Source organism: Phaseolus vulgaris, chromosome 3, assembly GCF_051622355.1.
Source record: "Phaseolus vulgaris cultivar YP4 chromosome 3, ASM5162235v1, whole genome shotgun sequence".
Classification (NCBI taxonomy): Eukaryota; Viridiplantae; Streptophyta; class Magnoliopsida; order Fabales; family Fabaceae; genus Phaseolus; species Phaseolus vulgaris.
Genome location: NC_143500.1, coordinates 50,156,035 through 50,218,433, shown reverse-complemented (window position 1 = coordinate 50,218,433; position 62,399 = coordinate 50,156,035). Strand labels below are relative to the sequence as shown.

Below are 62,399 nucleotides of genomic sequence, written 5' to 3'. Positions count from 1 at the left end.
AAAGATATTATAAATGACATGAAAAAATTACCTTAATAAACTGTCTCATATATACTGTATTAATGTAGAATAGTCATTTATTCAGCCATAAAAACATTCTTAGCGATGTAAGAGCATTGTGTAAATTGAGAATAATCCATTTTACCTCGATCACAATTAATGGTTTTGAATGCCAGAGAAGAATAATCACATAGATATAGAAAAAAAATCAATCATAAAATATTCATAAGTCAACACCAAAATCTGGTATTTATTTTGTAATAAAGAGTATGTAAGTATGAAAAAACCATTTGTTCATACAAGTTTCAAACAATTGATTTTTCATTAAATATAATCCATCATGTATGATGTATATCTAGGATAGGAAAACCGATTTCGTGCATACTTTGATACATATTTCACAATAAAAATAAAGTTTTTTTTTTATATAAAAAACTCTAAGGTATCACTATGCTACTTGATAACAATCATTTGCTATCACATGAAAAAAATATTATTAAAAAAAATACAAAAATATGGGATATTAGACCACAACTCATATGTTAATAAAAACGATACATAAGTAGATTATACTTATTAATAAATAATTCAAAAAATAGACTAGATGAAAGTCTATTATACTAATGAAAAGATTATCTATGAATAAAAATAAAGTTCATTTGTATACTCACTTGTTAATTAACATGCATTAGTAATATTTCCTTTCATTACAACAAAATTATTAAATAAAATTAATTTTAAAGATAAAAAATAATTAATTATTATATTAACTAAATTAAATATTATTTTATAAACTAAAAATATTATTAGTATTTAAAATACTTTTTATTATTAATAAATTATTTTCAAATTAATATTTAATTAGCTATTAAGTTCTAACTACCAACTACTTTATATTATTAGATGAATAAGTAAAAGATTAATAATTAATTAGATACCAATTTAGAAACTATTTATTAATAATAAAAATTATTTTAAATATTAATATTTTTATAGCTTCAAAATTAATATTTAATTTTGTTAATATAGTAACTAATTATTTTTTATTTTTAAAATTAGTTTTTATTTAATTATTTTCTTATAATGTTTGATATAGAAAGTAAAAATAAAGAAAAAAATAATAAAAGAGAAGGTATTTGACTAAAAATGAAGTTGAAAAATATTCTATTTTATTAATAATTTAATTTATTATTATTTTCTATTTCTATTATTTTTTAATTACTTATTATAATTATTACCAAACGAGAAAAGAAACACACCCATAATGGATTATCAATGTCTCATAGTCAATTATATATATAAAAACAAAGCAATTTAAAGCACCTTTAACAACAATTTTCACAAATTTATTTTATTTAGGTTGTTTGATAAATTCTTCAAAAGACATTTTTAATATAAATTGATAATTTTAAACAAACCACTCTTATATGTAATTATTGATTTTATTTAGGACATAAACATACGTTGGTGCAGATTCTTGTGGTAGCTCTAAACAAATCTAAAATTTTCTAAAAAATCTAAAATTTTATCATAACCGTGTATTGAATAATACACAAATATTATAAATATATATATATATATATATATTTTAAGTGGATCTATATTTTAGAATTGATATGTTCTATAAGCCTTTTGTGTAAAACTCTTATATTACATTTAACTTTTATATTATATTACAGCTTTTGCTTAACATAGACATATGGGTGTTACAACTAACATCTTTTAAAATTAAGAGGAATAGATATATGTGAAGAAAAGGCCTCGTAGCATACACCAAATTACATAATAATGATTTTTTATTAAAAAAGAAAGAAAAAAGTAGAAACATATTGGTGATGGTGATGGTCAACCAATAAATTATAAAATGGTATAACGAAAACACAAGATGGATGGAGTGGGAAATGTGCTGTGATCACAAACTTAGCACTTTATGTAAATAAATAATAGTTTGAATTATTAAAGGTAGGTATGGTGCAGGACAACGTATGCATCTTCAACTGTAAAAGTTAATGGCACATGTCCACTCCAACATATTCTCATCAACTCTCAAATGCTATACTCATAATAACTCAATTCAATCCATTCAACCTTTACACAAACAAAAACACAAACAATGTTTATTAGCTAACCTCACACATGAATATAACACGACACTTAACCAAATTTGGTTGTGTTCTCAAAGCATTTACATAAGCTGTTTTTTACCAATTGAAGAGGGAAAACCTTTCTGGTCGACAAAAATGTCACCAATACTAATAATGATATAAGTCGGATTTACCACTCTACCCTTCTTCATTTTTCTCTCTCTTTAAATTAGGTGACTTAATATTTGCTTATACACTTTCTTATTAATACTGTACATTTTCACTATTTAATTGGATTCACATGTTTTTATAGGCGTCATTATTTTCTCTGTGTAATTTCAATATAGATATATTTGGACAAATTTTTACATGTATTTTTATTAAAGAAAATTAAATAAAATTTTCTAGGAATACAATTTAGTTATAAACTAATTTATATACATTTTATATCATTTTTGTATAATTTATATAATAATAATATAAGCTTAGTTTGTCAAGAAACTTATTTTGTTTTTTAAATTCTAATAATATTTGTGAAAAAGTTTGTTGAAATATATTTTGTACAGATATGGTCCGCACAACCAAAACTCAAACTTGGCACTCGGTTTAAACTCCGTTCTAGATCGACTGACATACCATCAACGAGACTGATTAATGACCCAGCGTTTCTTAATCATCTTTTACCGGGTCCATTATTGACATTGGACCCATACTAATTATATAAATTAGCACCAATCCCAAAGGATCGAGTACGCAATCATCTAACCCTAAATATTGAGTGTCGAATGCCGAAGTCTAACTTGAGCGTCGGAATCCTTTGCAGGTATCATCCGAATCCGGAGCTAGCAAGGAGGAGGAATGGGAGAGCGAGAGCAGCTGAAGTTTGTTCGAGTGAAGGAGTGAGGTACAAACCGAACAAAGAGTGTCTGAATCGTTCTCTTAGTTTCAACCTCATTCAATAACATATTTTATATTAATATAATTACTTACCTCCAAACTCAAAATTATAATTTGTTTATTTATCTAATAGGTGACTAAGTTTCTAGCTATAGAAAAATTATATTCATATCTCAAAATATATTTTCAAAGAAGGCTTAAGTATAGATCTCATAAAAATTAGTTAAAGAACTTGTATGAATATGATAAAATTTTATTGAAAAAATAAAAGTTATAAATATATTGATATAAAAAGACCTTATATAATACCGTATCTACATATAAAACGGACATTTAAATATTTAATAAGATTATTTATTACCAGTTAAAATATCAAATTGAATAGGAGAATAACCTCAATAATATCTATGGTATTTAATTTTATTAATTTTTAGATAAAAAACTTATAAAAAAACTATTAAAACATCTTGTAAATATTAGTACTCACATATTCAATGTGCATTCACCTTCAGCCGTCATTCTCTTGTTTTTAATTGTTTGTTTGATCCACCAAAATCAACCTTTTACTAAGTCTTACACACCAAACCAATGCACCCTTCACAAAACTCAGCCCCATGTGCTCGTGTTGACTTACTTTGACTACGTGTTCTTTTTTTCTTAATTTCTATTTGCTCTTCTCTTCTTGTCATTGTTACAACTTAGAATACTCCATTCCAAAATCACCACGTCTCTCTCTCTCTCTATATACATTGCAATTTCATCATGTCAATTAGCAAGAACATCACCCTTCTAATTGTGACGGGTGAATTACTCTTAGGCTCTTGTTTCTTATCTTTTCTTTATGGATCTTCTTCATGACGTGTGTGTGGATTTATTTATTTATTTGCATGCATACACTTACACACTGTACAATTGCCCTCAAAATGGTTTAGTTGAAACTACCATCATCACACATTTAACAAGACACTCAGAAATATTGACACATAGACATGTCTTTTAGGAGTTGTCTTATTGGGCACAGTGTCCCACAATGAAGATATTTTCAAGGGCCACAACGACTTGTAGTCCACCCTTGTACAAAATATCAAAGGACCTTTCAACTTTATTTATTCTTTCGTTTTTTTTCATGAGAAACATAATAAAGTTTGTTCTTCCTACACTTTCATAACTTGTAAATGAACCTCAGAGGATGAAAATAACTAAACTAAAGCTCAACTCAGCTCCTACTAATCTACTATTCATAAAACCACACACCTCCATACCTTCATATTGTTTTTTCCCCTTTAGTTATTTTTTTTACCACACAGCTCTTCATTTGAAGTATACACTAAAAAAGGAATTTCGTTAAAAAATTTTAAAATATTAAAATAATTGTTGTATCCTTTTCTTATCCAAAATAATTTTATCCAATTCTTTATAGTAGTTAACTTTTTTATATTTTATGAATGTGGAACTCAAAATTATATAGGATTCCTAACCATCTCATTCATTTCCCTTTGAGTTTATTCCAAAATACACTTGCCTCCTTTTAAGTCTTTCTTCTTTCTTTTTTTTCCTCATACTAGTGTTTCTTCCATTCATTTCCCTTTTAAATCTATACTATATTTATCTTTTGAAAATCAAATTCTAAAATATAAATTTTATATATTTAGTGTTTTGTGAATAATTTAACACGAGTATGAGATATATTTGTTTTGTCTTGAGCTTGTCTTGGAAATCCTGTAGACAATTTACTGACTGTCTAATGGTTTCGACGAGACCGTCTAACAGGTCTTCTGACAAGATTGTCTAGTGAGTTTGTTTTGTCTCATTTTATGTTTTCTTTTTCTTTATAAACAAATCTGATGTAGCATTGAGAGAAAATGTGTTATTCTCATTTTTTCATAAATATATATATTTTTTGTACCGGTGGGTACCGGACGAGCCTGTCTCGACCTTGGTAATTGGACGCTCGAGTCAAACAACATAAAAGAACAGAGTAAATAAATAGGCAACAACAACATAATGACTTTGAATGAGTCAACCCACATTTCGAAATATACGAAAAATATCTTTAATATAACAGATAACATAATAAATCGAAAGATATATCCCATATATGAGGAAACCCAACACTAAATATGACCTTCTGTGAAGTAGTAAGGTACGTTTTTTCATTCACTAGAATATACCGAAATCAAACACTGACTTGAGCGTCAGAGTGCAATCGGAGGTATCTCCGATCGACCGAGCATCATCAAAATTGAAGGAAGAAGACTTGAAGGAATCTGAAGATCAGCGACACGTCAGCAATTGTGTATCCAATCACAGATACTATCAGGGCCCTTAGCTCATACAAGTACATTCCTTATACTTTGTGTTCATATGAGTTGTGTTTTTGATACCTTATGCTCATTAGCCTATGTGACAATGTGTCTAACATAAATTATAGTATTCAAATGGTAGCAGATCAGGTTAGATGACTTATTTTGTCTCTGCTGCTTCTGTTCTTTTCTTCTTTCTTATTGGATATTTGTTTTTCTTCTCGTCGCCTTTCTTATTATCTTTTTGATGTCTTTTCTCGAAACATCACACACAGAGAGCAAGGTTTTGTTAAGGAACATTATAATAATCTTGCAAGTCCATATTATATGTATCCTGAAACTGTGCTTGTTTCTATCATTCTTGGAGTAGAAACATGTGATGTACTTTTCTATCCAATAATAAGTTTAAATTCGTGGACAACAATCTGATGTTTCTGATCATGAAGACTCTTTGTATGAACTGTGAAAAATGTGCATATTATTATGATACTTTCTTAGACTAATCTTTAAACGTTGCAGAAAATGTGGTTTATATATGATGTAACTAAACATCTTTGGGAAAATTTAAGAGAAAGATGGTCAAAAGAAGATTATTTTTCGTTTATCTGAATTGGAGAATTCATTCTATTAATCATATTAAACAAGGTGAAAGGAATGTTCCCCAATTTTACAGTTTTATACCGATTTGAAGCAATTTTACAGTTTTATACCGATTTGAAGATCATTTGGTAGAAGCTTGAATCCCTCACGTTCTTATCACGGAACCTTTACCTACCATTAATCAAGTGTTTCTTTAGTCATCCAAGAAGAGAACCTTTACCTACCATTAATCAAGTGTTTTCTTTAGTCATCCAAGAAGAAAGATAACTCGTTGGCAACAATTCTGCTAATGATAATAGGATGGTAATTAGTACTGTTAATGTTGCTGAAAAACAACGAAGTTGGAACAATTCTTGGAAATCACAAGATCAAAATTTGTAAAAAGCTCAAGGAAGAGGTAACAATTGTAAAAGTCAAGGTAGGGGAGAAAGATATTATGCTCAAGGGAAGCAGTGTTCATACTGCTATAAACTAACCATAATGTGGATGAGTGATATTCCAAGCATGGTTTCCCCCCCATGATATAAACAAATAACTGAAGGCAATGGTGAGAAACATAGTATGCTAGTATTCAACCTTAGTTTCAGAAATGAATCTGCACAAGATTATAGTCAAGATCATATACAACATTCAAATCCTTTCACTACTGAGTAAGTTCAACAATTCTTAGACTGCTACAAGACTCTACTGGACACACTATTAATGTTCAAAATCTTGAAAATATGAGCTCAAAATTCAGAAAGTTAATTTTTCTTGGATCCTAGACATTGGATCTACAGATCATGTAAGTCTCAATTTTTAATTTTTTTTTTCAAAATTAAACCAACTCATATCATTAACTTTTTCTTTGTAAAATTAAACCAACTCATATCATTCACCTTTTCTTTTTAAAAATAAACCAACTCATATCAACCTGACTAATGTTCTTGTGTCACTGCATCTCATCATTTACAATGTGTTATATATACCTGCCTTGCCTTTTTTCTTTTAATTTGACATCTGTTTGTTCAACAATTAATTAAAGATTCAAATTGTAAATAATTTTTTCTCATGAGATTTGTCAGATTCAGGATAGTACAAATTGTTAATAATCTTTTATCATGAGATGTCAGATTCAGGATAGTACTTCATACAGGAAGATTGGTCATGCTGACTTAAAAAATGGATTGTATTACATATGTAAACCCAGGCTTTGCGATAGAAAATAAGTTTTTTTATCAATGATGCAGTGAGATATGAGAAAATTGTTTTATCTGCTGAAAATTGTAAAGAATTACATATTAGGACACCCTGCTGAAAAGTTGTGAAACATATTTGTAAACATTTTTCTTATGTTCATTCAGCTTTTGATACACCTTGTTTTACATGTCATTTAGCCAAACAACATGAACTTTCTATTCAGCATTTATACATGTTGATAAGTGAAGTTCTTATCATTATTATGAAGAATTTCTATAAGAGAGGCTCACTTTTTAGTGAACATTGGTGCTTCTACTCTTTTAAGAGGTTCATCAGAAGCTCAATATAACGGGCAGAATTGATTGCAAGTGAAGTGGATAGCGCATAAGATTTGAGGGAAATTGTTAGGATGAATGCGACCAATTACTTTAATCACCACATATAATACATAATATATATTACAGATCTTTAATCACCACATATAATACATAATATATCTTACAGATAAGAATTGAAGGTGGTATTCCAAAGGTGACTTAATATTAATGATGTGGATAGCTGATGGTGTTTGCAGTTACGGAGAGGAGAAAGAGTCAGCCAGATGAAGCCACTTCTGTTCAAGCGCAGTGGCGGCGTCGGCTTCTGTGGTGACTATCTGAGCCTCCGAAGCGCTTTTGGCTCTGTGGTAGGACCTGCGTTGCCGTAAGCGTCGAAGGACAGCATGTTTGTCCATTCTTTCAGAACATGCTTTTGAAGACTTCAACTGGAGCTGGCTCGATACCGCAACCTCTGTTGCACATTCCTTCTCCCCTAACTTATCCAGATTCTCCTTTTCTCTCTCTGGGAAACCTGATTGAGATATGGAAATACTGAAAGCCATTTCTCTCTCTATATCTATCTATCTTGAGAATCACAACCCAGAGGAGTGGATTCATGAGAAGTGAGGTTTACATTTATAGTGACACAGGGGGAAGTGGTTTCAGTTTCAATTTCTTTGAGCCAGTGGTTTTGCCAAAACAGGGGTTATAGAGGCGAAGAGCGCGTGGCAAAAGAATTGCCACCTTCAAGATTTAGTTCCCTATGTTTAAGAGAGTGGTGTCAAACGTATAAGGATTCCACATTTTGGTTTCCTTACGTGGCTATTTACGGTGAAGAGATATTTGCATTTGCTGCAAAACCGACAACATGCATTGGGTTTGGAGCAGAAAAAATTTGTATATTTCTTTATCAAATGCTACAATTTCATTATTTAAACAGTGTGAGGCGGCACAAAATGAATACATTTTGATTTTTTTTTTTTAAATTATTTCTCTTGGTGTCTCTGTAAATGAGAAAATTTGTAGCAAAGATAAGCATACCCTCCAATTTGAGCAGTTTTCCAGAATAAAGAGAGGGTTAACACACTAGTAGTTGTAAAAAAGAGAAAAAAAACGTTGAGATAGGATGGAATAGAATGATAGAAGTACCTTGGATAAGGTGTTTTGAAGTAAAAGAAGGGCTATTCTCTTCCCGTCTCTTTCTGCTTTTCTTAATTTGCACATGAACACCAGCGCAAGCAATTAGCTACAAAACACTTCGTAGGAATGACCTTCATAGTAGATTTCAAATACTTCTTCCTCGTTAAGAACTTGGAAATTTGAACTGCTTCTTATATGTGAACATCAATGTTTTCCTGTGAATGCAATTCCGATGGCAACTCAAAAGCCAAAATCAAGTAATCATGCAAATCGATCTTCAGATCAAGGTTGCCAACTTTAAAGAAAAGGCCATATCAAAACGTGACAAGGAAGAGGTCACCATTAACACTAACATGTTACCCTTCTAACTCAGTAGTAATCATCAACACAACAGCAACAAAATGAAAAGACAAGAAAGTATCAAAACCAAGAAACAAGAAGGACAGAAATCCACTAATGAAATTCAGAATCTAACTTTACCGTGTAATTTAAGGATAATAATGGGTAAGATCTTCATAGTACACACTATTGTCCTTGTCAATGTAACACTCCACGTTTTAACTTACCCCATCCCATTAAAAATTGTGGATAGATATACATGCCCCAGGATCCATCTCCAGTAAATAAACATTTACTTATTTTATAGATATTTTAAAAAAATACTTTAACACTCTTTAAAATAAAATAAAAAATTATTTGACAACCCATTTTATATTATATATACAGTATTTGCTTCCAATCCTATCACAATCATTTTGTTACAACTTAGTAACATTAATATTAGGAGTTACTTTGAAGACAAAGACTTAATTCTTGGATGGACTTATTTTTAAATTTGCTTATAAAAAAAATAGACATCCAATTAAGGTCTTGAATACTTTGTATGCTAAGACAAATAATTACTCTAAACATATTGTCTCAACACTAAACTTTAACAATTAATTCAAATTTGAAGTCCCTTTAATAACATAACCAACATAACAAGGTTAGGTGCACATTCGATTTAAAACATAACTCAATTTAATTGTTTCCGAGTTCCAATCCAATTTTTAAAATAATTACAAGGTTTAGACATCTCTACTAATGTAAATCTTTATTTTACTACATCACTAAACAATTTACATAACTATAACAAAATTTTTGAAATTTTAAGATTTAAGGTGTTTTTTTAGAAAAAAGTCACTTGTAAAATAAAGCATTTTAAAAAAAAAGAAGTTTTCTTGTATTAAATCTATAACATGATTATGTATCAATAACTATTTATTTTCCTTTTCAACTTTATTTTAAACAAAATTATCATTTAAAGTCACTTTCAGTAAACTTATCCAATCAACTTTGAAATTAGAATTCAATAATAATAATAATAATAATAATAATAATCTAGTATTCACTATTATTCTAAAGACATATTCTTGATATTTACTTGAGTGACAGATAGGTTTTGAACGTGAAGTAAAGCAAGCAGGTTAGATTTGAGTTGATATCCTTTTTGACGATAGTAAAAGTTATTGATCATCATTTTGATCAATATAACTCAATAGAAAACCACTAACTACTCTCCGAGCTACAGGATTGGGAATGCCACGACATAGACGTCCATCAATATATGCCAACAAGCCAGACAAGACAAATTTGCCGATGCCCCATTTTCGAATGAAACTCCCTTTCTGCACCTTTTTACTAGAGTTCGCTGGCACATCTGCATCACTGCCAACCTTGGACTTCTTTCCCCAGTCTATGCTGAATATAAACTTGTTAGCTCGCCTTCGCAGTATGCGTATTGCAAAGCTTACAAAAAGATGTTCGCACAATGTCAAGACTGTGGGTCCTATTCTCCATTCCTGACACAAATAATCCCGAATCAACAACTTTACATGTAAGTAGAAAAACTATTACCCAATTATGCCATTAGTGATTGTATATTAAGTATGCAGGTTTCCCTTTCAGAAACAAGTCAATGTTAAATAAACTTACACTGGTAACATATATGATAATAGAGGCGATTCCAAACTAAACTAGTGCATTCAAGGCATGCAGAGAAGTAGTTTGGGAAACTATTTAGCACGAGATCATTCGAATGTAAACCCATAATTCCCGTGTAAAAAGGACCGGGATACTTTAAATGAAAGTAGAAAACATAGGCGGGTCATCATTATAATCATTGAAACTTATTGCTGTTGACAAAATATAATCACTAGGAAGATGGAAATACCAAAGAGAAGAAAAAGATGAAATAGTAGGATAAATAAGAAATGCTCCCTAGAATAGAACATACACTTTCTCCGCGTAAACGTCTTAGAGGGCGGGATGTGGTTGACGGATCTCCTTTAAGTAATGCCTTGCTCACAAGAAACTCCTTAACACGATCTGTTATCTCATTGATAAGAGAATGATTTGGAGGTAGGTTTTTCAGGAAAACCTAAACAGGTATATGAATCCATCATAACCACAGTAAAGGGCAAAGGTTAATATTTTATGTATAGAAAAAAAATTCATTCTGAAAGCAAATAATTATAAAGATAAAGGTCATCCCCAGAAAACTCTACTAACTGAAAATTACAAAGAAGAATCAAAACAAAATTCGATAGCGACAATGCACAAAGGCAGCTCAATCACTATGCAGCAGATCAGAATCGACACTACCTAATAAGATGTCCTTCATGTGTGTTTAAGATATTTGTTTAATGATTTTCAAGTTTACATCCTCTCAAGTATTAAAATCAAATCAATCACTTCATTGCATGACACGCATGCATAGTTTTGAACAACAATCTCAAAGTAAGGTTCTTTATTAAAATTTCATTCGAAAGTACGTGCTAAGTTGTGCAGTGCAAATTTTCTAGATATAGTCAAGCTCGAAAGATGTATGTGCAATTTATTACCTGATTGTCAATAACTCTGACTCTAAGGTATTCTTGTCTATAAACTGTATCCAGCATGGCTTGGATATATCCTTCAATGTATAACTGCACCAGACCACATCTAATTAGCAACTAATAGCCAAATCAAGATTTTCAAAAATAAAGATGGAAGAACTGAAATATAAATATTTTTGTTAAAGATGGAAGAATTTGACAAATGTATGCTATTAAGAAGGAAGGATTTAACAGATATATGCTATAAAGATTGCATCCATTAAGATCTGAGCGCTAGTTTGGTCCCCCACTATTTTTTGTTTTTTCTTCTTTCTTTTATGACATTTTGAGGTGCTGCATCTGATTGATCTTGTTTGTGGTGCTAACATAGTTAGGATGACAAACAATGCAGTGATGCCATAGCACTCTCATTTATATTTTTAACAAATAAAAGATCAGAGCTCTGGGACAAAAACTAGGGGCAGATCACACGAAATGATGTGATGTATTACAATGAGATGTAAAACATAAAGCCCAGACCCTTATTAATACTAATTCTAGACTCTTAATCCCAAAGAACAAATAACTTCCTAAAGATAAGATCGCAAAGAATTAGATAAAAGATCCAATAAGGATAAGACATTCTAATCAAGCTGAGAATATGCTCTTGACTAAAGTTCAGGATAATGGTGAAATTAAGCAAGCTGTTTTTAGCCTTAACATGGATGGTGCTCCTAGTCCGGATGGTTTTGGGGGTTCTTTTTTTCAGGGTTATTGAGATATTATTGATGTTGATGTTTGTGCTGCTGTTAAGCAATTCTTTATTCAAAGTTGGATCCTTCTTGGCATAAATTCCAATACTGTTACACTTATTTCCAGGGTTCAAGGGGCTGATTCTATAAAGGATTTCAGACCTATTGCTGTTGCTAATTTCAAATTTAAAGTAATTTATAAAATCCTTGCTGACAGACATGTTGGTGTTTGTAGTACGATCATCTCCCACTATCAAAATGGTTTCATCAAAGGACGGAATATTAAAGACTGTATTTGTATTGCTTCTGAAACCATTAATATGATCTCGAAAAAAAGTCAAGGGTGGTAATGTTGCTATTATTACAATATTTCCAAAGCTTTTGACACTTTTAGCTGAAGTTTTTTGCTGCAGGTTCTACAACAGTTTGGATTTATCTTTATCAAATAGATTCATACCATTCCTAAATCTGCTTTTCTTTTTATAAGAATCAATGGCAATTTGGTTGGGTATTTTTCTTGCAGCTAGGGTGTTGTTAGACAGGGAGATCCTTTATCTCCTTTTCTCTTTTTTTTGACTGGGGAAGTTAATTTGGTTTAGTCCCATTCCTCCTGCTAAATCTCTAGTGCTTTGAAAAGTCATCATAATAGGCTTCCTACTAATAATGAGTTTCAGAAAAGAGGTGTTGTTTTATGTTCTATGTGCTCTCTGTGCAGGGAGCAAGAAGAGGGTATTGGCCATCTGTTTTTTTAATTCTCCTTCTGTTTATTTTATTTGGTCCTTACTTCCGAATTCCTTTCCTGATTTTATTTAATTCTCCCGATAACCCTATTATTAAGCACATTAAGCTTGTTGCTATCACCTATATGGAGGATGAGAAATCATTTTAGATTTCATCAGCGCATCAGTATAGTCTCTGCCATTAACATGGTTAAGGACTACATTCAGATTTCAGGTAATATGTCTAAAAAATGTACGTCTAATCATATGGATGACTTTTTCGTCTTGTTTTTTGACATTAGCACCAGACTTGGTATGGTCTCTGTTCATGTGCAAGTGTATTGGGACTTCCGTGATGTGAGTTGGACTAAAGTGGACACTGAAGGTGCAACTCGGGGATCTCCAGGCCCTGCTGCTTGTGCGGGTATCTTCAGAGAGAGACACGGGGAATATATTAGAGTTTTTTTGCTTTTTTGGAAAATTAGAATGTCTTGTATGTTGAGGTCACGGGGGCTATTCTTGCCATTGAACATGCTCGGAGGGTTGGGTTCAGAAAGCTTTGGTTGGAGAGTGATTCTACTTTGCTCTATTAAGCTTTTTCTTCTGCCAAAGTAGTTCCTTGAACTCTTAGAAGGAGGTGGAGAAGATGTATGTAGCTATGTGTTTGCATGGATTTCAAAGTTCCTCATTTTTTGGAAAGGAAATAATTGTGCTGATAAATTGGCACATTTGGGTGTTGATAATAAGTTTGACTTTTTTGTACTCTGTTATGCCTCCTTGTCTTAGTTTGAATTTTTTCCATAACAAATTGAAATACCAATTTCCTCTATTCTGTATTTAGATTGTGTTCCTTTTCTTAATATGGGTTTTGGTTTGGTCCCCCGATTTTTTGTATTCTTTTTCTTTTCTCTTTTATGTTATGTTTCATGTGATGATAGATGATTGGTGGAGTGAGTGAGAACAATAAAAGATGTACATGTGTGTGCAACAGAAGCAATGGAACTAGAGTTCTGATGATCCTCATACCATTTGAGAAATTTATTAAAAATATCAGGTTGTCTCGAGGTAGTTAGATGAAGGTCCAAAGTAGACGGTTGCAAAGGAATAGTTTGGACAACTGCAACAGACCCAGGAGGACGACATCTAAGGCATAACACTTGTCGATTTTGTGGCCTAGCTTGCCCCAATGTTCACACTTGTGATGCCCTTTACACGACTTCTGAGGGCAAGTACAATCATCACACTGAGATACCAAAGCGGAAGAGTCACTAGCAAAAGCAAGTATATTAGTGATTGGCTTACCTAGCACAAGCAAAAGGGTGAAAGAAGTGGAAGTAAAATTAGGCACAGGGATCACAATTTAATCACAGACATGTGAATAATCATTAAGAAGTCCATGTAAAGCCAAGAACATGAATAACTTTGACCTTTGCTTGAGCTCTTGAGAAGGATTGGAGGCAGGAGACAATAACTCATTGAAGTCGTAAAGAAGAGCGTGAACTTTACCTAGATATTCAACCATTGTACCATTAAGACATTTGGGGGCAACAATATTGAGGAGATTTTGACAAACACCATAAAGACATTGAGTATCATTGGTGTAAAATAATTTGACCTGGTCCCAAATTTTTGAACATGTTTCATAAGCACAAAATATTTGTTTTAAAGATGAGTGAATAATAAACTTGAGAACAATGCATAATTGAGCACTAATTTTTAAGCAAGGAAACCTAATTTGCAGCAATAGTGTCCACACTTTGGGTAAACATAACTTTGACTCTTAAGCCATAGTTTAATATCTAATATCCAAGTATCATAATTAGTTCCATCTAATTTGTCAATACATAGGTGTAGATAATTAGTATAGATAGACGGATCAGGCATAGTGGCATAGATGAAGAGGAGAGTGAAAAACCTTAAAAAATCAAATGAACTATGATCAGGATTGTTGCATAATTAGGAGAATTATGTTATAATTAAGTGCAAATTCCATTCTATATTTATTAAGACAGATTTTTTAGTGATTTGATTTGTACAGCTTTAAACACCCATTATTTTTTACTTTCATTACCTACTATTTCTTTCCTTAATTAGGTTGTAAAACCGTCTATAATTGAGATTGTAATCACATTTGTAAAATATCTCAGAAATATATTTCCACCTATTTCTTTCAACTTGGTATCAGAGCCATTTTCGATCATATCCTAGCGAGTGTTTGTTGGGCGTATTGTGCCACCCGTTATCGGACCACCCATAATATGTTATCCCACGCACAAGCTGTCACTCTTGGCATGAGGGGGGTGTGTTGGAGATCCCACATCGACCAAAGATGAGGACATTTCATTGTATATAAGTGGGTGCAAATCTCACCTCATGAGCCGGTTTTATGGGGTTGAGTTAGGCTTAAAGTCCACTTCTTAATAAGGATGAAAAGCATATCTAAAACAAGGACGACGAGGTGATCCCAATGTTGGTAACCACCACAGAAATAGGGTGTAGATGCACCATCAAATGTGGTGGAAAGCGGTGGCGATGACACAACATGGAGAGGCACATGAGGCAGCAGCAACATAAAAGAAATCACTGTTGAACAATGAGTTCACCATGAAGTCAAGGATTTTAGCCTAGCTCTAGATACCATGTGAAATAAAGTAAAAAAGAGGTATAGGATTAATCCCTTGTGATGAACACATAGGGTTATGTATTTATAGATAAGAAACATACAAAAAGTATGGGCTATGTCTATTACACGTAATAGTTACCGGAAAAATATATTTTAGGGAAGTAATTATTTGGTTTAGTCTAAAATCTAATGATGTGTGTAGTTTCATTTATTCAGAAATAATATTCAGTCCTTTTTCATTGAATTATTGTAACCACAAATTTCTATTTTCTTAGCTCCCTTACCTGTGTCATATGTTTAATCAATCCAATAATATCTTTATCTGGAACTAAACCACCACCCTTGAGACTGCGATTAAGGCAAACTAAGGGTGATGGCACAGTGACTTTCCAACTCTCCTCCTGATACAATCCAAGCCAACAAGGAGATGACCAAGGACTCACATGACCATTCACACTATGAGAAGTCATCTCAACTTTCAAATGAAGACCCCACCAAGGATCTAGCAGACCTCACTAGAAGAAGAAATGGGCAAAGACCAGAACATCAAATGTTCTTTCTTCTGGTACTCTTAAAAATAAAACATGTTGTAAATAATTTGGGCTCACTTTAGGGGTCCAAATAGCAAGATAAGCTAGAATAAGGTGTCTTTAGCATAATAGGGGGTGTAATTATCATTTTAGCTTGTTTTTAGCCCTTTAGGAAGGAAAGTTGACCTAGTTTCTAGAACTTTAAGCCTAGGGTGCATTTTTTACTTAGTCAAACCCTAAAGGCAGCCCCTCACACATTTACCATCCTATCCCTGCTCATCTTGTTTTCCAAGGCACCCATTCCTATAAATAGGGTGCCTTACTCCATGTATTTTACATGTTGAATTTGAATAGAAAAGTTACTCCGCAGAATTTGTGTGAGGTGTTTGTGAGGCTTGTTTCCTCTTAGCATTAGGTCTCATCTTGAGTGATTTGAGAGCTCTCAAGTGGCGACCTTCAACACTTATCTTGGAGGAAAACCACACTCCAAGTGGCGTGATCCATTCTCAATCCATCACATAAGCATTTGCTTCCTTCGTCTCTTCCATTTTTTCCATTACTCCAATTTATCTTTGTGTTCTTATGTTCTTATTTTCTTCCATTGTCAATTCGGTTTCTACCATGATTTTATGTTTCCTTTAATGTTCATTAAATTTCTACCCTTCATCATCAATCACGAAATACTTGTATTTTTCCTTTGCCCTCTAGAAGTGAACCTTCACACTTACTTAACCACTTTGTTAAGTTTGTGTCCAGTGGGGATTTTCTTTGGGTTCTCACCATATAATTGATAAAATCTCAATCCTAAGTAAAGTGTCATATCTAAAATGGAATCATCTAAAATCAACTCACATCACCTCCTCATGCCTAGGGTGAGTAGCCTAGAGCATGAAAAATGCAAGTGGTGGCTCAACAAGTATTTAAGCTAGGCTTTAATACCATCTTAAAATTTAGACTTAAGATCTAACCCAACCTCAAACTGATTTGTAAAGTGAGGATTATCCATGTTTTAGAAGTTCTATGTAACCATAACTCCACTCATGTCAGGATTAATTCACCACAGTTGAGACTAATTAATGCAACTCCTGAAAAGACTGCGACTAAAGCAAGTTAAGAATCACCACAAGTAAGGTGATTTTCTAAAAATATGCATACATTCTTTCTAAAGTTTGAAACAATTTTGTTTTAAAACAAAGGAATTAAGAAATACCGATTCCTTGAAATGAACATACAACCCAAGAGAATAAAATAGAGATTTTCAACTCAGTCATATTAATATTCAAACACTGCAGGTGCAACAAGATAATACTTAACACCTCGTCAACTCCTGGACTTCGGTCAAGCAGTATTTTTCTATCTGGACCACCTTCCATCAATGCAGTTCCCAAAACTGATGGCTCCATAGCCAATTTTAGAATTCCTTGGTGAAAGCCACTCATCTTGAAAATTAAATGTCAAAAATGAAGTATTAAACTCATCAAAATTCAATGGAGAATTAGTCCCTGCTAAAGTGATAGTAACCAAATTAACAAACAAGTGGCAATTCTTTACCAATCCATTGAAACCGTTTGCCTCTGCACCTTTCAGAACAGAGTCTGTTATTTCAGCTACAGCTGCAAAAGCTATATTGGAGCCTGCTGATCTCAACTGCTGAGTAGTTGTGAATTGATTAAAATGCTGATACACCTTAGTTACATTTGTAATTTAGTGAAAAATTGACAACAAAGATCTAAGAACTTACAGTTTTCCCTAAATCACCAAAGTACCGTTTTGTCCCTGAAAAACCTTTACCTTTGATACATTTGCTTAAAATTTTAAAAGTACCTGGTAAATAAAAAAACCAAAGAGAAAAATACAAATTATAAGGAGAAAAGTTGGAATACTTGTTGTAATGTAATTCAAAACAGTAGACACAACATCAGTCTGCATGAATTATAAAAAAATTAATTGAGAAATAAATAAGTGTTGAAAATAAGCATGAGTTTAGAATAGGCCATTTTTTATCATTGCTGAAAGCAAAGGTAACCCTTCCAGTCCTTGAGTCATCTCAAATAAGCCTTTTTGCAACTATTCCTTGACCATGAATATTAGTGGTTCAGAGAAAAGATTTAGAAATGTAATTTGGTAAAAAGAAGAAATTGGTCGCATTAACTAGCAAGAGTATAGACGTAAATAATATATCACTGCAACGGGTTACACCTGAACTAACTGCCTAAGCTAAGGACAGCTGTCAGATAATTTCTCAAGGGCACGTGTGTGAACTACAGTCATGGCAGTCAAAATTACACCTAAGATTATATAGGTTCACGATCTTCTCTGTTTCAGAGCTTTTGTCTACTCCACTGAACCAGAAATTTTCTGGATTGCAGTGGACAAAAGAAGGGATTTAATTATTGACATTAATTGCTGCAAAGACGAACCATGAGTAAAAGCAGTGAGTATAATCCGAATAGTGACAGATTTTATAATAGGAGAGAATGTCTAGGCGAAACCAAAGCCATATTGTTGACTAAAGCCGTTTACAATGAGCCATGTCTTATATTTATTCAAAGAACCATCAACATTTTCTTTTACACATAAAACCCATTTGCAACCAATGGGTGTCCGTCCTGTTTAAAAGAAAGAATAACAAGAGTCCAAGTGTTATTAAATTGAAGAGTAGTAGTGTATTCAGATTTCATGGCATCAAGCTAGTTGGAGTATTCTAAGGCTGGTTTGACAGTCTTTGGTTCCACGTGGATGAGGAGAAGAATGGGATAGGTGTTTTAGGGACAGGGAGATGTGGGTTGTTCTGGTGGAATATTGAAATTAAAGGGTGAAGGACCGGACTGATCTACTGGACATGGAAAAGATGAGACACTTGGGGGTGGGAACATTGGATAGAGGGTTCATGATTTGTTAGGACTGTGGAGGGGATTTATGAGATAGAGAATGAGGGAAGTTGCATTCATGGAATGGCAAAAGGAGGAAGTTAGGTTGAGTATGGGTAGCACAATTCATTGAAGATTTTTTTTAATAAAACTCATGTTACATATCACGATAAAACCCGACATCTCAGCTAGGTTGACACCTCAGATTCCAACAATCATATGTCATCACATGATAGAAAACATAAAACAGAAAAAAGGTAGAAACAAGCATAGGGGGACTAGGCCAAAACCTATGTTGAAAAAACAAGAAACTCAAAAAACTAAACAAAGTGAAACATGGGGAGTTTAAACCTGTTATGAAAGAAGTCTAAAAAAATGCTGGAAGGCAAACTACTATATCAAACAAACTCCAATCTATTAAGTAAACCTAAAGAGGCAAGTTTATCAGTACAATGATTGCCTTCTCTAAAAATATATGATCAATTTTGTACTGGGTGTAACACATTTACATCCTTTGTGTGTAGTGCAGTAGCCAAGAAATAAGCACTCTCGTGAGCAAAAGTTAGTTATGCTAGTTGTATGGCTGTAATTAGGGACAAGAAGAGGCACCAAAAATTTGTAAGAAGTTATAATCTAGTGCTTCTATGAAAAGGAGCTAGAAAGGAATGGCAAAGTTGACTAGTGCAAATGGTAATTCTTGATCAGGTATACTGTTTGCAACAAAGGTATGATCCCAAAATTTAGAGGTATGTAAGGACGCTTGGTGATGAATGGTTAAACCTAGATTTACACTTTACTGAATAACCACTTGTTGATTCTTAGACCACCAAGAGACCAAATTGTGACCTAGGTATATAGCTTCACCATAAGTAGATCAATTATCATCAACTCAACCAAAATCATAGTATGCTTAGAGAGTAAGGGAAGAAGAGAAGCAACCAGCTTAAGAAGAACATAGCATAGAATATATTGGTGTCTAATATCCTTTACTAAAAACTTAAAAATCTATTTCTACGTTCTTATAATTGGAGCATACAAGAAGCTAATAGAGCATATCATATACCTAAGGTGAGTCCTGGAAGATTTGCCAATCCACGAGATGGATCAAAGAATACATCAAGAGATGATGAAGCCAAGTCATCAAAAATAGAAACAAAATCTGGGGGAAGCAAAGTGCTTCCTTTAGCTATATATATGGCCCTCATTGCATACCTGGAGAAACCATTCAATTTTGAGTAACAAATTTGATACGAAATTGAAAAGAAAGTATGTCATAGGCTTACCATGAATAATGTTGAGCACATTTAATAAATAATTCACGTATTGTTATCAAAGCATGGGTTATTAGAACCCCATTCAATTCTACTATCATGTTTTTTATGGGAGGTACCTGTTGAGACAAATAAGGATTTAGTATGATTAACTACACAAGTATACAATGTTTAAGAAAAAAGAAGCCAGCAAAGAAATGTTAGACAACCTTTATCACACTATGAATTAAGGATCTCAAAGCCTCCTGCTTTGAGTTGTAATTGGAACGTGATTCCCCAGGGATAAAGTTGGCAATGATCTACAAAATACAAAATATATTCAAAAATATAAATTAAGCCAAAACATTGAAATGGTTGCATAATTAGGAGATAATTATTTCGTAATTAAGTGCAAATTTCATTCTCTATTTATTAGGACAGATTTGATATCTTTTAGTGATTTGATTTGATTTGCATAGCTTTGATTACCTATTATTTTCTTCCTTTAATTACCTATTATTTCTTTCCTTAATTAGGTTGTAAATAATCTATAAATTGAGATGGTAATCACATTTGTAAACACATCTCAGAAATACATTTCATCTATTTCTTTTAACTCAAATTAAAGGAAAGATAAACTCTAATGAAGAACTAAACCTTTATCGGATGGATTTCAAAATGGTCAAAGTAAAATCTTTGACTCTCAGAGTCACTAAGAGAAGCTCTCCAAAATGACACCATTTTCATCAATGTCTCCTCATCAAGATTCAAATCAATTGGCTACACAAAACAATAAGTCAAATCATATCAGAATAATACCAGTCCACGCATGGAGTTAGTGAATTTATTCCTTGAAATGGAATATTCTTGGCTTCTAACAATTTAAAAAGCTTAAGAGTAAAAAAAATAATTCTAGAAAAGGAAGGGGGAGTTAGTGAATTTATTCCTTGAAATGGAATATTCTTGGCTTCTAACAGTTTAAAAAGCTTAAAAGTAAAAAAAATAATTCCAGAAAGGGGGAGGATTGGAGAAAAAACTAGCATTCGACTTTACCTGAAGAAAAATTGATGAGTATCTAAATTGCTTAACATTGGAACATGATGTAAGTACAACAAAAACAATCTTTAATACACTATCATTTGAGTCATTGTAATCTAGTTGATGTCTGCGAAGCATTGATGCAAAAGGAGCTCCATTCCACTTAAGCTCCAAATTCATGTACTGGATCAATATTAAATAGGATAGTATCAATAAACTCTTTGGCCGAAATAATGTCCTGAGACTAGGTAAGAACAAAAAAGGTGAATTAAATAGTACAAGTTAGTTAAGAACTTGGGTAAGTATTTTATTGGCATTACCTGTAAACTCAATTGATTATAGGTTTGATTATTATTAGAAATAGTAATCATGTGTAGATTCCCAAGCTTCACAATTACAATTGGAGTAAAATCTTTGTACTCATTGTTGTCTTCCTCCTTCAAAAAAAAGAACAGCTAAGCAAAATCAGTAGAAAATTAGATACAGAGCAAATGTTTCAGAAAAAGGGTGAAGTTTAAAACTTATGGGGTAAAAAGGCATAATGTACAACTGTGTTTTCACTGTGAATTGAATATGACAACAAATTGAAAATTAGGAAAAATGAAATCCCTTTTTCAAGGGAAATATTTCACGATACTAAAATTCACAATCACTACTTTTATCAATGTTTGTAATTGACCCACTACAATATTATCCATATAAAATAAATAATTATAGATGCATGATGCATCAAAATACCACTTTCGATTTGAACTTCTCTCTTTGGATGGATGGACCGAAGACCGTACAAACTAGATACTTTTAAACGTTGAGTACAACATAATAACATTCAAGTGGCAATATATGCCTTTTGTTCCAAAACTAAATTATATCTTTACGTTCACACAATACACATAAATATTACACATGGAAAGTACAACTTCAACTACAATCAAATTTAAACTACAATCAACAGGTAATAGATGTTGAAGATTAAAACATCTAATAGAAGCAAGAATACCTGTTCTACATGTTCAAGTAGGTGAATTGCAATCTGAGAAACTCTCAATTGAATTTTTGCACGCAAATCAAGAATGGTATCCCTCTTGAAACTATTAGAGATCTCACAAATTCGCAGAACTCTAGTTGGTCCCTCTGCGTATATTTCATACCCTACTTTTTCCATTTCCGAGCCATTATACTGACTGAAACTCATCATCTGATCTCTTGATCTTCTGTCTAAAAGCAAACAGGGAGCCAATACCCTTTGCTTCCCAAGTTTAAAAAATGGTTTCCATGCTCTCACCTTATCCAACTTAATCTCTTGTAATTGAAGGCTATCTACAACAAAAATCAACAATGCCATTAGATTTTTACTTAATCTCTCCAATACCACTACTACTTCAGACTAAAACAAGAGAGGGCTTAATAATACAACAAAACAATGCAATGATATTGTTAAAGATTGTATCTTAGAACTTAACAATACCACATACCAACGCTGTTAGAAAAATTGCATTGTATAGCTATGATATCATGTCTGATTTCAATTTAAAACTAATTGTATTAAACAAAGTTGCCCAACAAATATACAGACTGCACCGCAAGAAATGAGGTAGGTGATGTGGGACTCTTAACACACATTTCATCTAAATCATCCATGAAAAATCTAAACACAGATAGAGTGTCATTGTGAGAAAGTTCTATAAAAAGAAAACACCACTAATCTTTGACACTTTAATAGCCAATGGGCAGATATGTTGACTAAAGAATTGTGATTCTCTATCATTATGAATTAGAAGACCCACCACATAATTCTTATACTGAAATTTTACAATTAAAAGAAAGTGAATCTGAATCTATTTTTCATTCCAAAACCCACTGGATTTGTTTATTGTTACTTCTAAAACCCCTTTTAAATTTTGTGTCATGGAAAGCTTGCCAAATTTCAATTTAATTGTCATGTATCGAGATTCCAAAGTGCAAAGTTGTTCTGGGAGAGATCAAGTCTAGAAAAAGTTAGATGTGGCAAACAATGGAGTTGTCAAAAAGGAAGAGTACAATGGAATGCAAATAGATATTCACTATAGAACACAAAAAATTGAGGAATCTTTTGAAATTAAGTAATCAGCTTCATAAAGAGTCATACCAAAGCAAAACAAAGCTAAAACAACCATACCAAGTAAAAAAAGATTGTTTCAAGCCAATAAAGCCTATTAGGAAATGGACTTTAAGTCTAACACAACTTTACAAAATCGGCTTATAAGGTGAGGTTTGCACCCACTTATATACTATGAAATGTCCTTATCTTTAGTCGATGTGGGATCTCCAACACACCCCCTCAGGCTGAGGCTACCAACTCGTGCGTGAGACTATATAGTGGGTGGTCTGATAGAGGGTGGTCTGATAGAGGGTGGCCTAATAAGCCCAACAAGCTCTCGCTAGGATAGGCTCTAAATGACTCTAATACCATATTAGAAAGTAGACTTTAAGCCTAACTCAACCTTACAAAGTCGACTTGTAAGGTGAGGTTTGCACCCATTTATATATTGTGCAATGTCCTTATTTCTAGTCAATGTGAAATCTCCAACAAAGAAACGTCGATTGCTCCTTACAAATTTCCTATTGTCATTCTTAATGCATGAAGAGGTCTTTAAGGTCTAGCGAAAGAAAAAACCCATGTCTCACAACCATTGAAAGGAAGAGAAAAATAGAGATGATATTGGGTAGGGGAAAACTTTTTCTCCATTGGCAAGACCAAAATTGAGTGTAAATTTTAGTCATGTAAGACAAGTCAACAATTAATGTTGCCATCGAGGTCAATCTTGACCATGTGAACCTTGCAAAAGATGAGATCTAATAAATTACTCATTTAACATTATTAAGAAGTGGACTTTAAGCCTAACTCGACCTTACAAAATCAACTCATAAGGTGAAGTTTGCACCCACTTATATATAAGGGTGACAAAGCAAGTCAGCCTGACCCGTTTTGACCTGCCAAAACGAGGCGGGAAGGCTGATCCACCAATGTTGTATGGGATGGAAATAGTAACTCGCCCAGTCATAGGACGGGCTGTCCCGCCACTTTTCAATGTTTTTAAATTTTTATTCTATTTTTGTAATTTTTTTTATTTAGATCTACATGGTTAAAATAATTGATAGCACTTTTTGAACAATAAAAATACAAAAAAAGAACAATAAAATTAAATCAAATTTTAATATTCTAATAAAAAAGATTTAATACCTACAAAATAAAGTAAATATCAACAATACTTCAATGAATCAAATTATATAAAAAAAAAATTAATGTAAATAAAGTTCTATATAAAACAACAAATTTTTATTCCAAAAGCATGAGATCCCTCATCAAAAGTGCCAAAAATAAAAAAGGACTAACTGGACCAATACAGGTTGGCGGGTTCAAAAGGTGAACCCGTCCCACCGGACCCACCCTGTTTTGTCATCCCTATTTATATACTATGAAATATTTTTATCTCTAGTCGATGTGGGATCTCCAACACAAACATCTCACGCCGAGATCCTCTAACTTGTGCGTGGGACTATATATTTAAGGGTGGTTCGATAGCAGGTGACTTGAAAAGTCTAACAAACTTCATTAGGATAGGCTCTAAATGGCTCAGATACCATATTAAGAAGTAGACTTTAAGTCTAACTCAAACTTACAAAAATGGCTCATAAGGTAAGGTTTGCATACACTTACTATGAAATGTTCTTATCTCTACTCAATGTGAGATCTCTAACAAACATGTTCCTCAGACCAGCATGAACAAACTTGTAGACTGTCGAAGAGTCTACTCTATAGTAGCTGTACAAATCATATTGTTAGAACCAAGCAACTTATTTAGAATTTTATTATGCACTTAACAAGTCTTATTAGACCATCTTACGAATATATGATATAGACGTGCACTTATGTTGTAGACACTCAAATCGTCTATCAAACCATCTAAAGAACACTGCAATTGTAGAAACATGGTTTAGATCTTGCAAAATACACGTAAGTCATTCAAAGAGTCTTTGTTATCATCAAAACATAAAGACTGATAGACCATTTAGAGTTCATCAAACTGTCCAAGGGCTTAAAAGACCATCTACATAGACCATCCAGAATCTCAACAACTAGGAGAAGCAAGAAACAAAATGTTGCAGCGGGATGAAGTGCAAAGGCACAATTTAGAGTCATAGCTTTAGGGATTTGTGAAATACTATGGCTAAAGATAATTTTAAAAGACCTAAAGTTTGATTGGAGAAGCTTCAAATTGTATTGTGATAACAAGACAACAATAAATATTGCGCATGATCAAGTGCAACATGATGGAACTAAGCATGGTGAAGTAGACAAAACACTTCATAAACAAGAATCTGGATATTAGAACAATACGTACAACATTTGTATCCTCTGGAAATCAACTTGCAAATGTATTGACAAAAGGGCTAAGTGGTGCTACATTTCTGTCTATTGTTAGCAAGTTGGAAATGGATGGCATCCACTCACAAACTTGAGGGGGAGTGTTAGAATCCCTTGATTTATGTTGCAGATAATATTACCTTGTACAACTTTAATTTCATAATTAGGATTTAATTACATTCTATAATTAGGAGGATTAATAGGTTGATAGTATATTTTATATTTATTGTAAAGGAGAATTGATCCTGAATTACAGGGATAAATTATATCCATCATCAATTAGTATTTTCCGTTATTAAGTCTTTGTATTCTATTTAAGAACAATTGCTCCTCTGTGAATAATATCAAACAATTCTTCTGGCAAAGGAAAAAAAAAATGAAAGTCTAAACTACATAGCCATAAAAGTTATGTAGTTTTCCATGAGCCAATTATCTCAAAAGTTTCATAGGGGGTAAACACAAGTGGTTTGTAACTAGCATGTGTTATCTAATTCCTAACAAGAGAGTTAAGATTTGACCATTCACTTTAAGTGGCATGATGAATATTTTGTTCATGAAAGAGCAAAACATAATCACAATTTAGGTCATGTTGGAAACTCGTCTTAATTGCAATTACCCCTATCCCACCTTACTTGCTTGCAGCCTCTTTGAAAGTTGCCTTAATTGCAACCTTAAGGCGGTAGTTTAATCCTGCAATGACTTATAGATAGTTTATAGAGCTTAGAAAATCTTCACGTTGCAAACCGGTTTTTTGGAGTTGAATTACATCCTATGTCTAAATTTGAATATGGTATTAAAGTCTATTATAGATCTATGTTGATCCCTAAACCCTAAACCTTAAATCATACATTTTCCACATTTCAATTAGAAGGCGTACACCTTAAAAAAGTGTTGGAAAGTTGTCTTAATTGTAGTCTCTTTAGAGGTTTCCTTAATTACAACCTTAATTGTGGTGGTTTAGTCCTACTTTTACTATAGACATGACTTACATACAACTTATAAATCTTAGGCAGTTTGAAAAACCGTTTTTGTGGGTTTGGAGTTTTTTTAACAATGCATTATTAAATTTAAATGTTTCCAATCATAAGGACCACCCCAAAATTAATTATACCGAAAATTGATAGGTTAAAGAGTCTATAACAAGGTTCAAATGACAACCATTGATGCAGATAACCAATCTTCGAGGAAGGGTTAAATCATCCCATACATAATCAGCACTGCATGCAGGTCCAAGAACTTCTGGCTCCAACAAACCCTGGAAATTTCTCAGATGATGTGATGGAAAAAAGGCAAATGATCAAGTGAAAATGATGGAAGAGTGGGCCTCTTCCATCAGAAAATATAAAACATTCAGAATTCTTCTTCACCTTTTGGTAGTAAGTTATTGATAAACTATGCAAACAATTCTCAATTCGATAAGGAAGACTCATATTTGGGGGCCTGTAGAACCTCGAAACAAGTGTAGAACCTTCTTCCACCACATGCACAGCTGCAAATTGTGTCATTTTGTTGTCTGATAGTGTAACTTCATTAGTCTGTTTTCTGAATTTCAGGAAAAAATGTCCTAGAGAGGCTATGCAGACTGGCCCAGACCATCCCAATCCAGCCTCATTTAATTGAATTTGAAAATATAACAAGGTATTGTCACTGGAACTTCTGTGCTTTCTGATAAAATGCTCAAATATACTGAACTCTCTCGTCTTTTTAAATCCTTCCTTCAGCTGTATTGGCATTCGGTGTTTGCTTCTAATGGAGATAACATCTGCAACCTCATCCTTTAAGACAGCTAAATCACTTACTGAAGACAGAGAGATACATGCGCAAATATAAACATGTACATACATAATGCATACCTGAAAATAGCATTGGCGAACACTGATACATTCTTCAGATTCATTGCAAATAACATACCGAGGAACCAAAGTCACCATTTGTGATGGCACACCAATTTCTCCTAAAGAAGGACCTATAGAAATTCCAAGCTTTGTTACAGATTTAATCCCAGATCCCTCTTCTTTTTCAAAGCTTAATTCTGCAAGGCCTGATAAAGAACCAAAGTCAAGCAGTGCCTCAGATGTGTGGTCCTCCATCAATTTCAGAAGCACTTTTTCAGATCTGGAAACAAAGAGAACAATAAGACACTGGAAAAATAAAGAACATCATAAAATAGGCAAATCCAGGTAGGCATTGTTTAATCATTAAGTGAACAATAATAACTCATCTTACTTTAAGAACCATGAACTAGTTGACTTTGGAGGTAAATATAGGCCTAGCTCTGATGGAATGCTGTAATTTAAATTCTTGAATTCAATTCTGTACATGAAGAGCCAAACAATATGTCAAGAATTTATATAGATGCTACTAATGTTTCTGTTAATCTGTCAAAAAGGGTGGGAATCACCTGGATAAAGGAGACCTTATAGTTTCAAGAACAAAAATTTGAAAGTCTGTATCATTCTTAATGGAATAGGATGTAAAAATGACAACCTGCAAGCAGCTGGATGGAGTCATAAGAAACTAGAGTAACTGAATCAATATATGTAGACTTCACTAGATAGAAATTCAACAGAATGAAAGCAAAGGCTATCAGAACAACCTCCAGTACGCCCCTGATTCCACGGTACAATCTCAAGGTTGCGAAAAATTTTCCTCCGTCAAAGTCCAAATTTATATCCAGATGATGGACATCATTGTTCTGCTTCAGAAACTTCTTCATACAGTCTCCACTATTTACTGGCTTGGAACTTGAATTGGAAGAAGTTAGAGTCACAGTGAAGTATATAACTTCTGGATTGGCATAAAAGTCAACTGTTGAACCACGTGATATAACTGCCCGCTTCCCAATTTTGTCATATCCAACCAGATTTGACTGATCTTCACCATAATTAACATTAAAGATTAATACAGAATTAAAAGTAATACATTTTTTAATGATTTCATTTCCATACCTGTTTCACTTAGAATGACATCTATCTCAGAATGCAACAAATTGGTCATCCGTACAGTAGGAAGAAGATATATTTCTTTCTTTTCTAGCAATGAAACTGTTGGATTATCCTTTTTCAACACAGCAGCAGACTTTTCAGGTGCAACAGGGATTTCCGTAGCAACTGTTTGAATGAGAAAATGCATATTCGCAACACTCTCCCCCTCAGACTTAAGGGTGCAATGTGATGTGCTAAAGGAACACTTGACTGATTTTTCAAATAATGCCTTGCGAATTCTGTAGTTCAATTTATTAAATATTCCTGATAAATGAACAGCTTTTCCACCTTTAATATAATCCGACCATTCCAGAGAAAGAGAACTTTCAGAATTAACCAGTTCCTCTGCTATTTTGGGTCTAAATGAAAATAAGAAGTTGCCTGAAAAATAATCATTAAACTACATCATTTCAGGAAAAAGTTTAAATGATACCAGTAATTCTTAGAAAAACTAATAATGACAGGTCTGTCAGGAAAGCACATTTATCCAGAACAAAATAAAAAGATAATAATACAAATAATGATCAAAGACATAATATGCTATTCAACTAAACCCATTTGTGGATGCATCTAGAGAAGCAACTATAGAAGAGCCAGTTTTGTAGTGTAATTACAATAATTAGAAGAGATTTATATCCATAATTACAGAAAAAAAATTATCACACTTGATTTGTACAGTTCATATTCTCTTGTTTTCATTAGGCTAAATTTAGTCTACGTGTATGATCTGTAAGCAACATCCATAATCACCAAAATTAGATGTTGAGTTATCAAGAAATATTTTGTTGAGTTATGAGTAGATATTGTAAGGATTCAATAAATTATTGTGATCATTACTCTAAGGTGGTAGAGTTCTCTACATATACTTTTGTACTGGTTTATAAAGAATCAAATATAAATTAGATCTTTTTCTTTGTATACTTATTTTTCAAGTTTAGATATTAGGAAAAACCTAAGTCTCGCATCAATGACAGCTAGTGGAAAAATACAAACCATCCAAACATCAACTAGAGCATTGGTCAGAAGAATTCGGTAAGAGTGAAATTCAATAGAGACTGGCAAAGAGAAACTCTTCTATATTTTTTAGGCCTTGATCTAGTTGTAAATAATTAGAATAGGATTTCTTTTTTGTAAATAATTGGGCCTAAATAATGGATCAAGTAGCATAGATTTTTGGGCTTGTATTTGGGTCAATAGTAGAATAGGTCTAAGTAAGGTTACAATTGGGCTTCTTTGAGCCCAATGTAACTCTAGAACGTCTAGGTATAATATGGTACAAAATTCAGCTTGGCATGGAGCATATAACGTCCACATGGCAGCCTAGAAGTGGAGAGGATTTGGCATAGAAGGTGTGAGATTCACATGGAAAGCACGAATCCACATTAGAGAGTTTTATTTTGAACTTTCAAAGTTTGGCTCCAAAATGTTCAGCCCCCTACACTATAAATAAGTGGCCAGATTACATGTAAGGAAGCTTGGAAATATATGAGTGTTATGCTGCCAAATTGTAGCCAAAACACTTGTTTAAGATCTCTCTAGGGTTGTCTTCCTCTTAGCCTTCCCTAGAACTTTTCCTAGTAAATTGGCTTAACCTTTCATTAGGCTTATTCCACTCATCTACTCCAAAACAGCCACGGTTGATAAATTAAATTCCTCCATACTTCCACGAGCTTCAATCACTCTCCATGAAAGATACAAGCAAAAGCAAGCAAGCATGAGAAAAGTTCCATCATTTAGTAAGACTATTTGCCTTCTGATCATGTCCAACAATATGTAACAATCAGTTGCTTGCCACACACTTCCTCCCTAACAAAGAAAATATCCATGTTCTTTGTCTTGACATGTCAAATGGGATTATCTGAAAGACTAACAACAATAAGATTATCAAAAGAAAGAACACAAACACATTGAGGAAACTAAGCAGTGTTTTGAATCCATAGATGTTTAGTAGTGACTAAGGAAAGACTTGGATATTCTACTTTTGTACTAGATCTAGCAACAACTGTTTGCTACAAGGCCACCATGAAACCAAAGTAGGATCAAGAAATATTGCAACTTCAGAGGTAGACTGACTATCATCTCGGTCAACTGCCCAATCTGCACAACAAAATGGTTGAATCATAAGTTGAATAGCAATGTTGGAGATCCCACATCAACTAGAGATATGGTCAATTCATATCATATATGTGGGTGCAAACCTCACCTTACAAGCCTGTTTTGTAAGGTTGAGTTAGGCTTAAAGTCCACTTCTTAAGATGGTATCAAAGTCATTTAGAGTCTATCCTAACAAGAGTTCGTTGGACCTATTGTGTCAACCGCTATCGGACCACCTATAAATATATAACTCCACGCACGAGTTGATTGGTCTCGGGGTGAAAGAGGTGTATTCTAGATCCTACATCAACTAGAAATAAGGTCAATTCATAATATGTAAGTGGGCGCAAACCTCACCTTACAAGCTAGTTTTGTATGGTTGAGATAGGCTTGAAGAATACTTCTTAAGAAGCAACAACTGCAATAATTTGTATACCACAATAAAAGAGTTCCTTTTAGATATCTAAGTATTTGTTTCACAGCAGCATTCCAATGAGACTACAGGAGGTGACATAAACTAACAGACTTTGTTAATTGAGAAACATACTTTTGTTTATATTGAAGAGCATCCATCAGAGATCTATAAAAAGATGGATCGGGCAACAACTCAACCCTGTTTAGAAAGTTTACAACCTGAAATCATAGAAGAGATAGGCTTAGCCTCAAGCATGTTGGTTTTGGCAAGATCTTCGAGAAAATAGTAAATCCAATTTTTGAATAAGATGTTGAAGAAAAGAAGGGAGATGGATCAAGCAAGAACCCTATTTAGAAAGTTTACAACCTGAAATCATAGAAGAGATAGGTTTAGCCTCAAGCATGTTGGTCTTGGCAAGAATATCTTAGAGAAAATACTCAATCCAATTTCTGAATAAGGTGTTGAAGGAAAGGAGAGTTGCCTATGATAAGGATATCTTCTTATACCTACCAACATATACAACACGTGACTGATGACTACACATGAATAAAGAAGCATCATATATGTTTGTCTTTGAACCTAAGTGGCAGTAATGCTGTTTTGAGTCTTCAAACCATGCACACAGATTACTATGGGCTTATTCGGCGATTTTAGATTTCTTAGAAAGTGGACTTTAAACCTCATTCAATCTCACGAAATAGACTTGTAAGATGAGGTGTGCACCCATTTAAATACTATAATTTGGCCATATCTTTAGACGATGTGAGATTTCCTACAAGGTTAAATATTGGCAATAAAAAAAGCAGGGGAATACGTGGTTGCAAAATACCAAATTTTTTTATCTAGTTTGCATAGGGTGCATATAGGGAGGTCGAGAAGGTGGAGAATATTCGATTTGAGAAACAAACATTGTATCCAGTATCAATATAATTTTCTTTCAATGGGTACCAAAGCCTATCTTAGATCTATTAAAAAGGTCACTCACCATGTTATCCATGTACCAGTGTCAAATGTGAGGGTGTGTATCGAAAAAACCCAAGTCGCACATTAACCAGAGATAATGTTGAAATACAATATATAAGTGTGCAAACAATCTTTACCTTACAAGTTGATTTTGTAAGGTTGTTAGTTTAATCCCACTTTGTAAGATTGGAAAGTAAAAAGGCTCCAAAACTTAGAGGCCTTTGCTTCCATATGGAAAGCCTTCTTCATCCTGGCCAGCCTTGGGTTTCCATATTTACACCCACCATTTAGCCAATGCTTTCATTGCACCATTATTCTATTTTCGGACTCTGCTTCCATCAACCATCACAATCCGCAAAAGAAATTGTTATGAGCATATTGGTGGCACCTTAAATGGATCGTCAACCCTTAGATTAAACAAATCCCAAAATGCTGCTAACAAAAAGTACATTGTGGGCTGCCAAATCAAAGACTATCACCGATGTGAGAAACCAACCACTCCCTCCCATTTCAAGGATCAATTCTTTCCTTCATGGAGGATTTGCTACGTGTTACAAGTTGTAGATCAATAAGTATATATTAATGGAGAGCATAAACAGATTAGGTTATGGTTACTAGGCAAATAGGGTGATTGTGAGTATACTTGAATTGGCTTGTACTAGGAGCAATAGTACTTGACTTAATTACTAGTGTAAGTGTAAAAGAGTAGAAAATTGTATCACACACTCATACCAATAATAGAACTAGTGTTACATGTCTTTCCTTTTTTCCTCTTACCCAAATACTAAATTTATAATTTTAAATTGATACTAAAGCTTAGAGAACCCCTGTGGAGTTCCTTGCGCTAAAAATTCTTCCTTTTCCTAATGTTGATATATATATATATATATATATATATATATATATATCTGAATAACAAAGTTAAGAATGAGAGAGAATGCAACATTATTAACCAACATAGAAGGCGATCAATACCAAAAGCAGCTACATACACTGTCATATTCATGTTTTACTTTTATGTAGTAAAATAATGCATTACAGCAGTGAATGGATAGAATGGTATTTCAAAAATATTATTGTAACTTCTAAGTGTGAATAGTTGAGAATTGCGCATAGGCGAAAAGTTGCGTGAAATGAAAAAGAATGGAGTCAATAAAAGTACATATAGATGAGTGTATACCAACACTTAGAGAAATTAAGGCCCTCTTTACTCCCCCAGAGAAGTTTATGGCATCAAACATAGCCATAGAATCATCAATAGAATCCCCTGGTCTTAACAACAGAGATGCAAACTCATCTTCCTTCGGCTCAAGCCGCTGGAATTGAAGTTCCATGGAAAACCCAGTTCCATTATGTATTCTAATCAAAGGTGAAACCACAACTGACAGGCCGACCTGATAAAAGAAAAAATCATTAGAGCATACAGATGTAGATGAGGTGGTCTATCTCTAACATAGATTATGTACATGACACATAAACATATAGGCACCTAATTATGTTTTTTTTATTTATTTAATTCTTAATTAATAAAATATATTGTATTATATAGTGTATTAAGCTAGGGTGGACTATCTTTTCATGTGTTCCACCATGAACAACTTTACACTCACCATGAGATTTATTTGTAAAAAAATGAAAAGTAGAGAAATAAATTGTATGCAACTAGTTAAATCAATTAGACAATTTTCTGATTATTTGTATAATATGTATTGTTTGACACATTTTTCCTACAATTTCATTCATGAGAAAAGCACCAAAATTTGTATCTCATCCCTTCCAGCAACCTCCCACCTCCATCCCACCATTATCAGAACCAAATAATATGCCCTAAAATTAAAAGGATAAATAAAAACGAAAACCTACAAGCAAACTCCATGCAAAAACACAAATAACTAAAGTAACAGAATCATCATAAAAATTTGTGACATTTCTTTAAGGTTATCAAACTCGAGAGTCTACTCAGACTCGTGGAAGGTCTGTAAACCTGACTCATAAACCTGACTCGTAGACTCGTAATAGTTTACTTCATACAAAAAAATTAATAAAAAAAATCATGATACCATTTATATAATATTGGAATAAAAAAATCCCCAACCAGCTTAAAGATCCCCAAACCCAACCTAAAATTAACCCTAAACCCAATCAGCTAAAAAGTCAAATTGGAAATGAAGGAACTCTGCAATTTGTAAGAACACAAAGAGGGGTTAAGAATCTCCAACACCAAAGATGTGTGGGGGAGTTATTCTCGTCCTTCTGATTCAGATTGCAGAGCAACAAATTTTGGCCTGATTGATCCTGACATGCAGAACAAGATATTTAAGAACTTCAAGAGATGAGGCTGATGGCGGGGAGGAACAAGAGGTGGTATGAGTCTATTACTGCCAACACAACCTTCAACATTTTAAACTTATATTGAAATCTTCATCACTCTGCTTGTAACTATTATAATTGTAGAAATAACAAGTTGATCCTATACAATCAGCAATATTTAGATTATCAATTTCCTATTAGGAACTTCTTTTATTTATTCCCATATCATATCGTTGTTAGTAAAAGATATCAAATTCTCTGTATTTATTGTATTGAATTCACTTTCTCAATATACATAAAGCACCCGTGTTGTCTCAAAAACACACTATTTCATCCCAATGTTTCTCTACACCCTAGAGTTTAACAAGGTATTTCAAAATCGTGTTGGCCCAGCAAATCCACTGTCTTTAGAGGATTTTTTTTGTGTGAACCTTTCTATTAAGTTCGCTTTCACAATTCCGACACCTTCTCGAAAGTATTTTTTCCTCTACCTTTTCATGAAGAAAAAAAATGTCTTTCAAAACCACATCAACCTCCAAATAGATTCTCTCATCTCTTCTAACCATATTGTTAGTATTAAGAAGATGGATGGGGCAAACTATTCAATTTCCGTTGTTGAGTTGGTTGTTGTTTCTAAATTTCCGATTGATCCTTCTCGAGCAACATTTTAAGACTTTATCAAAAGGTGTGTAACACACCAATCAACTAGTAACATTGTTTCAGTGGCACACGCTAGTAATTCATTTGCTTGTTTCCCTCAAATCACCTTCTCATGGTTCTTGGGTTACCGACTCGGTCACGAATAAGTAATTGTTCTCTTTTCTCCTCCTTCACTAAAGCTTTCAATTTGTTTTTTATAATTTCTATCAATGGTTCACAAACACAAGCTTCTGACATTGGTACTGCTCAACCCTCTCCATCTTGATAAAATCATGAATGACACAGTACCTGAGCCAGCCCTAAATCTGGTTTCTTGCAAAGAATTTCATTCCATCTGGAAAAGTTTGCGAAAACCCCCTTTAAACCATTCAACCCCCCCCCCCCCCCCCCCCCCCCCCCCCCTCTAGTTTAAAGCCAAACATTCTAACATCTTCTACCTCCCACGTAACTAAGGATGAGGGCGGCTAGGAAAGCGTATCCAAATGACCAAACAATCCTTTCCCTTTGACATACATCCTGAACTGGCTATTCCCAAACAAGATAATTCTTGTCGATGAAGCGAACACAAGAATTGTTTTTCTTCAAGGTTGTCATGTTGGAAAAAAATAACTAGCATCATCAACCCAATGAACAAAAATGTAGCTAACAGAAGGAAGCTTCGAACCATGAATCACGAAGTTGGAGAACTTCCAAAAACATAGAATAACACAAAGATATCGCGAACAGAATCCATGAGCCAGACCATGGAAACCAAAAACAAAAAATGCAAACACAAACTAAGAACAAGAGAAAATTTCGAGAAAATCTTTGGATCCTAGATAGGCTGATACCATGTCATGAAAAAATGGCTTCATGCCCTTTCTATATTGCTATTCCTTCTATAAATAATGATTAGTAATTATTATTCACAATTACAAATATTCTATTGTCTGGTTTTCTAGGCTCTTTAAAGAATCCTATTATATACAATTAAATAGAACCAACCAATCCATGATGTGCCTAGCTTATTCTTAGGAAAGCAAATCAAAATAATTAAGGAGAAAAAATAATTATTGATTCACAAAATTGTCATTTCAATATAAATTAAATGTTTATACGGGCAAAAACACCATATATTCTTTAGGAAAAGAATTATGTTTGAGGGACAGCAGACTCAATACCAGCATATCAAAAACAGAATTTTTGCTGCAGTGAATCTTTCCGGTTGATTGGCAAGAGGTAGTATGCACAGTACTCATAATGAGTTCAAAATTATTAAGGCATTTTCAGTTGTATGCAGGCCAAGGAAATCAGATAAGATTATTGAAGTGGATCGGACTTTCCGTGCAACAGAATGCATCAAATTCAATGCAGATGGAACATACTATAATATGGACATAAATCAGCTTGTGTTCAAAAACTTAAAGTATGGGTTGCATTTCAATATCTTCACACGTATGGTCCGTCTTTGAAACAGAGCTTATGAGAGTTACACATGCTATTGAGATTATTATGCAAAAGGATGGAGAGCTCTTTGAATTGAGATTGATATCTTTTTATGATAGTTCTTTGATCCTTGGAAGCTAACTAATAGATGGCTTAATGTTTTAGAGGCATATGTCTTCATATTCTCAGTGAGGGAAATAGGTACGCTCATGGTTTAGCAGCTTATGGTTTGAGATCTCCCATTTTCTCTTAGTGGGATAGTGTACCAACTTCTATTGTATCTGACTTCTGTTGGGATAGGTGTATCTTCTGCATTTTTGTTTCTTAGTGGGTTTGGTCTGTCCCCTCCTCCCACTTTTGTATTCCTTCTCTTTAATAATATTTATGAGAATGTTACATATGATTGATACAAGTTGTAGAGCTAACCTGGTTAGATTTGCAACTTGTATTGTGATACTATAGCATTCTTTTCTTTGATTTAAAAAGAAAAAAAAAAAAACAACTGTTCCAGCTTAATTACATCTGCCTTAATAATATATACAGTTAAAAAATTTTACTTAATAAATTTATAAATAAAATAAAAGTAAATTATTGAATATTATAACTTAATTTGTAATTTATACTGATTACTATAATATATTATTTTTCATGCTATTTAACTATTCAATTCTATGTATTCCCTTTAAAAGTTATATTAATCCAACTTATAAGTGAAAGAAAATATATGCATGCTGAAAGGTAAAATTGCAGATACCTCTGAATTTCTGGTAATGTTAACCACAAATATTGGCCCGGGGAATGTTGTCGAACCTGTTCATTGAATAATGAAAACAATAAGAACATCCTTAACCACTCACTACCTCCAACCATGGTTAAGAAACTACATATTATTATTGATGAATTAATATAATTCATAATTGTACATCATGCTCAGATAATCACATTTATATTGCATGTCGTAAATGATTAAGAAGATACAGTAGCAAAATTAATATTTCACTGAAGCCAACACAACACACTGCTTTAGAAATGTAGTTCAAATGCTAAGATGGCTAGAAATAACATTGTCATGATAACAAAAAAATGTCTTAATTAATTTTAATGGAGACCGTTTTAGGTAATGTCACTTTAACAATATAGCATGGTAAAGAAAGTAGTTAAGAAAAACCTTCTGCAGACATTATCCGAGTTCTCCAAGAAAGAGTCTGTGTTCGTGAAAGTGAGACTTTATTAGAAGAAGTTGCAAAAGAACCAAGATCAGTAAGTTGGATAGAAATAGAAGTTGCTTCTGAATCTTGATTTTTGAAATCAGAGATCCCCCTGTTACGTACAAATCACAAACAATCATAAAAAAACAGGTATCCAACAATCAACATTAAGAACTTTCACTTCAATAACAAATATGAATAAGCAATAACTTAATTACATGGAACCAATCATACACGTGAAATAAAAAAGAGGTGTACAAAAGAGAAAACAAATGAGATCCTTCCAAAACATTATCATAACATGAAAGAAGCACAAAATATGAACACAATTTTATAAAGACCTACCATGCAATAAAAATATCAACCTCACCAAAGCAAAACTAAATGGCCAAAATTTCCTATCAAATGATTGAGTTAATACTCACTCATGAAAACCAATCAAGAACATGATATGCATAAAAATATGAATAAATATGAATAAGCAATAACTTAATTACATGGAACCAATCATACACGTGAAATAAAAAAGAGGTGTACAAAAGAGAAAACAAATGAGATCCTTCCAAAACATTATCATAACATGAAAGAAGCACAAAATATGAACACAATTTTATAAAGACCTACCATGCAATAAAAATATCAACCTCACCAAAGCAAAACTAAATGGCCAAAATTTCCTATCAAATGATTGAGTTAATACTCACTCATGAAAACCAATCAAGAACATGATATGCATAAAAATAGCAATTAAACAAGTCTGGGAATGAAGGTAGCATAAGAACAAGAACTATTTGAGATTTCATAATGTCATATACAAGGAAACAGATAATTGCATACCTTAATAAAATGGACGCAGATTGTTTTCTGGGTATTATTATACTTTGCTGGTCAAAGTGAACATGAAGATTTAAGCCTGATTGATTTTCCACCTGCCATCTAGCAATTATTATTAGTTGATCATAATTATAACAATTGCACTACTAATTTGGTAGAGCTTAAAACATTATCTTATTTGCCATAAGGTAAACTAGATAGAGAAAAAGAGAAGCTTAAACCAAAAATTACGAGCTTAAGCAAAAATGGAAAATGAAAGACCATCAATTAGGTCCACTTGTTTCATTATAATGGTAAAAACAAGTTGATGCACCATATAGAACCTTGCAGCAGTTAGCCTCAATGATGGAGTTTCGCATTGAATAAGGACCAGATAGATTCAATTTCCCAATCACAAAGAGAAGCATGTCCAATGAGTTCTCATTCAAGAAAACGTCCAGCTGTCCAGATGATCAAAAAAATTTAGAAAATAATATATAATGTCAACATGAAAATAAAGAACCAGAAGGCATATATAACTTTAACAACCTCTTTCATTCTGCAGAAGTAATTTACAGGCACAGCATCAGATCTATATTCTGAAAGCTGAGCTTCAATATTAGACCGGTAAAAAAGGCAAATTTCCACAGGATGTAGAAGTTCTCCCCTAAAATTTTAGAAAAATAAATAATATCACGAATGCAGTTCAATTCAAATGTGTGTAAAAGCTAAGTGAATATTTCAAATGAGAATTTAAACTAACCATGAGTTTCTTTCAACATCAAAATAATGTGCTACTGCACTGGATGTGCTTATGACCCTGTATTTTTTTGCTGATATTTGTATATTGAGTTGTGTACTGTTCAGGAGTAAAGAAATGAGAGGAAAGAGATACTCTGTATCTGAAAGCTCATGAACAATATTCAGAGAAACTTTTTCAATTTTAATATCAATACAAGGATGTTTTCCACCTTGCCATGAAGTAATTTCTTCATCTGTGTATATAGTAGTTTCTGTAGCCATTCTAGGATAGCTAGCTATCTCCGAAGCACCATAAGCAGCAGTAATATCATTAAAAAATTTGAACTTGATTGGACTTCCAGGCTTCTTGACAAACTCTAAAGCACCATCTACAAAAGCAATAGCAGAGTCGTTCTTTTTGTTCACAAGGTAGAAAGTCCTCTTGAACGATTGATTGTTAACCTCTGAGTCAATGAGTCCTACATCATTTTCACCCTGAGCAGGATTGGCACTCCATAGTGCACATCCTCCATCGTTAGGACAACAGATGTCAACAAAACATGATCCTGGTCGAAAATTTAATCTCAATGGAACACCCATATCATTCTTAGCAAACAATGATATAAAGGAAAACCACAAAACTGTAGAATTCCACCTCCTTTGAAGACAATGTTTGACCTGTGGAAAAGCTTAGATGACACATTTGCTATGTACACAACATGACACTAGAAACAAAAACAGCCAGTATTTCCAATTAAAAATACAAGAAATTTAGCTAAATGACAAAACAGAGAAAAATATAATCTACACCGTAGTTCACAAGCAAGAGTGAAAGCATTCAGCAATAGAAGTTTGCAACAGCATCCTATCAATGTAAATAGACGATTTCACAGAACACTATAGGAAGTTGAACCACATTAATGTTCCACTGTAATGCAAGCAAATAAATTTTTCAAGAACTAATTTACATGGAAACTTTAATTAGGGGTCAATCCGCAAACGCACTCATCTTTTAAGGACCTATTTGATTATTGACTCAATTTGATTGGGAAATATCTTACAGAATATTTCCCATTATTACATATTGATTTTATTCCTTATCCTTTCATCTCCTTTTCATTATAAATAAGAATCCTCATACGTGTGCACAACCCACGAAATTCATTATATATCTTCTCGGTTTCTCTCTTCTCAACACGGTACTAGAGTAGTACCTCTACAATACTTGTTTTGTCACCAATCATTTCAACAATGTTTATATTTTCTAAGTCTTAACTCGTTAATTAATATCTCTAATTGGATGAATTGAAAGGATTGTTGCTCTTACACTTTAATATCTCTTTGCAAGCTAGTTATTAAAAGGGAAGAACCAAACACATAAATATTCCACTGAGCATCTCATACAACTTGGTGTAGGAATTCGGCACCCATAATACCTAAGTCCCAATCAGTGTTCAATGTATCTTAGTAATAGTGTTTAATTTAACCATTCCCTTGTAATTTTGTATTTGTAATTTTCATGTATATAAACTACAAACATGTTCTAGATCAAACTCGTATAAAACATAAGGGTTTGACTCTTCGAAAGTCAGAAATTAAGGGTGTAACAACCCTTGATTTTACGTGTAAGTTTACTTAGTAGAAATAAAGGGTGGAAACACCTTTTATTCTCATTTTACAGTAGTTAAATCCGAACTATAAACTCAAATGCATTGCTAAGACCTTAAAATTACATCATTTTTTTAAAAGAGACAATTAAGTGTTTGACAATAAATTATGATTGAAAGAGGAAGATCTGCAAAATTTATAGCAACTAAGAGATAGAGAAGAAGATTGAACAATGAATTAAAAAAAATGGATAGATATTCTAAACATACTTCTTACCCTGAAAAGAGCCCTTTCTCCTACCAGAGAATAATGAATGATACCACCTACTCTGAAAGTCTTTTCCTCACCTTCAACTGTAAAAAACATGTGTTGGTTGACATCCTGGATAGCAACAATTGCCCCTACACATGATCATTGATAATTACAATTGAGATTTCACAGAAGATTATAAACAGATAACATATAGCTGGAGTCTGAGTACCATCAGGAATCACTGCTTCCAAACAATTGTCAACATCATGGATAGAAGACCAATGATTTCTCTCCAATTTTTTTATTGCATTCTGACTGGCTATCTCAGAGAGTGAAGAGGACATTGACATAATTGTCTGGCATATGGTCATAACAAAACATAAGTTAGAACAATTGTAGCAATAGAAGCAGTGCATGCAGCATTGACAAAAGGCTGACAAATTTGATTGAAAAAACAAAGTAGCAGGGACAACTACTGACTAAATATTTAATAAATTAATAATACTATAAGCTCACCTGTATTTCAGATATAGAAAGTGTAATATCAAAACCTAAAAGAGAACCAATGCCAAACCAACACTGAGACAAATGCATATCGCCATTATCTGGCCTCTCCAGTGACAGGAAAGCTCTTAAGTTTTTCAAAATTTGGTTCTCATGACTAATTATCTGAACAGGAAGAGTGTTTTTTGAACTACTTGCATCACTGATTGAGTTCAATTCACAAAAGTTATGAAATCCTGAAAGAGGATCTCCTGAAGCATGCAAAGATGACAAATCTTTTGATGTGACGGAAGAAAAATGGGGAATTGCTGATTCATCTTCCATTCTCCTTTGAATAGTTTGAGATAGGATTGATAAACGAGAAAGGTCAATTGTTAATTTTCTCCCAGTAGTTGCCAATTCAAAATTCATATGGATGTCAACCTCTACTACAATTTCTTGGATACAACCTGCAGCACTGAATTGTATTATATTTGGGAAAAAAATATACAGTTACACTACAAAACTAGAGTAGAGATTATGTACCAGATTCATTTTCATGTGCTAAAACAAAATCAAAGTGAGACAAAGAAAAGTCACATGCTTCTGGCAATCTACTTGCAGCTTGTTGAGAAGTGCTAATTGCTCTGTGATCAATAACATCATCTGAAGTATAGTTCTCTCTGGCATTCTCTTCCTTCTTGATGCCTATTTTAGGTTGTTTTGCATCAGAAGTGAGATTGCCAATATAGCAAAGATATGAAGAATAGCTATCCATGGCCATTGGCAAAGATGTTGTTTCAAGAAAAATGAATCCACCCTGCTCAATACCATTAATATTTTAGTATGACAAGTTGTATAACTTAAATCCTGACACAGAATATAGCTTCATCTGTAAAAAAGATAAAGTCCCTGAGATTCAATTTGTAATACAAAGGGCAAATGAAAGATGCAGGAACATGCCTGCGAGATTATATTTCCCTTTCTAGCTCCTTAAATAATTACCTGAATCTCCCAGGATATCATATGAAATTCTCCACCAATTGAAAGCAAAAACAGAAGCTTATTCAATTCATGTGCTTGAATCAGTTCACTCTTCAATGAGGATCTCCCTATAAAGATACTACTTACTGCAACATCCATTAGTAACCAGTGATTTGTTGAAGCTGGGACACTGGCCTTTGATGGAGACCCCATTTTTAGAACTGATTGTGGAGATAGATCACTTGCACTTTCAAAGGCTGTCAAACTAGTTTCTTGTACAAAGTAAGAAGAATTTCCATTACAACTACCAAATGTTTTTCCTGCAGTTCCTGAAGACGGAGCATTTTGAACAAGACCCAAGCTTAAAGTAAACGAGAAACCAGAGATAGATATTTCATGTAAGCAATTAATAGACTGCAGTAGTAAACTGTCAGGTACAATATGATCAATATCGGTTCCAATTGAATTATTATATTCAAAAACAAAAGAAAAGATTCCTGATAAATCAGTGAGGAGATCCATTTTCCTTTCTTCGCACAATATTTCAATAGTTGTGTGCTGAACCAACATCCAAATTCCACGGTCAGGCAACTTATGCACAGCCATTTTGTTGCCAGTTAATGAGTGAAAATTAGTAGCAAAACTCTGTAAACCATCACTTGTCCTAGAATTATGAAGAACAATCTCCATAGACTTAAATCTGCAATTCACATTAATAAAAAAAGGGCAGACATTATTTCTCAGTAAAGCCCTTCTGTTAGTTGTCTCACTTATATCAGGTGCTGCGAACAATGATTCTTGTTTCATAATTTCAGGATGCATGATATCAGTATCGCCAGAACTACTACTAAACAGATAACACACTTCAGAAGACAAACTTGCAACTGCCTGACAATAGAGAAAAATATCCTTTAGTCATTATTTGGTAATGTACATGCATAAATTAGCACAGAATTGCATTTCTTAAATATTTTGTTGCACAGAAAGCAAAAGGAAAACAAAACAACCATGTAGTTTTGAAGTCCTGCACTAGCTATACCATAATTATTGAAAAGGACAGCTGATTCTTAGTTAGCAATTAAAAAATTTTGTCTTGCTTAAGGAGAGTGAGCATATTGCTAAACCTATAAATATAATGTCTGGCACAATTTTAATATCCATAAATGATATCAAGAAACTATTCATTAAAGTTGACATCATCATTCCCAATCTAGGAGCCTATTTTCAACTGTTCTCAGCCCTTGCTGCTGACCAATTATGTACCCCACCTCCGGAGTAGGACCCTCTTGTGCCTAGCCATCATTGTAGGCAACTTACCTTAAGTTCATAACAGGTGTCACTTCCAAACAGATCATTTACATGTTGGATCAAGCCTTTATCACTGAGCCAAAAACTATAGCTCATAGTTAGGGCGCAAACGCTGAGATTCAACAGTGACTTAGCCCACCTGGCCTTTGCATTGGAACAATTGATGTCATCTACAACATTCGTAGTTATTTTCCTAGTAGTGTCTCACAACATGCTTCACTCTGACATTTGGGAACCAAGTCGTGTTAAGTCCAATTTAGCATTTAGTACTTTGTGACTTTTATTGATGATTATTTAAGATGTACTTGGTTGTTTTTAATGAAAAATCATTCTGAGTTGTTTCCTATATTTCAAACCTTTTTCAAAGAAATTGTTCAACAATTTGGTATGACTCATAGTGAGGTACATCATTCAGTATTTTATCATCACTCGAGTGTTGGGTGTATTTATTCAGTAGAATTATTGTACTTACAGGCAATGATCACCATGACATCTCGTTGGTAAAGCAACACATTTGTCACCACTTTCAGACCAAAGACGTCGGCAAACATAGATATTTCTAGGGGATTATGGTGGCACAATTCAACAATGGAATTGTTATCTCCCAAAGGAAGTATGCATTGGATATTTTGGAGGAAAGTGGGTTAATGAATTCAAAGTTTGTTGACACACCCATGGATCCCAATGTCAAACTCCTACCTAATCAAGGGGAGTCATGCTCAGATCCTGAGAAGTACAGAAGATTAGTTGGAAAACTTAACTATCTTACCGTTACTCGTCCCGACATTTCCTTTGCAGTTAGTGTGGTGAGCCAATTTCTTAATTCTCCATGTGCAAATCATTGGAATGTTGTGATTCGTAAATTAAAAGTACATTAAAGGTCCTCCGGGAAAAGGTTTGTTGTATGGACACAATAATCACACTAAAGTTGTATGTTATTCAAAGGCCAATTGGACATGCTCTCCTTCTAATAGGAGATCCACTTATAGATAGTGTGTCTCCATTGGTGATAATTTGATCTTTTGGAAGACTAAGAAACAAAATTTTGTGGCAAGATTTATTGCAAAAGCAGAATATAGAGGTATAGCCTTAGCTACTTATGAGCTTATTTGGCTTAAACAGTTACTTAAAAGTCAAAATTTGGAGAGGTCACTCAAATCACACTTATGTGTGACAATCAAGTTGTTCTTCATATTAGCTCAAATCCCATCTTTAATGAAAGGACCAAACATATTCAGATTAATTGTCATTTTATTCAGAAAAAAATTGTATATGGAGATAACAAGACTGAGTTTGTTAACTCTAATGATCAACTAGCATATATTTTTACTAAATCATTAGGTGGACCTAGAATTGTAACAAGCTTGGTACATATGACTTATATGCCCCAGCTTGAGGGGGAGTATTAGACATAATGGGCTTAGGCCCATCTTTTTTTATTTTCTTATTTATAAATGCATAACCTTGTGTGCTCCACATACACAATAGGATTCAACCTATGCTTCTCTCTTATTTTAACAATAAAGAATAGTACTAACTTATCACTTGATAAATACTAAGAAATATTTAATAACACTCAGACAATGAAGTTATTCATGTATCTATCCAACAAAATAAATATCATTAGACCTAAATAGGGAGAAAAGATATCCACCTTATATATCATATAGACCTCGTCCAAAAATGACAACACGATGAATCCTTCAGCTGTTATGTTACAAGCAGCTGAAAAGGCAGACATTGTTGTGCTCAAGGAATAAATGCAATCCCTGCAATATAAACAATAGTAAATGTTAGAAGAAAAATAATTGTAAAAGATAATAAAAACTATGTATGTGAACTACAAAACAGAGTCCATTTAATATAAGTTAATTACAAAAAATATAAAAATTATGAGAGACTTTATTCCTATATACATAATATCATCTACCTATAATTCATATTCTAATAAATGTCATTCTAATAAGATATTCGTATTTATAAAGACCCTAATTAAAAGAGGAAATAGAGCAAAATATAAATGAAGAATAAATCTTAAGATATCATCTAACATACTCTATAATATTATAAGATAATATCTTCAGATATTCCTTATATTTCAATCACTCCCCCTCAAGATTAAACTTACTAAGCTTTAGCTCGTTACAAGAAAATAATTTACTTTCCAACTAATTAAAAAATAAATAAAAATTGAGCTCCAAAAAAAACAGTAGTTAGAAAAGCAACTCCAAGAGGTCACAAAATCAACTCCCAAATATTCTTACCAAATGATTATGCAGTTCAGTATTCGAAAGAATTGTATGCAAGCTGGGAATGAAAACATTTATCCTTCAGCTAGAGGTAGACTTCTGGAAATAAGAACAAGAACTCCTTTAATATTTATTTTTCAAAGTTGCCTTGGTAATTGGTATAGCTAGGTCCAAGACATCATAGGAAGTAGTGGTATCTTAATTTTTCTCTCATTGTTTTTCTTTTTTTGCATTAATCATCTTTGTAATTCTCTTGTATATAAATAAATCCATTCTGCTGGGTGCAATAATCACTCAAACATACCCAGAAAACATTTATTTTTCTCTTCTAACAGTTCTACTATAACTCTGGTCCAGTTCTGTATCATGGATAGTAGAGGAAATTGCAACGAAAGGCTTGTGAATCTTCAAAATTTATTGCCATTTATCTTAGTAATCATCATTGTTGAAAGGATTAGTGACAAAATAAATCATAAAGGATGAGAAAAGAGAAACCGAGAAGGAACATAATGAATTCTATGACTTGTGTACATCCAAAAGTATTCTTATTTATAATGAAAAAGAGATAAAATAATCCAAAATCAATATCGAATAATGGGAAATATTTGGGAAGATATTTCCATATCAAATCATATCATATTTCTCTACTTAATGTAATCAAATCATATCTTTGCCCTCTCTTTACTCAGAAGAATTTCTTTCTTATCAAGATGAAAATGTATTTATTCATCAAAAAACCACATAAATCACATAAAGTGAAGTCCAAAGTAACATAGAGCTAGTCTAACACGGCCTCTTTCACTTCAAGAAAACATTTTGTTTTTACCTAAATTAAACTACAATGTTTTATCAATTTGCTTCCTATTTTCAAATATTTTCAAACAAGATTGAATTTTTTATTACTATTAATACAAGTTATTCTTTGAAATGAAAGACTTGCGAAAACTCAAGTATTTCTTTGTATAAAAGTTGTTTATTACTATTAAGAAGTGGACTTTAAATCTAACTCAATCTTACAAAACCGGCTCATAAGATGAGGTTTGCACTCATTTATATACTATGAAATGTCTTTATCTCTAGTTGATGTGGGATCTCCAGCACACCCTCCTCACACCAATACCCTCCAGCTAGTGTGTGGGACTATATATTTATAGGTGGTCGATAGCGAGCGGCCTGATAAGCCTAACAAACTCTCGCTAGGATAGACTCTAAATGAGTCTAATATCATATTAAGTGGATTTTAAGCCTAACTACTATGAAAATGTCTTTGTCTCTAGTTGATGTATAATATGGTATCAGAGCCATATAGAGTCCATCCTAATGAGAGTTTGTTGGACTGATCACGTCACCCGCTATCGGGCCACCCATTATATAGCCCCACACACGAGCTAGCAAGTCTCGACGTGAAGGGGTGTGTTGAAGATCCGACATTAATTAGAGATAAAGACCTTTTGAACCGGTTTTTTAAGGTTGAGTTAGACTTAAAGTTCACTTCTTAATAATTACAAAAAAGGGATTTCATCTCCCAAAATAGATATGTACTTGATCTTCTCAAAGAAACAAGTAAGCTAGTACGTAAAACCTCAGGAGTTCCAATTAAACAAAATCATGAAATTGGAAGTGAAAAGAGCTCTCTTGAGATTGGTAGAAAAACTTATTTATCTATTTTTCACAAGACCAAACATTGCTTATACAATTACTATGGTAAGTCAGTGTATGCATGATCCAAGAGAAAGACACATGCAAGAAGTTGACAAAATTCTGCATTGTTTGAAGTCCGGCCCAAGAAACGGGCTGCTATTCAGGAAAGAAGACACTTTGACCGATAAGATATATGTCAATGCAATCTATGTAGGTTTTGTTACTATAATTCAATCCAACACGATAGGAACAAACATATTGAAATTGACAAACACTATCAAAGATAATCTTAACAAGGACATAGTGGTTACAACCCATGTCCTTACAAGACTTCAAATATCATACATTTTCACTAAAGGGCCTCCTTAGGATAGATTTCAAGATCTTGTGGGCAAGTTGAAAATGATTGATATCCATTTACAAACTTGAGGATAGTGTTGTAAATAGCATATTATTAGGATAAATATTCTCAATCTCCATAGTAATTCGGAAAAAATATTTTCAGAATCTTCCTATTCATTTCAGCATATTTTTATTTCCTTATTTTAAAGGATTTGACTATTACAAATAGAGATTATGAGAATGTAATTGGTTTGATTGTTAATAATAAAATAATTCTTTATTTCCTTACATGGCTCTAGTTAAACCAAATTGCGGGACTCAATTCTCAAGAGTCTAATCAACCACCTATAAGGACTCTGCTGGGTGGCAGTCACTAAGGACAAAAATGTGTTTAATAATGCAGAACTATAGTATTTAATAAGGCAGCATGGTTATGTAGTGTTATGTACTTAAATCTGCAAGACAATTAAGCAGCAGTTGTGTGTCTAAGTATGCAGGTGAGTGATGTGTAGAAGTTATGGATTCCTAGAAAATAAGTAGGGGTTTTGAGGAAGATATTGTGTCTGTATTTGGCAATTTGGGTAGATTTCATTCTCTTAAGGAGTTTCTCAAGCATTTTCAATGTGGTCTCAAAAATGTTGTGTTTAATCATATTAAACTTAACATCAATTTCAGTTGGTAATCCATCAGCAGACTTATTCCGTAACCGCCAACTGCCAAGCTACCTAAAATTTGAGAAAAACTTACTATTTCCCTTAGCATGAGTTTAATTTGGAAAACAAAAAGTACCAAAACACAAAAAAGAGAAACTCAAGATGATAGGACTAATAGAGCTTCCATCTAGGGGTGAAAAACCAGACCTAATCAAATTAAGTCACCATCATGACCAATATGCTAGCCATCACATATATCAACTTATCACAGTTCATGATACACAAGAACATAATAAAAACGTGTTCGACACTTTTTAATATTTAATTCAAACCAGAAATTAAAATGTCAAGAACACATAAGAAAGCATCACATAAAATAGAGGAAGTTGATAATTAAACAAAGTATCAGCCTGTATCCAAAGATCCTACCTAAAGGACAATATATGGACGGTAATTGGCTTCAATAGAAAAAGTTGAATCGGATGGTTTTCTTCTGGTTTCTCCAAGCAAGCATTTGTGCCATTTAGATGAAGGAAGGAATGTATTGAAACTTTTCCTGAGGATGAATATTTACCATTATTTGGTTTTGGAATTTCAATCACCCGAGGCTCCAATTTAACACACTCTGATTTAGCATTGCCATGCCCCAATTGACCTGTCAATGGTATCATATCAAATGAAGATGTACTGACAACCCCTTTAATCTCATGGAAATCAAAAGTGAGATCAAAATTGTCCCGACTGATAATGTCATCAATCTCTTGATTGGCCTCCCTTCTGTGTGAAAATCTAACAGAAAGACCATCAAAAAATACTCCAAAATTAATGTGTTTCTCTGGAAGCTTTTGAAGCAAGATCATAATCAATTCTTTGGAATAACAGTCATATTTGTCAGCCCAAGCAATTTCAGCTCTGTCAGTAAAATCTGAACCAATGGACACTTCCCTGCTGTCCTCCCAGTAAATACCATGTTCGATCTTACCAAGAACTAGAGACAGCAATGATACTGAAGAATGACTCAAAACTAAATTTAATTTCCCTAGCATTAAACCACATTCACAAAATCCAAAATTTGGATTCTTATGGTCTTGGCACGTGGAAGATATCTCAACCTTAGAGAGAAGGCATGGGTTTTCAGAATACTCAATCTCATTTTCATTCAGTTTTCTGCAAACTCTTTTCCAACTCATGGACAACTTTTCCATGAAGCTTTCAATATAAGCATCACAAGAATCTTCAGTTTGGCCTGCATCAATTTCTGAGAGAAGAAATATTTTGGCAGGTGCAACCCACATAATAGATTCCCTTCGATTCACACCTCCAATTTCATTTCCTTTGGCTGAACTAAGTTCATTCACTGTACATGCATCCGCTGACATTGTCGGAGGTGTAGATTCAACCTTCATTTGCCCACATGATAGAAAGACTTTCTGCTCAAAAATATCATCTACAGATACTAATAACAAAGCATCAATACAAAAACATATCGAAAGGACATTTGAGCAGACAATCCCAGCAGGTGACTGTAACTTTTCGTATACAGATGGATGACTATTGTTGATTTTGGAAACTGTCATTATGATTTTCCCAAAGTTGATGGTAAGACAATAAATTTGACAAGCGTCTTCAATAAGACTTTCCAACGAATCTAAACAACGTCCATCAATATCTGAATCCTGCACTATTCTTTTCCCAGAAAATATATTTGCTAGACAATGGATAGTCATAGAGATCACTTTCCACATAAATCCCAGAATAAAAAGAAAAGGACGAAAAAATTTATTTGTAGTAGCAAATTCCTCGTGACAATTAATTGAAAACTTCAATGCTGCTCTGTGACGGGCTATTCTCCTTGCCAGCGATATGCCTTCAATAGGCAACTTTTTCTCAATGTCAGAGATCAACTCCCAATGATGTCTAGCAGAACTTAAAAGCAGTTTATTATGAGACATTTTAGAAATGAACTTTTTCCATGTGCAGCTAGTAGAATATCCAAATAACAGCAAGATATTCTCATAAGCATTTAGGTAATTTATCCATTGACCTATAACTCCAACTAATCTATATAATGACAACCTATGAGTTACAGCCACATGGCCAATTCTGCTGGCAGCTATTTTCCATAATTCTCCAGCACTTCTAGAATGATTGTACTTGTTAGATAGCAATTTGTGAAAAAGTAGACATGCAGAAATGCCATCTGGAGATACTGAAGTAGCCAGTTCTGGAATACAGAGAGTGCAATTTACCAGCTTAAGATCTCTGAATTTAATATAAATTTTCACATCAGAAGAAACCAAAGCATGGTCTGTGGAATTTTTTCCAATTAATCTGACCCTGAATCCATCGCCTTTTAATATAACAGTGTTCTCTTTCGTTGGAATAAAAATTGTACCAAGAAAACCTCTAAGAAGACAGTTTTGATCCACACATTTAGATCTTGCACTAAACTCAATTATTTCCCCAAAAAACATAAACTCGTCATTTAAGATTGGCAATTGAACCTCCACATGAATGTGATGTGCCACTAGATGACAGTTTTTCAAAATGAGATTCCAAAAAGATATTGTTAAATTTTTTTTCTCAGAAACAGCAAATAAGATCTTCTCCAAAATGTGATGCAATGAACAGCCCTACAATTAATACAAAAGGTAACCAGTGACAGTTAACACCATAATTTATTATATTGAACAGATTAAATCAGCATGGGGAAGCAAAAAAACAAAAAATCAGCAGCTTGGGCATGTGCCTCTTTAAGAATCAAAACATATATCAATCACAAGTGCTTGCTGAGCTATTTGGCTTGAGATTTTGATGGATGAACCCAAATTAGAAGAAGTTGCAGGAATTAAGTTGTTCACATACATCAAATCTGCAAAAGATTTGAAGAACTGAAGGAAAGACTTGGTATGGTTTTTGTAGGCATGATTTAAATCAAACGGGAGTGTAAATAGTTGTAGCTTAAGTCACAGAAGCTGGTAGACAGTTAAAAAGGGTGTTAGTGTCTTTGTTAGTATGGTATAAAAGGAACCTCTTATGTTTGTATAGAATAGAGAGTGTGTATATGCAAATGTTGCACTTATGTGCATATACAATTTTGAATCATTAATACAAAGTATTATTTTCTGTAATCCTCTTATAGGTTCCTTTCCCTGTGAGTGGTTTCTTCCCTAACATTGTTAAACTCAAAAAAACAGTTAGGAAGTCTGTTTTATCTTATTACTTAGAAAGCTTGTTCTCCACAGTATATTGTCAGAGTAGAAAAAGAACCACGCATTTTATTATCCCTACAGTCACCGGAGCATCCTGAAACTTCAAAATCAATCTCAAATAAAACTGATAAAACCAGTGATTTTAAGTAATAATTCTACCAAATATCTTAATAATACAATCAAACAAGACAAAGTACCATCCTACCAGATAAAGCAACTGATAAGAACTAAATAAATCATTCTTAAGATCTAATCTCATTTAATTTGTGATCAAATTCGTTACCAGACCAATAAAGAACCTCATCAAGACTAACACTCGTCATCAACCTCAGTAAGAGTGGTAAATTCAGACTCGGAGAAGTGCATTCCTTACCTCTGGGTCAAGTTCCGAGAGATTTTTTCGAAGATAATCTGAATAATCATACTTCGAATTTCGCAACCGGGCCACGCATTCCTCGGCTTCCGGCTTCCTTCAAACAAAACGGTTACATCAACTGTTAAGGAAAAAAATAATAAATAAATAGAGCTGATAGTGTTTGATTACTCGAACGATTGCACTATGCGCACGCCGTGAAGTTCGATTGTGAAGGCCGGAGGGAACCAGGGGGAGAATCGAAAGGTGATGCGATCGACGGTGAGATTCTTGATGAACAAGAACGCGGGAGCGCCGAAGAGGAGGTTAAGAGAGGAAACGTCGAAGCTGAGGTTGGTGAGAACGGCGAGAGAGTAGAGGAAACCTAATTGGAGATCAAGGTGAGGCTCTTCTCGGAGCCATGGCTGGAGCAGAGACAATAGTCTCCGCCGGATAAAGCTTTTCAAGGGCATGGACACCGTGACAGTGATATCATGAATTGATTATTGGTTTGGTTGTGCTGTGTTAAGATGGAGGAGATGAATTTGAAGGAAGGATTAACAGAATTTTCAGTTTGGGAGTGACATAGTGTGTGAAGCGGCGGGAAAGGGAAATTGTTGATGGGTCTATGGTAAGCCTCGTGCTCACACGAGTTTCGTTTTCGTGTTATACACGACATCCACTTGTCTTCATCCTGTTTTATCGGCAAATATTTGTTTCATTTGAACGGTTAGTGAATCGAATTTTCCCAAAATGTAAAAACAATCAGAAACTCGACCCTACCTGCACACATGCTAGTTTTGGCTTTTTGGAAATGCGATAAGATTATTTTTATATTTTTTTCTTGAATGTGAGTGTTTTCAAAGTATAATGATAATTAGTGTGAAGTTCATTTGAAATTCAAATTAAGAAAAAAATTACTATTTGAATGTTGAGTTTATATTTCAATTAAAAAAATTATATTTATTGATTATTTACACTCTTTCAACAAAAAAATAGTGCTATTTTAAAATGTATCAAATATTTAAAATAAATATTGTGATATAAATATTGAATGAAATAAATTTTCATTTCACTTTTATATATAGTATGTTGTTATATTATATTTCGAACAGTGGGCCCTTTAAATATAAAAACACATGATTTTTATGAAATTAATCATTTAAAATTATTATTTAGACGCATTTAATTCCATGACACAGTTTTATCTAAACATTATTTAGACAATTTTAATATCTATTAAAGAGATATAAATAAATAATAATTTACATAAATTAAAGAATTTTATGCATAAGAATAAGCATATATGCTGTCTTAAAAGAAAGTATTTAATAAGATATTTAATATATACATATATATAATCAAAGTTTTCTTATAAATAAATATATAGGTTGAAATAGGGATATAAATACAATGATTCGTCGTGAACGAACTTATTTAATATTTGATTAAATAATAATTTAACAAAAACGAGTTAGTCTTTGTGTTTATATGTTTTTATATTTAATTTGACTTAAATATCTATTTTTAAACTAATTTTTCTCAATATTTTTATAGTTATTTTCCAAAATATTTATTATTAATTAGTTTCCATTATTTCTTACTTAATAACTAATATATATATATATATATGAAAAGGAACAAAAGGTTACTAGTAAACAAACACATAACTTAGTTAATGCTTGACCAAATAATAGTGTAAGTAATAATGTAATAAAGATGAGTTGTGTATTTGTTTGATATAATTTTAGAATTAGTTCACTTCTATAATTAGTTTTAAATATTTTTTATATATTTTTATAGTCACCTCTCTTGAGTATTTATTATTAATTAGTTTTTATAATCTCTTATTATTATGAATTAAAATTTCTATGGAAATTTATACTTATTTAAATATAAATATGGTTATAACTTATAACTCTTTGTTCCTCTTAATAAGTGGGAAGTATAATTGGTCAACTTGTCACTTGTTTTCTAAGTTACCAACTGCCATGATTTAATGGTTTTTAAAAAAAATTACACGGTTGTTATGTGGTTGAACATTATTCTATTCTGTTCAGTTTTCAAATAAAAATATTAAATTTTATTCTAATGTAATATAAAATCAATTTAGATTGAATATCAAAGCAAAACAAAGCAAATATGATAAATGAATTCATTGTTTAATATTCTATTTCTTTATAAATTAAAATGCGAAATTTCATTTTCGATTATAGAATGTGAAAGTAAAATGCAAGACAATTTTTTTTTTCTTCTCAGCAATGAATAAATAAAATAAAATGAAACGTTTTATAATGTTTCAATCCTTATACAAGATGTTCAATGTTCATCTACATTAGTAAGCCAAAAACAAAGAAACTACTGCAACGCAACACCTTTCAAACTCTCATCCCAACAACACCTTTCAAACTCTCATCCCAACAACACCTTTCAAACTCTCATCCTAACAATGATCGTAATCTTGTGCAAAGGAACAGAAACTACAAACCCCAAAAAATATATACGACCAATCCAACAAAACCACTAGAACGTCTAACAAGACAAATTGTACACTACACCGTCTAACAAGACAATCGCTTGATAGATCGTTTAATGACACCATAAATGTAAATGACTTGAAAATAAACAAATAGTAAAATATAAAGTACTAAAAAGAGAATTCAAATTATCAACTTAAAAACATAAACAAGATTTTGCAGCAAGAAAATTACTATAACATATGCAATAAACGTTATGTTATACAATAAACGTTAAAAAGTAAAGAACATCAAAGAATTGTAAAATCATGAATGAAATGAAAAGTAAACTTGTTATAAAATGAAAAATGCAACACAAAAGACAATTTGTAAAAGAAATTATTAAGTACATCTATTAGACTCCAAAAGACAATAATATGTTAAATTTCTCTAATAGTTATATAGTAAGAGAAATAAATAAATAAATAAATAAGGAATGATAAATTATCTGACTAAATTGCATAAAGTAAAATGAATTAAAACAAACCGTGTACAAATTTTTAAACACTCTAATTAGTAATTAATAATAGATAACTAGAGTGGCTAATAGTTGTACTTAAAAGAAAACGAAAAATAACAAAAATAGAACATGAAAAGTAAATTGCAAGAAAATACAAATGACTAAAACTTAAACTACACTAAAAATGTAAAAATTGCAAAAATGTAAAAGTTATAAAAGTAAAATAAGGCATGATGAAATGTAAATTTAGAATGATTTAGAATGTATTAAAAGATAAAAGGAAATGTAAAGTTAAAATGTAAATAAATGTGAGTCGAAAAAAAATACAATCAAGAAAAAGTGAAACTCACCGATGAAAAAATTGACAAAAACCATGGTTCAATGTTCTTTTACTTCAAATGCAAGAGAGTTAAATATGAATTCCTTGACAACGAAAAAACATATAATTAATAGGTTTGTGTTTCCCTGAAAATTCATTTTCAATCGAAAACATAATTTTTTAAGATTTTGCAGTAAATATCGTCTACCACGGTATTTGAATCGCTAAAACCCAGTTATCATCCTTGACTTTTTCCTTCTTGCCAAGCATTCCTCCTTAACGAGGTTTTTTCAAGCTTTCAAATTAATGTGAAACACTTCTTTGTATCATGCCCATATGTGCAGTGGAACTCGCACCATGTGTCATGATCACTGCTTAGTTGCTTATCCGATCTGATTGAAAATTACAACCACTTAATTGGATTCATATCCTTTAACAACTTTATTTTGTCATGGTAAAAGGTCTCGACTTAATCACGCCATTATGTTTAAAGCGAGAAGCCTCATTCTTTCGAAACTGATCATTCCTTAGTTCCCTAAGATGGGATTTTTTACTGGAAGACACATGTATATTTTCTTACCTTTCTTTGTCCCATTTTTGAGTCATGACATACTCAACTTCTATGTGTGAGGCAGCTAGAGATCTAACCTCTGTCATGTTATCTGCTTTTCTTTATATCAACGACTCTCTGAATGGACTAATGTGAAGCCCTTTAATGAAGACGTCAATGGACACCCCTAATTTGGGTAAGGAATTTTTACTATGATGCTACAAAAATGTCCTAGGTATTCTTTCAACGGTTCACCCCATGTCACTTGATGTAAAAAAGGTCTCTTATCTTTTAGGCAACAAACTGTTTGGTTTGGTCTCCTCGCTCTCCCTTCCAAACTCCTCTTGTGCTAGTTAGATCCCCTTAGCCCTTTTCCTTGCCTCTTCATTTCGTTGTTGCAGATTGTTCATTGTCATAATATGTTGCAACATGGAAGCATCTTCATCCTTGTTTTCATGTGACATAGTGTTTTTTAACCTCTCATCCTTCCATATTTCTTAATCAAAAAAGTCTTTCCTGGTATAGGAACATTTCTAAAAAGTCTTTTGTTGACGTGTTTTGGATCGGGTGAAACAACTTCGACTACAAAGAATTGTTGAACAAGTAAAGGGTAAGGTTCGCTGATGTTGGCATAACTAATACTTCTTGTATGGGAAGTCTATGCCGATTATGAAATTTGTTAAGAGTGATAGTTTTTACATATTCAGTGCATTCATAACTTCATTTATAAATATAAATCCCCTTTCACAAACTCTTTCTAGAGATAGCAAAAGACGGATGTGAAATAGGTCATTGGAAATTCTCGAACATCAGAAGGTATTCAAGTATATTTGGGAACTTTTACCAGTGAGACGAAAATAGCGTCATGCAAAGTGTTTTGAATTCCTATTTCTCAAGTGTAGAGCAGCTTAAAGCAGAGTCCAAGCTTATTGTATATATATGTATCTTTACCTCAATGAGAACATATCATAAGCACTTCATATTCTTTGCAAATAATGCTTTAAGATTAGAGAAGCGTTTTGGTTTGACCTGTATTCTTTCAGTAAAACATTATCTGTGTGTTTGGTACGAGACAAGATCAAATGCTTTAGGTTGACAAGTCTCTTTGCTTTCATCCGGTAAATTGAAGGAAAATAGAGTGCCTGTGTTGAAGAATGTCGTAAGACTATTTAAATATTATGGATTCCACGTGCCTGAGATGCAATTAAAAGGTTGGGAATTTTGCTGTGCAAAATTGAGGGAAGTGGTCACTGAAGATGTTTATAAAATTTTGGTGACACGTAGAGATGCATTTCCTAAATTTGGAACCCCTTAAAACTTGAAACCACTTGCTCATGAAGACTCAGTGTCCCTTTTGGGTCACCACGTTCCCATGAAAAAACAGTTTTAAGTATTCCTGACGAAGAACGTGCCTAAAGGTGCTTACTAGCTGACATATGCGATGATTCTGTACCAGCCCTTTTTGTCTGGATTCTCTTGAAGTACACATCACGAGATAGGACAACCACTTATAACTTTTTTTCCAATATATAAACGTATTGTTTAGTTACAGAATAGAAAGCCGGGTATTGACCCTTTGTTTACTGTATTTGCCTGTGTCATAATGCACGGATTAACCACTTGCTCTTGAGTTGTGGCAAAAGATGGTGGAGGAATTGTCACTTTGATGCTTATATTGCTACGTGTGTAGCAATATAAGCCAGGCTTTTGAATGGTACCATCCTAATTTCAGATTCATCTCCAAATCCATTAGATTTGAACATGGACTATATTGTGAGGATATGGTGATAATTGCAACAAGCTTAATCCGTTGCCCCATGAAATTAGGAAGTTGGATTAGAATTTGGAACTGAACGTGTGAATAAATCTTCTCGTGTGACATTGTCACTGCATGAGATCTTAGTTCTTTAATTAATTCTATCAGTATAAGTATTTACAATAAAAGTGAGAGTTAGTAAAGCATTATAGATTTTAGCACATGATTATGGAGGTTTTGTCTTACACCAGAGGATTTATTCTAGTTCCTGAACTGATTTGGAAGGGATACTGGTTGTTACGGAAATATTTCGAAGCTAAGACTTCGATATTATTATAAAATTCATTGTTAATTCTATACTCACCTAGGAGTTCAGTTATGTCTAAAAAATACATAGCAAATTATATAGCAAACTGAAGACACTTAAAACTACAATTCCACCGAAGAGTTTGTTCAAGTTCAAAGAAGAACTTCTTCAATACAATATAACCACTACGTATACAAATTGTTTTCCTTCATATGCAAGTTTATAGAATGGGAATGTCCCCCACCTATATACTTTATTTTACAAACTTTTCTTTGTACTATAGTAAATGATTCATTATGAATCTTGAGTAAGTTTTGTTTTATAACTTTCAATTGTATAATTTAAATAAAAAATGATTCATACAGGAAAATTCTCCTCCACTTCATAGTACTGATCAAACAAAGTGATTATAAGTCCAAAATTCAATATGCACTAAAGAAAGTTTGCCCTTTACCTACCTTCATGAATATGACAAAAGCACGAGTGATGGATAAAAACTCAGAAGTTATGCCTTGGTCAATTAATAATAGTAATAATAGTATAGCAGCACTAATTATATAATAATAAGTGGTTAACATCAAATAAACGTCATAAGCAATGGCTTATCACGGATTGATTTTAAAGTAGGCACTAGGCACACCAAAATGTCAGTTATTAAAGCAATAAACTGAATTTGTTTCTGGAGTACACAATGGAAATTAAAATATACTCATTCAACTTGATAATATTCTTTTTTAATTATGCTTATGATTTCTCTTTTGACTTTCCTCTTCCAAAAAAGTTAAATAAAGAAATATATGGTGTTGACTTGGCTCAAATAAACTAAATCTTCAAGTAATAAACGTAGATATACCGGAGTTTAATAATTTTTAAATCGATAAAAAAAAATTGTCAAACTTGTTACTTCAAACTAGAATACATGTTAACAAAACTAGCAGAAATATTTTTTATTTTTTTCATAAACATCCATTTTCACCTGTCAACTTCTTTCTCACCTCCTTCGTTCTCAATACTTGTAAATCACTAATTTTGATTTATTACTAATATAAAGCTAAAAAAGAAAAATATAATAACAAAGAAAAATAAGATGAGAGTAAAAAAAATAAAAATGAGGAGCATTAACAATTAAACAATCAGAATTTATACAACCTGTATTGATATGAATACTTGTAAATCACTAATTTTGATTTATTACTGATATAAAGCTAAAAAAGAAAAATATAATAACAAAGAAAAACAAGATGAGAGTAAAAAAAATAAAAATGAGGAGCATTAATAATTAAACAATCAGAATTTATACAACCTGTATTGATATGAATCAGAACAAAATAAACGATAATGACATTGGTTCAATAAGAAATCTAAACTTTTGTGTTGTTTATTTTATATTGTGCCTCTTTGTCCGTTTGATTAATAAAGTAATTGTCTATCAAAATCACGTTTCAATTCAAAGTTTTATTTGACTCATTCTTTACTCAAATAAATGCAGTGCACTCTCTTAACACAGTGAAGGTTCGGTATTCAAGTAACAGTTTGGGATATTCATGAAATATTCTGCTTCTCTATCTTCTTCCTCTTCCGTCCCCGAGAAAATGAAAAATTGAGTAAAAGAAATAAAAATGAGGAGCATTAACAATTAAACAATCAGAATTTATACAACCTGTATTGATATGGATCCGAATAAAATAAACTATAATGATATTTGTTCAATAAGAAATACATTTAGATTGACGAGAATGAAAAAAAAAACTAAATTTTTGTGTTTCTTTTGTATTGTGCCTCTTTGTCCGTTTAAGGATTAAAGTATCTGTTTATCAAAATCACGTTTCAATTCAAAGTTTTATTTAATTCATTATTTTTAAATAAATGTAGTGCACTATATTAAACCATTTCTTTCAAATATAATATTAATTCTTTCATTTAATTTTAAATAATTATAAAATAATAAAATAATAAAAATAAAATATTGATATAAGGATAAATTTATGTACAACCAAAGATAATTAGTTTTTAATAGGGAATCCCTTTATATACAGGTATATATATATATAGAGGTTTGTTTTGATTAAATCTATAACATATTCATTCAAATAGTTTTTTTTCCATTTATTTACTTAAATATTATTTTTATTAAGCCACTGTATGTGAATATTGTATGAGTGGAAAGAAAAGTTTGTATTTGTTTCCCGCACCCGCAAAGGTGAAAATGAGACAAAAACCAATTGGATTTTAGTCTTGTTTTATTCTTCTTCTCCTCCAACACCATTCCTTATTAGTGCATGACAAAAAAGTGTTATTGGTTCATAGCTGAAACGTGTAACATGATGCTGGATTTAAGCCATGATCAATTATGGTAATGAGTAATCGTTTATGCTTATAAAAATAAGCACGTAATAGAATATGCATAGTAGAGTCATAATTAATTGTGCTTTTAAGCCTATAATGTGATGAATATAATAGATTTGATGTATTATAAGAATACAAATATTTTGTGTTCAAAATCACATATTGCAATGTTGTAGTGCGATGTTGTAGGTGATGACACCACATAATCCATTATTATTATGAACATAATCAACCGTGCTTCAAAAAGTTTTAATCGATTAGGAATGTAATCATAATTTATTATGTGATATTCTACTAAAGTATAATTAATTATGTTGAGGTCAATAATTAAGTGAGTGTGTTTTTTTATAGGGTGTTATATTGTTATATGCATTGGATTACCATGATGCATGGCATATGTTTAACTTTTTGTATATTATATAAATTAGAGAGATACAAAATTAAAAATGTCCAATGATTTAAATTATTATTCTGTACATGCTGATATGTTATTTATATTATTTTATTTTTTATTTTTCAATTATTGTAATATAACTTTTGTTTGCATGGTATCTTCGTCCAGTTTTTGTATGTCTAATTTTAATTATAAACATAAACTTAAATGTGATATTCAGACTAATTAAGTCAATTATTAATTTTTAATTAATTAAAATTTTGTTATTAAAGTTTTAGAATAATTTTTGTTCTAATTTTATTTCAATTTCAATATAATTTTGTACAAGTATTTTTTTTTGTTGTATATTATTACATATACTGGTAATATCAAATAATTCACTCACAATTATTCATAAGCAGATACTCAGATCATAACGAAACTAACAGTTTCAGGTACTTAAACTGTAATGAGAGTAATGATTTAACTAAACATGGTTAATATCAATAAAAATATTTCTCAAAATGTAATCCAAATTTATTTTTAAGAAAAAAGGAAATATAATCATTTTACAAATACATCAATTAAAAAAATATTTTATCACATCAATTAAGTTATTGTTAAACTTTTCATTCATATTTCTTTACTTTCTACTATTTTTTCACTGAAACAAAAATCTCATTTTTTTTTAATTTTCTTCTCATTTTTTTTTACTTCCTCAAACACATTTCCCAATCCAAACAAGAGATTTTTTTTAAGAATATTTTTAAATAAAACAATTCCAATGAATGGCACAAATTATTTTAAAAAGTATTAGAGAGGAAGGATGATTCAATGATAACAATAATTATTATTATTAAATTGCATTGTTTGGCCATTATTCCTTACTTGGATATGTGTTCCCTGTCTAAAAGCTCAATACATATTGTTAATATAATTTACTATTTTTGTAATCAACCACCTGGGTCAAAGATTCACTTTTCATCCGAGGGAATAGATTCTTTCTAAGTTCAATACTAAATTGAATTTAAAACTTAAAAGCAACACCTTTGATAAAGCCGAACCACGCACACAAAACGGGTTATCTTCACACTCATTTAACTTTTCAAAGTAGTAATTTACCCTAAAGAACACAATTTCAAAAATGATCCATGAAGCAAAACGATATCAAATAATACATTACAGTTTTACCTTAAGTGAGAGTTTTTTTGTCCACATCGAAAAACTCACCTGCCATGATTCACATTTCTCAATCTTTTTCATATTAAAAGGGTTTAATGAAGAAAAAAAAACATACTGCTTTTCTGTCAGATATCAAATAACACCATTTTAAGTAATTGTCATTTTTATAATTTTTACTTTATTTTTTTGTGATTTTATAATTTTTTTTATCTGAGTATATGGTATCATATAACCTTAAAATGGTAATTATTTAAAAAAAAAACAAATATTGTGTTTGTTTTGTATATATTGAAAGCACGCTATGTTGTTAGGGAGGACAATTATTCCC

The 62,399-nt window shown here is 32.5% G+C and overlaps 2 protein-coding genes across 2 annotated transcripts; both read right to left on the bottom strand.

Moving 5' to 3' along the window:
- Positions 1-7,486: 7,486 nt before the first annotated feature.
- LOC137808353 (uncharacterized) lies at positions 7,487-8,882 on the bottom strand. The gene is made up of 2 exons (XM_090299728.1): positions 8,530-8,882; positions 7,487-8,232 (listed from the first exon to the last, which is right to left on the bottom strand). Exon 2 carries the CDS (start codon positions 7,941-7,943, stop codon positions 7,638-7,640), a length of 306 nt encoding a protein of 101 aa, XP_090155854.1. The 5' UTR covers positions 7,944-8,232; positions 8,530-8,882; the 3' UTR covers positions 7,487-7,637.
- A 948-nt stretch (positions 8,883-9,830) lies between these two features.
- LOC137808352 (vacuolar protein sorting-associated protein, putative (DUF1162)) lies at positions 9,831-52,936 on the bottom strand. The gene is given in 37 exon segments (XM_090299727.1): positions 9,831-10,160; positions 10,163-10,361; positions 10,796-10,939; positions 11,403-11,486; positions 17,316-17,438; positions 17,551-17,646; positions 17,741-17,823; positions 19,933-20,081; positions 20,153-20,259; positions 20,350-20,439; positions 20,777-20,899; positions 21,173-21,340; positions 21,478-21,594; positions 22,158-22,477; positions 26,724-26,820; positions 26,933-27,340; positions 27,419-27,680; positions 27,792-27,878; positions 27,967-28,052; positions 28,162-28,439; positions 28,514-28,930; positions 33,202-33,415; positions 37,171-37,226; positions 37,585-37,736; positions 38,462-38,553; positions 38,782-38,898; positions 38,987-39,104; positions 39,201-39,856; positions 41,063-41,187; positions 41,268-41,394; positions 41,555-41,991; positions 42,068-42,341; positions 42,527-43,393; positions 45,468-45,582; positions 49,128-51,331; positions 52,284-52,380; positions 52,455-52,936. Coding segments are annotated over 37 exon segments (9,411 nt in total). The 5' UTR covers positions 52,736-52,936; the 3' UTR covers positions 9,831-10,119.
- Between the last annotated feature and the right edge of the window lie 9,463 nt (positions 52,937-62,399).

What these genes read in the sequence shown, in the direction of transcription:
- LOC137808353 (XM_090299728.1), bottom strand. Translation starts at nt 7,943, where the DNA reads ATGGCTTTCAGTATTTCCATATCTCAATCAGGTTTCCCAGAGAGAGAA.